Source organism: Talpa occidentalis, unplaced genomic scaffold, assembly GCF_014898055.3.
Source record: "Talpa occidentalis isolate TD23 unplaced genomic scaffold, MPIMG_talOcc4v2.1 talOcc4.14, whole genome shotgun sequence".
Classification (NCBI taxonomy): Eukaryota; Metazoa; Chordata; class Mammalia; order Eulipotyphla; family Talpidae; genus Talpa; species Talpa occidentalis.
Genome location: NW_023601433.1, coordinates 28,334,592 through 28,405,270, shown reverse-complemented (window position 1 = coordinate 28,405,270; position 70,679 = coordinate 28,334,592). Strand labels below are relative to the sequence as shown.

Below are 70,679 nucleotides of genomic sequence, written 5' to 3'. Positions count from 1 at the left end.
CAGAGTTACTACAAAATTTCAGTCAGAATAACTGGTCACTGGAGTGGGGACAGGGGGGAGCTTCTCTTTGCCCCATGACTCTGTGATCCTGGTGTCAGGCTCCCTGCAGGACTGAGCCCTGATGTCCAACTTGGGTCCTGCTCCTCTGCTCCCTGACCACACCTCCCCAGCACCCCTTCTTCTTCTGCCCACTTAGGAGTCACCCAGGCCCAGGCAGCTACCAGACACCCTCGTAGCTATAACCTTGTGAGATAGTCAACAGGGGTCTGGCCTGATGCCCTCTGACCAGCTAAGTTCAGTGCAGTGAACAGGGGCACTTAGTCACTATGTCTGCTGTGGACAATAGTGTGTCCAGTCACTGCTCTCCACCCATTCCAGAACATTTGAGATGGGTCCCCCACAAGATTGAGACATGGTGGGTCTACATTTCTACCGTGAGCATCTACTCTCCCCCATCCCTACTCCTGGGCTCCCTTGTTGTGTCCTGGTCAGTCCTATAAAGTCCTGTGGGTGGGTGTGGAGCCATTTTCAGCATCACAAGCTGATAATCTACCCCATTAGAAACCCCAATGTGCACGTATTTCCCTGCTGCACATCTTCTCACAAGCTCTTTGATGCCCAACTGTACCCTAGTCTGGATCCTCCATGGGGCTCAGAACTCTCTGTCCAGCCTCCCTCGGAGTCAGATGTTTTCTGCTGAACTTCAATCCTGACAGGAGTCTTGCTCCTGCCATGGGGAACAGGAGTCAGGACACTCCCTGCAGACAATTCACTGAAACTCTGAGACTCCACCCTCTTCTCTGAGCCGAGCCCATGCTGTGGGCAGAGGGCTAGAGCCCTGGGGTATGGTCATTGTCCCCACCCTCTCTCAGGGTCAGGATCCTTGTTGTCTCTCCCAGCATCACCCCACAGGCCTGAGGGAGGACACAGATGCTTGTTGGCCAAATGGTCTTAATGATGACTAGTGTCCCTCTGTGCCCTACTGTCTGGGAAGTGGTCAGAGCCACAGGGATGTAAGAAGAGTCAAGATCTCAGGATCCTGAAGAGGGACGGGGTGTAGCTCACCCTGAGCCCTGTGTGCAAGAGGGACAGGGGAGGAAAGTTTTGGCCTCACTTCCCCTTTGTCTTTGTCACTGTGGCTTAACCGTATTGCCCACCAGTAGTATAGCCTGCGCCACAGTAATACTCAGCCTCGTCCTCAGGCTGGATGTTGGAGATGGTCAAGTAGCGGTCAGCCCCTGAGCTGGAGCCTGAGAAGCGATTGGGGATTCCCTGCTCCTTGCCGTAGCTTCCATTACTATTAACATACATCACATACCGCGGGGCCCTCCCTGGCAGCTGTTGAAACCATTCGATTCCATAGCTGCTGTGCTCCCTGCTCAGGGTGCAGGTGAGCTTGCCTGAGGCTCCCAGGGAGGCAGATACAGAAGGGGTCTGGGTCAGCAGAGGCACAGCACAGAGACCTGGAACAGAAGATTCAAGAATGATGGTGAGTGACATTGGACAGATGCCTCTCGTGACTGTGTATTAGCAGGATATACTGGGGAGGGGACCCCTCAGTGTCTGGGCCGCTCTGACCTGAGGAGACCATGAGGGGCAAGAGGTAGAAGGACACCCAGGCCATGATGGAGGTTTCCAGGAGCTCTGGCCTGAGGCTGCGGGGTTGCACTGTCCTGTCCATGCTCCTGTCTTATCCTCCCTGCCTGCAGCTCCAGGAGGCGGGGCAGACAATGCAAATCTCTCTCCAGTCCCCAGGGTGTGTGTCTCAGTCTTGTCTGAGCCCTGAGCCTAAGGGCCTCAAGCTGGTGATTTCATGAGGGCAGAGGAAGGGTAGGTGTGGTTCATTGTGGCAGTTGATTTTACAACTGAGGTGTCTTCAAAGGGAGCATCAGTCATGCCCAATGCACTGGAGCACAGCCCAGTGTCTGGACTGGTTTGTGGCCCAAAATCAGGACCACAGTGTCCCCTGGTGCCCAGGATGAATGTCATCCTGCATGTGCTGACAGTCACCAGCATGACTGCTTCTGAGCCTGATGGAGACCAGGCCCCGGGTGAGTGTGACATGGGCTCCTCACCAGACACTCAGAATAACCCGCTGCAGCCTCTGCTCCTGTGTCTTAATGGGGAAAGAGGGAGACAGTAAGTGATTTTCTCAAAATAACCAGGACAATAGGAGTGGGTTAGAGGTTTGAATTCCTAACCTCGGAGCCCATTATTCACCCTCCTGCCCTGACCCTCACCTGGCCCCAGTTCATTCTCTTTTCCTCATCCCAGCACTACTGGCCCCTCCTGTCAGGACCCAGCTTCTGTATTCAGGAGTCTGTCCTCCCTGTGTCTATGCAGTGAACACTCAGATGCTCACAGGGCTGGAATCTGATTTCCTGTCAAATGTGAGTCTGTCTGTGCACAGAGGTGGGGACCGTCTTTCTGTTCCCTGTGCACAGACAGCACAGACCCTGTGTGGGAAGGACAGGGGCCTCAAGATGCCTGGTCAGTCTCCTCGTGTCAGGCTCTTTTCCTCTCAAAAGAGTGTGAGGATCTTCTTCCAAATGGGTCCAGGCCAGGGTGTTAGAACTGTCAGGAGGAATAGAAGTCATTTCTTTTTAATGTACAGTCTGAGAAGTGCACTTTCCCCTAATGTCCTGAACAGCTATATTTGCCCTCAGGCTCCTGCTGCTGAAAATGTATAATGTGACTCACTGACACAAGCTGAGACGCTGCACCTGGACCCCCTGAGAGGCCCCTGTGTCCCCTGGGCATAGACACCCCTGACACGCTGCCCCTCCCAGTTGTGTGTGAAGAGGTGAATGAGACTGGACAGGGCCACGGCCTCAGGCCCGTTCATCCTGCTCCCTGCCGAGCACCCCACACAGCCCCTCCCCTGATGCTTCCTCCCCTCCACGTGTCCCTCAGAGCTGCTGGCTTCTCAGGGCCAGTCCGCACACCTTCACTTCTGGGTCTCATTGCAGCGTGTGGCCATTTGTTAGCACCATCCTGGGAGAATGGACTTTCCTGAGTGACCTGAGCTTGGGAACGCGTCGATGATCTGTCTGTGGAGAGGACAAGTCATTAGACTTTGGAAACATTTCCTCATGATCAGCCACCACCTAGATCTATTCCAAAATATAACTTTATGATTTGTTTCGGGATTACTGAAATGACCTTCCCTCTGAAAGGGATTCTTCTTCCACAAGCCAAGTAATTTACAAGGACACAAAAGAGATTGTGAGGCTAGTACAAGTCCACATGCCTCATACAGGCCCAATTATGTTCCCTTATGGGAATTCTGGGACAGAGAATCACCTGTGGGCTCAGCCTGTCTTCCAGTTCTGACCTGAGTAAGTTGCACATCACTCCATGCCTCAGTTTGTCATGAGATACCTGGGAGTGACCTTCTCACTGAAAGGGATTATTATACCACAGTATATGTAGTTAACAGGACACTTGTCATTCCTTATGCTGACTCATAATACAAGTGTTTGATGCTGACACTCAGTGTTTACATTATTATTGTATTGACTGTCTTGTCTTTGAGAGCGGGATTCGTGTGGACACACGTTATAACAATTCCCTCATTGCTGGGTGGCCTCAGGATCGTGGTTTGTGTGGAGAGTGGAGCTGTCATTCTACCTACTGAGGCCTCTGCTTCAAGGGACCCTGTGTCTGCAGGGACAGTTGCCTCAAGAAAACGTACCCTCCCCCTGGCTTGGTTCTCCTGTGTTGACCTCAAGACACAGGAGCTGTGGAGCATAAAATGTGGGCAATCCTGGGAGAGATGTGCTGTGGTTCTGAAATACCCTCCACATTTAAGAGACTAAGTATAAAATAATGTAAATACAGTATATTAATACTGAATGCATATGAAACTAAAATGTTTTTTGAGTATTTTAGTTAAAATTAATATGAACTACTTCTACCTGGATCTCTATCTTTTATTTATTTATTTATTTATTTTTAAGATTTATTTATTTATTTATACAAGCACTGGGTACAGTCAGAAGCGCGGGAGGGTGAGAGGATTCACCAGAGCCACAGCGGGGAGCAGAGTAGGCAGAAGGACCGAAGTACACTGCTGAGGGGAGCAGCGGGCGGCAGGAGAGGTCTGCGCGCCATGCGGGAACCTCCTCCGGTGGCCGGGGGGCAGCCGGGGATTGAACCGGCGCTGCAAGAGGCTGCGGGCAGATTTGCAACCCAGCGCTCAACTGCTGCGCCACCGGGGAGGCCCTGGATCTCTATCTTTTAAATGCATAAACTGTAATATTTGGATTACATTTGTGGTTCACCTTTTATTTACATTAGACTGAAAGGCATGCCAAAGCCCCACTATCAGTCACTGAATTTGTTTTTTATTTATTTATTTATTTATTTATTTATTTTTTAAATAATAAATTTTATTTTTATATTCCCCATACAATTGCAACCCCCCCATTCTGACCCCAATCCCTCCCCTCCCGCCCCCCACTCCCACAAAAGTGTCTCTGTTTCATAGTTTTTTGTTGATTCTGATTTTCACTTTCTTATAGTTATTCATTTTCCTGGTCCCTTATTTAAGTTTTCTAGATTCCTGCTATGAGTGAGACCATCCGGTATTTTTCTTTTTCTTTTTGGCTTATTTCGCTGAGCATGATCCCTTCCAGTGCCATCCATGTTGCTGCAAATTGCATGTGTTTATCTTTTTTGAATGCTGAGTAATATTCCACGGTGTATATGTACCACATCTTCTTGATCCAGTCATCTATTTTTGGGCATTTGGGTTGTTTCCAAAGCTTAGCTATTGTAAACAGATCAGTCACTGAATTTGAAAGGCAGACACCCCAGCAGACATTAAGGAGAGACTGTGTCTCAGCTCTGAAAGCACATGTAGAGCAGCATGTAGGATAGTTTCTTTTTCACCACATCCTTGCCAACATTTGTTGTGCTGGTATTTTTGATATGTGCCATTCTTACTGGTATAAGGTGGTATCTCAGTGTGGTTTTGATCTGCATTCCCCTGATTATAGGGATGTTGAACATTTTTTCATATGCCTCTTGGCCATTTACATTTCCTCTTTGGAGAAATGTCTTTTAAGTTCCTCTGCCCATTTCTTGACTGGATTGTTTATTTTGTTTTCTTGAGTCCTGTGGGTTCTAGGTATATCTTTGCTATCAGTCCCTTATCAGCTGAATGGAGTGCAAAGATTTTTCCCAATCAGTGGGGTGTCCCTCTGTTTTGGTTAATGTCTCCTTTGCTGTACAGAAGCTTTTCAGTTTGATGTAATCCCAGGTGTTTATCTTTTCCTTGACTTTCGTTGTTGGGTGATGAGTCATTAAAGATGTTATTGAGATGTACGTCTTGTAGTGTTTTACTTATATCTTCTTCTATATACTTATGGATTCAGATCTTATGTCCTGTTCTTTTATCCATTTTGAGTTGATTTTTGTCACGCTGTGCGTATCAGGACCTAAGATATTTTAGGTTCATTCACCAGTGTCCACTACAATCGGATTTCAGGTGATCTTTCTGGAAGGAAGATGTACTACCCATGATGTGATGTAGGAAAATGGAGTTAAGCCAGACATTGTCCCGCCTCTCACAGCCAGCCTCTGTGGCTGTCACCTGTGTCCTTGCTTTCCTCCTGGGTCTCATTGCCCACATGTGATAACGTGTTGGTGGGAAAAGCACTTGGGTCATGGGCACGGGGCATGAAATGTCACCCAGACTGAGAGGCTTGAGCACAGGTCCCACATGCCTATAATTGTGGACACCCAGGCCAAGAAGCAAGAACATGGGCGTCCTACCTACAAGTGCTGATGCCCAGGGGAGATCATTATCACCAGACTGAGATGAGTTGAGATGAGACTGAGATAGAAACTGAGAGGAGAACCCAGAGAGTATGGAGATTTATGTGGTGTGGGGGACTCAGTGGCTGCCTGACTTCCAGCCCCACTGTCTTGATGCCTGCTGGTCTGCCAGTGCTCAGTTCCTTCCTTCCTATTTGAAGGCCTATCAAATCTATCCAGGGCTCCTCTATCTCTTCTGTCTGCCTGAATCCCAGTGAACCTGCCAGGCATGGGACACCCCCCCATACGTGGTTATAACTGAGACTCAGCTGGGAGATGATGCAGGGACCTCCTGACAGAGGCGGGGCCTGGGACCTGGCATCAGGGCGTCATTGGCCCCAAGTTTCTCAGAAAGGAGGCATCAGCTTGGGAAGGAGCTTCTCTCAGACCATGGACTCCCAAGAGGGCACATCTGTGAGCAGCCAGGGGTCCCCAGCAACAGTGGTGGGGTGTGCATGTGTATGTGCCTGTGTTTGTGTGTGTTCCTGTGTGTGTGTGTGTGTGTGTGTGTGTGTGTATCAGGACCTAGGAGAGTTCAGTCATTCTCCAGTGTCCACTGCAATTGTTCCTGTTTTCATAATGTCAGAGGAGACACGGGAACGAGGGACTTTAGCAAGTCAATTAAGCCGAGGTTCCTGGGGATTTACTCAGATTATTTAGCCAATAGCTCCCAGGTACCACTCTAAGAACCATGACAACTTGTTAAATTCACAGCACAAGGCGTCCATGAGGCTCCTATGGCCTTGAAGCCTGAGGAGCCAGTGTCAGCACCTGAGCCTGGTCCTGAGCCGCCTCAGGTTTCAGATCAAAACTTGAACAAACAATCACCTAGGGCCACAGGTCTCCCTTGTCAGGCACCGCTCGCATCTAGGCCATCCAGCACATCCTCGCTTTGCTTCTGCATCTTCCCCATAAAAGTATTTCCTCGTTTTGTTCTGGGGATTTCCTAACAGTTTAAATTTGGTGCTTATTGTTCAAATGAATTTTCTCAAAAATGCTCCTCTCTCTTTCTTTTTCTCATCCCTTTTTCTTCCATTCTAGACCTGCAAGGGCCAGCCTGGCCCTGAGCCTAAATCCACTCCTTGCACACAGGCTGCGCAATCGGCCTGGGGCCTTGTGGAGGCGAGCCAGGGGACCTCAGATCTGGGACTAGGGTCTGAACTGGCTGGAGGACAGTGTGACCCAGACAGTATGTGGGTCTCAGTTCCCCCACAAACTTGTGTCACTGTGAGTTAAAGTCACCAGGATCCCACACCTGATAGCACAGTCAGCCTCAACCTCGGACCAGGTCCCACTGATGGTCAGGGTAGCTGCATTGCCAGAGTTGGAGCCTGAGAACCAGTCAGAGATCACTGAGGGTTGGTTGTTATCCTCATAAATGACAGTCACAGGGGTCTGGCCTGATTCTGTTGGTACCAGTCAGCATATTTACTTCCAATGTTGTCTTCCTGACACGTCATCCTGGCCGTCTGTCCCAGAGACACCAACCCTGAGTGTGACTGAGTCAGCTCATAGGAGACCACAGAGCCTGTAAGGGAGAAAAGGAGAAGGGGCATAACAATGCTGCACCCACTCCTAGAGCACCTCCGCTTGCCTGGCCTGGACTCAGATCCAGGGGTTGTCTATGTCTGCAGGTTCCCCCTTCCTTCAGCCTCATCCTCAGTGCCAATTCTATAAGCCTCAGACCACAGGCCATGGAGTCTGAAATGAGGACATCACTGACAATTGTGATGACTGTCACTCAATTTTAGCTCAGGGTGACTGATGCTCCCCATGTTACATGAGGGCATCATTGCCCCTGAGTCTCTCAGAGAGGAGGCTTCATCTGGGAAACAGCTTCCCTTAGACCCTGGACTTCCATGAGCGATCTGGTGTGAGTGACCAGGGGCTCCCAGCAGTGCTGAAGGAGGTGCTGTGTGTGTGTGTGTGTGTGTGTGTGTGTGTGTGCATTTCAAGTCCTAAGGGGTCCTACATTCATTCTCCAGTGTCCACTACAATGGTTTTCTCTATTCTTTGTGTATTTTTTTTATTTTAACATTTGTCCTTTTTTTTACATTTTTTAAACAATATTTGCTTCCCCCACCCCTTAGTTTGAGTCCCCCTAGTATATCCTTCCCCAAGGCACCCGTGCACCATCACCACAGTCCCTTGTGCTCCTCCCTCCCTCCCTCTCACCCCTCTCCCTCCTCCTCCCCTGCAGGATGTCTCTGGTTTATTATTGTCTGTTTTCAGAGGAGCACTGGAGTTGGCACTTCAAGAGGCCAGGTCAGGTGTGAGGTTCTGGGGATTCATCAGGACATTTGGCCAATACTCCCAGTCACCACCAGAAGGAAAACAAAGGGCCGTGACAACGTGTTAAACGCACAACACAAGGCGTCCATGAGGCTGCCTCGGCGTGAACTGAGAGGCCAGTGTCAGCACCTGAGTCTCATCCTGTGTACCCTCAGGTTTCAGACCAAAACCCGAGGACACACAATCACAATTGCCACAGGTCTCCCTGTCACGGCACTACTCACATCTAGGCCAGCAAATCATAACTTTGCCTTTTTTCTGCCTCTTCCCTATAAAGCCTTTCCTCAGTTCCCTTGCGGGGAGTGTCCTGACTGTTTGAAGCTTTGTGTTGACCATTCAAATACAGTGTTTCTCAAAAGTTGTGACTATTTCTTGAATGACTCATTTTATGTTTTAACACAACAGGGGTCTGTTACAGGGTCACAAGCAGCACGAATTTTGAAAAGAAGCTGGCGATTACTCATTGGCTACTACAAAGGCATTTTGGCATGCACAGTTACAGTTTCAAACTGATTGGACGGTTAGTGATGCTGTCCCATTTATGGATAGGACTGCCCTCATTGGCGGCTGGGGTGGTCTGCTTTGTCATCACCAAGTGGAGTGAGGGTTGTGACTATTGAAACTATCTCCGGAATGCGGCTGGACAAGGACTGACATATCAAGGTGGAGGATATACAAAATGGTGAAACCTTGGCTAAGCTTGGTTCCACATTTTCCTGCCTTCTAGACCTCATTTATGGCAACTTTCTTCTTCGGGTAGTTTGCTGGAGTCACCCGTTTATCTTCCGTGTCCCAGTTCTCACTGGAACCTGCTGCTTTTCCTCCCCATTAACTTTTTTTGAATGGGAGATCTTACTCGCAGCGTTTCCTCTCTGCCATGTTGATCCTCCGTTTCCTTGTCCAGGAAATATTAGTGACCCCTGCTTCAATCTTGCACACATTCGTTTTGGGGTCTAAGGCATGAACATGGCACTGTCCCTGCTCTCGGACGTGCCCATATTGTGGATGGAGCAGAGCAACAACACAGCTGGTTTTCAGAACAGCAGACGGTTCTCACTGATCTCCTGTGTGTTGTCTCATCTATTTCAAACCTGGACACAGTTTACAGGTCCCTTCAGTCTGGATCAGCCATGTGGACCAGTTCTGGCTGAAGTGTTGTAAGTGTCATTTGAATGGGATTCTTTTCAATGAAGCTTTGCTGTGAATTAAAGATATCCTTGACTCATACAGCAGTTTTCTCTTGAATAAGGATGTATAGCTGGAGCTGCAGCAGCCACTCTGAAGTCTTATGTTAACAAAATAAGAAGGAAAGTCTCCACAGTGGGTTGGATGAACCAGAAAATAGAAGAATCTGGATCTCATTGAATTGGTGGTCATCTGTGGTCACCTGCCCCCCTCTTTGTACTGGCCACACCGACATGAACAATGATGCCCGGGGTGCAGTGTTACTCAGGGGCCAGTTAGATGTTTCACTGGAGACTGGATCAGGCACCCAGTGACCTTGGCATCATATGAGATCACACACCGGTGAGGAGACTCCATAACTTTATAGAACAGTATTTGAAGAAAGAAAAGGTGACTTTTGAAACAAAATGTCAGAAATGGGATTTATCTCACCTGTGGGAAAGTTTTTTAAATTTTTCACAGCTGTGAAATTTTGTTAGACTTGAATGAAATACATTCCACCTTTTCTATCTACACCACTTATTTTGATATAAAATTCAAATACATTGTTTTAACCATGAAAGTCAATGTAATGCAGTAGGTTTTTGTATATTTATCATAGTGCAATTATCACTACAATCAGTTTTCCATAATTTTAACACTAAATGAACCCCATTCTCCAGTTCCTACCTCCAAACAACCCAGTTCAAAGCAACTGCTGTAAGTTTCTCTGTCTTTCTTTATATTTCTCTATTCAGGGCTTTTATACAAGTAGAGCCGTGTGGTGTGTGGTCTTAATGCTGACTCCTGTCATTGCACAGCATCTCCCGGCTTCAGTCTCACTGGAACATGGAGTGGGATTTCACTCCACTTCATGGCTGAGGAATATTCTATGCTATGGACACAACCTGGTCAGTTGATTCATTCATTCATTGACAGATTTTGGGGTGTTTCCACCATTTGGCTATTTGGAATACTAATCCTGCAACAAACATTTTATATGCATATATATATATATATTTGACATCATTGTTTCTGTTTATGAAACGCATGCTTTCTCCTCTCAGGTGTAGTCCTCGTGTACAAAAAACATTTTTATACAATTTTTTCTGTAGGTATATGTTTTCACTTTTTTTGGGTCTATGCTGTGAACAGAGCTTTTGGACCATATGTTACCTTTAGAATTAGTCATTAGAGCAATTTCCAGACTGTTTACCGAAGTGGCTCTACCTTTTTCCATTCTGCTATGTGTGAGGGTTTCAATTCTTCCAAATTCGTGTCATCACTAGTTATTATCTGTTTTAATTGACCACACTTGATGTTAAAGTGGTACCTAAGTTTGGTCTGAATTGCATTTCCTTAATGACTGATGACAGAGAGCCCATCACGAGCTTATGGCTGCTTGCACATTTCCCCACAGAGAGATCTCCTTACTAAGATTAGCTCTGTCATACGGGTCATGTTCTTCTGTCCCCCATATTTTATTTTTATTTTTTATTTTTATATTCCCCATACAATTGCAACCCCCTTATTTTGACCCCAAGCCCTCCTTTCCCCATCCCCCGCCCTCAGAGTGTCTCTGGTTCATAGTTTGTTGATTTTGATTTTTTTCTTTCTCATAGTTATTCTTTTTCCTGGTCCTTTGTTTAGGTTTTCTAGATTCCTGCTATGAGTGAGACCATCCGGTATTTTTCTTTTTCTTTCTGGCTTATTTTGCTGAGCATGATCCCTTCCAGCTCCATCCATGTTGCTGCAAATTGTAAGTTTTTATCTTTTTTGAATGCTGAGTGCTATTCCATGGTATATATGTACCACATCTTCTTGATCCAGTCATCTATTTTTGGGCATTTGGGTTGTTTCCAAAGCTTAGCTATTGTAAATTGTGCTGCTATAAACATAGGGGTGCAGGTGCTCTTTGGAATTAATGTATCTGTGTCCTTTGGGTAAATACCTAGGAGTGGAATTGCTGCATCATATGGAAGCTCTGTCTTTAGTATTTGAGGAATCTCCACACAGCTCTCCTTAGTGGATGGACCAGTTTGCACTCCCACCAACAGTGCAGGAGAGTTCCTTTTTCTCCACATCCTTGCCAACATTTGTTGTTGCTAGTTTTTTTAATATGTGTCATTCTCACTGGTGTGAGATGGTATCCCATTGTAGTTCTGATTTGCATTTCCCTGATTACAAGTGATGTTGAACACTTTTTCATATGCCTGTTGGCCATTTGTATTTCCTCTTTGGAGAAGTTTCTTTTTAGCTCTTCTGCCCATTTTTTGACTGGATTATTTTCTTTGTTTTTTTTGAGTCTCATCAGCTCTTTGTAGATTTTTGTTATCAGCCCTTTACCATTAGTGTTGTGTGCAAAAATTTTCTCCCAGTTGGTGGGGTTTCTCTTTGTTTTTGTTATTGTCTCTTTTGCTGTGCAGAAGCTCTTTAATTTGATGTAGTCCCAGCTGTTTATCTTTGCCTTCACTATCACTGCTTTGGGTGATGTGTCTGTAAAGATGTCTTTGATGTGCATGTCATGTAGTTTTTCATCTATATTTCCTTCTATATATTTTATGGTTTCAGGTCTTATGTCTAGTTCTTTAATCCATTTAGAGTTGATTTTTGTGTATGGTGTGAGGTAGCAGTCAAGCTTCATTCTTTTGCATGTAGTGACCCAGTTTTCCCAGCACCATTTATTGAACAAACTTTCTTTGCTCCAGGGCATATTCTTTGCTCCTTTGTCAAAGATTAGTTGACCGTAAATCTGTGGGATTATTTTTGGATTTTCTATTTGATTCCATTGGTCTGTGTGTCTGTTCTTGTTCCAATACCATGCAGTTTTGATGATTATGGCTTTGTAGTATAGTTTGAAATCTGGAAGAGTGATACCTTCATTCCCTTCTTTTTTTTCAGGAGGGTTTTGGCTATTGGGGTTTTTGGTGGCTCCATATGAATTTCATCAATATTTTTTCTATTTCTTTGAAGAATGACTTGAAATTTTAATTGGAATAGCATTGAATCTGTAGATTGATTTTGGTAGGATGGGCATTTTGATAAAGTTAATTCTTCTCATCCGTGAGCTGGGGATTTCTTTCCATTTCTTTGTGTCTACTTCTACTCTTTTAACAGTGTTTTATAATTTTCTTTGTATAGGTCCTTTACTTCTTTTGTTACGTTTATTCCCAAGTATTTGATTTTGTTTTGTTTCAATAATAAAAGGAATGGTTTTCTTGATTTCTTCTTCTTCAGATTTATTGTTGTGTATAAGAAGGCTACTGATTTTTGTGCATTGATTTTGTATCCTGCCACTTTACTAAACTGATTGATTAGTTGAATTAGGGTTTCTGTTTAGTTTTGGGGGTTCTCTATGTATATTATCATATCGTCCACAAATAGTGATAATTTGACTTCTTCCTTGCCTATTTGGATTCCTTGTATGTCTTTCTCTTGATTTATTGCTCTGTCTAGTACTTCCAGTATTATGTTGAAAAGAAGTGGTGAGAGTGGACATCCTTGTCTTGTTCCAAATCTTAATGGGAATGCTTTCAGCTTTTCACCATTGAGAATGATGTTGGTTGTGGGCTTGTCATAGATGGCCTTTATGATATTGAGGTATGTTCCTTGTATCCTGAGAGTTTCAAGGGCCTTTATCATAAATGGATGTTGTACTTTGGTGAATGCTTTCTAAGCATCTATGGATATTATCATACAGATTTTATACATCTTTTTGTTGATGTGTTGGATTACATTGATTGATTTTCAGATGTTGAACCATCCTTGTGTCCCTGGAATAAATACTACTTGGTTGTGGTGAATTATTTTATGGCTACATTGTTGGATTCTGTTGGCAAGGATTTTGTTGAGGATTTTTGCATCAGTGTCCATTAGGGAGATTGGCCTGTAATTTTCTTTTTTTGTGCAGTCTTTGTTGGGTTTTGGTATTAGTGTAATATTGGCTTTGTAGAACGTATTTGGTAGTATTCCTTCTTTTTCAATTTTTTGAAAGAGTTTGTGTAGGATAGGCACTAATTCACTGCTGAACGTTTGGTAGTATTCATTTGTGAAGGCAACTGGGCTTTTGTTTTTGGGGAGTGCTTTTATTACTGCTTCAATTTCTCTGCTTGTAATTGGTACGTTTAGTTGTTTTATTTCTTCTTTGTCCAGCTTTGGATGATTATATTATTCTAGAATTTGTCCATCTCTTCTAGGTTGATGAATTTGTTTGCATATTAGTGTTCATAGTAGTCTCTTATTATTTTTTTGATTTCTACTGAGTCTGTTGTGATTGCTCCTCTTTTATTTATAATCCTGTTTATATGTGTTTTCTCCACTTTTTCTTTGTGAGCCTTATAAGTTATCTGTTTCTTCCCCCTTGCCAGTTTCATTATTTTTTCCTTGTCTTGGACGTTTACAAGCATTACTTTTAGGTGTCTTGCCGTAGTTTCCTTTTCATTATGGTAATTGGGAGTTCTCTTTTCTTGTATGTCTATATTCATCTCCATTATCATGCTTGGGAAGTTTTCTTCAATTATCTCCTTGAATAATTTCTCAATTCCTTTGTCTCTCTCCTCACCTTCTGGAATGCCTATAACTCTTACATTTTCCTCTCTTCATGGAGTCTGATAATTGTCTAAGAGTGCTCTCCTACTGCTTCATTTGCATTTCTCTCTCCCTTACTCTTTTGGCTCTTTTTATTTCTGTATCTCGATAGTACTGATCTGTTCTTCCATTTCATCGATTCTGTTTTCATTGCTTTTCCCAGAGTTCTTTATCTCCTCTAGTAATCTTTTTATCTCCTGTGTTTCTTTTCTTTTTTTTCTTAAGGTCTCAATTTCATTCTTTAGTTCATTGATTATTTGTCTCAAATCATTTTTTCCTTTTTATTTTCTTTCTGCTTTTTAATCAGGATGATTATTAATTCTCTATCTGATAGGCCGAGAAATTCTTGGATGTCATTGTTGAGCTCTGTTCTTCTTGTGGTGTCCTTCTCCTACTGGCTTGCTTGGTTATTTATAATTTTACTTCTCCCTGTTGTTTGCTTTCTAATTAGTTCTATTCATTGGGACGCTGTGCCACTGGTGTTGGCGGGCATCTTTAGGGGTGTTGGAAACTGTTTGCAAGACTGAGACCAGCACTGGTAGGCCAAAACTCTACCAGGGTGCTGATGTTGTGTTGCTGGGCACTGTCCCTTACAGTTCCCTCCCTCTGTATTTACTCAGTTCCAACAGGGAAACAGCTAGTTGGTGATATATTTCTGGTCATGAGGTGGCGATAGAGACCCTAACTTGCTGACCTGTGCTTTTTCCCAGGGTTCTCTGAGTAGCGAAGGGGTGTTGCCCATCTTCCTGGTGCTCTGTGATTACCTGGACCATCACTACTTGTTTGTCCTGAGGGTTAGTCATGTGGTGGTTCTGAGTGTCCTTCTGGAGCGCAGTTCCTGTTTCCCCAAGTGTGTGTTGAGCTGAACCCGTCATGGATGTAGCATCTGGTGCTGTATCTGGGTGAACTGTGGATAGAGCTATCATTCCTCCCAGACACTGGGACTTAGGATTTGACCCCAAGCCCCGACTCAGGTGTGTTCAGGGTTTGGTGCTGTGGGTGCACCTTGGCCCGTGGCTGCCCGGTATAGCTGCAGGATGTGCATTGTAGTCTATGTCGGCTGCTGCATGGTGCCCGCTAGGTGCAGCCATGTGCGGTGCCAGCTGCCAGCTGCATGGTCACGAGGGAGGCTTGATGTTTTGGCATGAGCCACTCGCTGGTAGGTTTGCTGCAAGTGCTTTGGGGCTGCTGGGCATGTGGAAGGGTGGCTGCAACACTGGCACTGCCTCCCTGTGGCTGTGGGCTGTGGGTGTGGCAAGGACCAAGAGGTAGGCCTTGTGGTGTGACTGGTGCCTCTCACCCTGGTGGTGTGTGGTGTGCGGGATGGGCACACTGGTCTGCAGGAGGCGTCTCTGAAGGCTGCTGTGGTGAAGGTGTGGGAGCAGGAGGCTGTGCCACCTGCTTTAGACTTGCTTGTTGGGACAGAAAACACACCCAGGCTGAAGGGGTGCAGTGCCTCAGTCTCTGGCATGTGGGGAAGCACAAGCTGTGGTGGGGTCCACTACTAGATGGCACATGAGAGATAGAGTGAAACTGTTAGCATACAGGAGGTTGTTATCAGGGCCAGATCTGCTTGTCTGCCAGGTGTGAACCCCGTGATGGTGGCTCCTTGGCTCCCAGTCAGCTAGGTCATTTCCACGGGTGGGCAGAGCCCTCATGAGGGACTTGCCTTCAGGGTCTGGTGTGTGAAGGGTGGGATCCAGGAAGGCACCAGCTACAATTATCAGCAGTGTTGCAGGAGGTTGCCACGACAGTACCAGTGGTGACCCTGGATTATATTATCAAATTCCTGGTCTCCCTGGCCCCGGCTGTAAGTTGGGATCAGGGTCAAATGTTATCACCAGCAGGTCCAATGGCATCCAGACTGGTATGATTACTTTTGTAGGGTAAATGAATTTCAGGCTTTTTAGACCACTAGCCTCTGTGGCTCTCATCTGTGGCCTTGATCCTGTTGGCGCAGAAGGCTCTTGGGCACATGAGGAGGGGCATAACTGCCTGATTGTGGGCACCTGGAGAAGGGGTGTGACACGCAGCCATCAGTGTGCATACCTGGCCTAGAGGTCAGGGCTATGATGGTGGCATCACTCAGAGAAGGACGGCACTACGGGGAGACCTGCAAGTCTACAGAGGGAGCAAGAGAGAACGCCAGTGGGGCCCAGAGAAAAGCAAGCTCAGAGATTCCTGGGGATTGGGGGGCTTGTAGCCTCCTGGCCCCACAGTCCTCCTGCCCGCCCTGGACATGGTTGGCCACTGCACTTTGAATCCCAGGCTCAAAGTCAGTCTGGTCACGGGTCTTTAGTGCTCAATCCTTGTCTCTGTTTTCTCCTTGGTTCCTGTGCTCACTGTGTGGCCTCAGTGCGGCAGCTTCAGGTGCTTGTCTTCATGTTTAATCCAGACTTGCAGAGCCGGAGCCAGGCGCACACACAAGCCTGCATGGAGCATCTTCAGTGTAAGTTTTGGGAAAAATCCTGCAAGGATCCCTGTGCTCCACACTGCTCAGCAGTCACCTTCCCAGGACAAGAGCTGCCTGTGGCCTCCTCCTGCCCCTGCCCCTGTCATCACCTTGACCATGAGAATCACATCTCATGGGCACGTGGTCCCCGTCTGACCTGGGGTTGGCAGTGGCATCTCCCTCCCTGGTTGGGCACCATTAAGAGGACAGAGAATGACCTTCATCTGCCTCCCATTTACATTCTCATCGTCATGTCTACATCTGCCCATTCGTCCATTGGAGGCTCCAGTGTCACATTATTCCAAATTATAACCCACAAGCCCCACGTGGGCCTGGATGTGTGAGACGTATGTAGAGTGTGACACGTGTCCCTGCAGTCCGCTGACTCCCTCTCCCACAGTGGAAGGACTGCAGGAAACCCCCACTGGAGGGGTGCCTGGACACCTTGTTTGGGACACAGTGACTATAAAATTTCGGTCAGAATAACTGGTCACTGGAGTGGGGAGAGGGGGGAGGGTTCCTTTGCCCCATGACTCTGCCGTCCTGGTGTCAGGGTTCCCTGCAGGACTGACCCCTGATGTCCATCTTGGGTCCTGCTCCCCTGCTCCCTGCCCACGCCTCTCCAGCCCCAGCACCCCCTCCTCTCCTGCCCACTTAGGAGTCATCCAGGCCCAGGCAGCCCCCAGACTCCCTCAGAGCTATAACCTTGTGAGACAGTCAACAGGGGTCTGGCCTGATGCCCTCTGACCCAGCTAAGGTCAGGGCTGGGACCAGGGACACGTAGTCACTATGTCTGCTGTGGAAAATAACGTGTGTCCAGTGACCTGCTCCCCACCGAACCAAGTACATTTGATGTGAGTCCCTCACAAGGTTGAGACATGGTGGGTCTACACTTCTACCGTGAGCATCCACTCTCCCCCATCCCTGCTGCTGGGCTCCCTTGATGTGTCCTGGTCAGTCCTACAAAGTCCTGTGGTCGGAGTGGAGTCATTTTCCGCATCACAAGCTGATAATCTACCCCATTAGAGATGCCAATGAGCCCCTATTCTCCTGCTGCAGACCTTCTCACAGGCTCTTTGATGCCCAACTAGTCCCCAGTCTGGACCCTCCATGGGGCTCAGAACTCTCTGTCCAGCCTCCCTCGGAGTCAGATGTTTTCTGGTGAACTCAGTCCTGACAGGAGTCCTGTTCCCTCCATGGGGACCAGGAGTCTGGACACTCCCTGCAGACAATTCGCTGAAACTCTGAGTCTCCACACTCTTCTCTGAGCAGAGCCCATTCTGGGGCACAGGGCTGTGCATCCTGGGGTATGGTCATTGTCCACACCCTCTCTCAGGGTCAGGATCCTTCTTGTCTCTCCAAGCATCACCCCTCAGGCCTGAGGGAGGACACAGATGCTGTGTTGTCCAAACAACCTCAGTGATGACCCGTGTCCCTCGCTGTCCTGCTGTCCGGGAGGAGGTCAGAACCACAGGGATGGAAGGAGAAGAGTTGAGATCTCAGGGTCCTGTGAGCGACAGGGAGTAGCTTACCCTGAGCCCTGTGGGGAAGAGGGGACTGGGGAGGGAGGTTTTGGCCTCACTTCCCCTTTGTCTGTGTCACTGTGGCTTAACCGTATTGCCCACCAAGATTATAGTCTGCGCCACAGTAATACACAGCCTCGTCCTCAGGCTGGATGTTGGAGATGGTCAAGTAGCGATCAGACCCTGAGCTGGAACCTGAGAAGCGATCGGGGATCCCCTGGCTCTTGCCGTGGCTTCCATCACTCCTCACATACATCACACGCCGCGGGGCCCTCCCTGGCAGCTGTTGAAGCCATTGAATGGTGTAGGAACTGTGCTCCCTGCTCAGGGTGCAGGTGAGCTTGGCCGAGTCTCCCAGGGAGGCAGATGCAGAAGGGGTTTGGGTCAGCACAGGCACAGCACAGAGACCTGGAACAGAAGATTCAAGAATCATGAGTGAGATTGGACAGATGCCCCTCGTGACTGTGTATTTGCAGGATATACCAGAGAGGGGGACCCCTGAGTGTCTGGGCTGCTCTGACCTGAGGAGACCATGAGGGGCAGCAGATAGAAGGACACCCAGTCCATGGTGGAGGCTTCCAGGAGCTCTGCCCTAAGGCTTCCCAGCTGCACTGGCCTCTCCATGCTCCTGTCTTATCCTCCCTGCCTGCAGCTCCAGGAGGCGGGGCAGCCAATGCAAATCTCTCTCCAGTCCCCAGGGTGTGTGTCTCAGTCTTGTCTGAGCCCTGAGCCTAAGGGCTTCATGCTGGTGATTTCCTGAATTTAGAAGAATGGCAGGTGTGGGTTTCGTTGTCAGAGCTGATTTTACAGCTGAAGTGTCTTCAAAGGGATTCTCAGTCATGCCCAGTGCACTTGAGCACAGCCCAGTGTCTGGACTAATTAGGGCTTCAAAAAAGGACCACAGCGCCCCCTGGTGCCCAGGATGAATGTCATCCTGCATGTGCTGACAGTCACCAGCATGACTGCTTCTGACCCTGATGGAGACCAGGCCCTGGGTGAGTGTGACATGGGCCCCCCACCAGACTCTCGGAATAACCAATGACAGCCTTTGCTCCTGTGATTTTCTCAAAATGCCCAAGAAGTAATGGGTGGTCAGAATTGCCACCTCAGAGCCCATTGTTCATTCTCCTGCCCTCCCCGCACTGGGCATGTAGTTTTCCTCCTTGCCTCATTCCAGGCCTTCTGGGCCCTCCTGTCAGGGACCCACTTCTGTATTCAGGTGTCTGACCTCCCTGCGTCTATGCAGTGAACACTCAGCTGCTCACGGGGCTGGAATCTGATTCTCAGTTAAGTCTGAGTCTGCCTGTGGCCAGAGGTGGGGACCCTCCTTCTGCTCCCTCCATGGTAGAAAACAGATTCTGTGTGGGTTGGACATGGGGACCTGAGACCTTGGTCAGGCTCCATGTTTCTGGTTCCTTTCCTGATATTTTAGGATGAGGATCCTTTTCCAACTAGGTCAAAGGCCTGGTTTTGGGAGAACTGTCAGGTAGGCACAGGAGCCGATTTTTTCTAAGGTATAGTGTTGACATGTGCACTTTCCCTAATATCCCCAACTAATGTATTTGACCTCAGGCTCCTGCTGCTGAAAATATACAATGTGACTCACTGACACATGCTGAGACGCTGCACCTGGGCCCCCTGAGAGGACCCTGTGGCCCTGGGCATAGACACCCCTGACACGCTGCCCCTCCCAGTTGTGTGTAAAGAGGTGACTGAGGCTGGACAGGGCCACAGGCCTCAGGCCCGTCCATCTTGCTCCCTGCGGAGCACCCCACACAGCCCCTCCCCTGACGCCTCCTCCCCTCCATGTGTCCCTCAGAGTCTCCAGGGCCTGCTGACTCCTCAGGGCCAGTCCTCACACCTTTGCTTATTTGTCTCAGTGCAGCGTGTGGCCAGTTGTTAGCACAGTCCTGGCGATTGGACTTTCCTAAAATCTTGGAAACTCTGTGGAGAACGACAAGTCATCGACTTCAGTAACATTTCCTGATGATCAGCCACCATCTAGATCGATTCCAAAATATCACTTTATGATTGTTCATGAGATTTATGAAAATGACTTTCTCTTGAAAGGGATCCTTATATTACATTATGAGTAATTTACAAGGACACCTAAGGGATTGTTTCCCTAATCCAAATCCACATGCCTCATACAGGCCAATTATGTTCCCACATGGGAATGCTGGGACAGAGAATCTGCTGTGGGCTCAGTCCCTTTTCTAGTTCTGACTTGAGTAATTTGCACGTTACTCCATGCCTCAGCTTCCCCATCTGTGAAATGGGTGAAATGAGAGCAATTATTTTTGGGATTGCTACTGAAGGATTTAATAAGCATGAATTGTTTTCAATGGTTAGACATGTGTTAAGAACATAAAAATTTTTTCTTCCTCCTCTATTAAAATTCTTATCCTCATATTGTTACAGGGCAGGGAGAGGGGCCGCCCAAACCCTGCAAATCTGCCTATTCTAAATGGGTTCTGCCATCCGCCACATTAACACAGAACATATGAGACTTTAATGGGAAGGAACTTTAATAAAACTAGGAAACAATACAGGAAAGGCAAAGAGTCTAGTTTCTAAATGAAGCACCCAAAGATACCGGTCCCCTCGTGGGTAAAAGTCCATCCAAATGGGATCGGCCCAGAGCAAGGCCCCAAAGCCTGCCACAAGTCTAAAGCATCTTCCTGTGGGGACCCACAGAAAAGGGTCAGAAACAACCAGACAAGCCCGGAAGGAAAAGAGCAAAATCAACATCAAGATAAAAGTTGCCATTGTCACCTCCCCACGGGTCTCACCCGCATCTGTGTCACCCAGTCCACGACCAAAAGACAAGCACAGTTTCTTCACATGTCTCTAGGCTCCATGCGCCTCCTCCAGGTCTCCTGGCTCCATCCTGCTTCCTTCCTCAGTCTCTTCTGCAGCTTCTCCTCTCCCTGCTCAGCTCCACCCTCCCTTGGGTGGGGCAGGGAACCTGGAACTTCCCCCTTTCCTGGGGACCACCCTGTTACAATATCTCCTAATATAAATATAGATACTGAGCATAGAGGAATAAGTAAAGTGAGGGAAATAAAATGTTTTGGATTTGACACATTGACTTTTTTTTTTTTTTAAGGGTAATATCAAACTGCACAGGCACAACACACACTCACATTCACACTCACACTCATTAACAGGCTAACCTATTTAATGCCCTTTGCATAGATAGCAGAAGTAATATCCTCTCAGATACCCTGTCCTACTTACTGGGCCTTTATGCCCATGAGCAGGATCATGGTTCCCTAAAACACATGTCATGGGGTGTCCTGGCAGAACTAGGGCACATCTGCCTCATGCTTGACCAGACTCTGTGCAGAGTATTATTTCATTACCATTGTGACCACCCCATTCTGAGACAGGGGCCCTCATCCCATAGATCTACAAACCTGTCCTGCATGAGGGCATCACACAGCCCGGTGAGCAATGAGGCCTGAGGAGGCTCAGGGTGAGCTGCTATCACTGAGGTGAGGCAAGCTGGGGCACAGGTAGCAGAGTCACCTGATTCTGATCCTTCCTAGTCGGTCCACAGAGGCGCATGGTGCTGCAGAGGCTCTGAGGGATCCATGAGCAGAGCAGTGCTAAGCTGGCTGGAGACCCAGGACCTGCAAATGGAAAAGAGAACAGCGGTGTCCTGGGGGCTCCTTATCCAGTTAGCAGCTGTACCAGACCCCTCCTCCACTGAGACAACAATGGGCTTGTCTCTTTGTCCTGATGGGAGGCCGAGGAGGACACCTCATCACCTGTCAGAGGTTTGTCACCATGTTAAGGTAAGAGAGCAGGATGGAACCATGGACAGTCATTTAGTGGAGGGTCAGGGTCCTTGTTGGCCTCCAGTCCTGCCCACCTGATTGATCGCAAGAGCTTGGTGGTGCAACCTCCACCTGCAGTGTCCTCAAGGAGGGGGAGGACTTGACCATGGAGGAATTGGGTTGTGGGTTGAATTGGGTCGACAAGCTAAACCTATTCGCCTGGTCCTTACAATATGGGTCATCTGGAGACAGACACTGCCAAGGGAGATCCCATGGAAGAAGGGGGCAGAATCTACAAGCTGAGGAAACACAGCAAAGTAGGCATTGCTGAAGAGAGGCACAAACCACATTCTCTTCAGAGTACACAAAAATCCAAACAAAGCAAACCAAAACCAACCTTGCCAATGCCTTCACCGATATTATCCTCAGAACTGAGTCAACACATCTTACTTGTCAGCCCCTAGTATGTGGGTCTCTGTCACTGCAGTCCTAGAACTGACCAGTCACCCCAAGAGCCTGCCCTGAAGGTGTCAGCTGTCTATCCTTCCAGAACCTTCTGTCTCTGGTATCACCAGCCCCAGGGTTGAACCTGCTGCCATGTGCTTCTCTTCCCTCAATGTCTGACCGTCCTCCCAGGAGCCTGTCTCCAGAGCCCAGGCAACACACCATCCTTTGTGGTTGGAGATCCTTTGAACCCCGGCGTGCTCTTTCTGGGGTCACAGTAGGGAGCGATGCCCATGGTCTCCAGGGTCCTGTCCAGTCCTACAGAACAGTCTTCTGTTTCCATGTGAGTTGTTAGCATGACTGTAGAATCAGGCACTAGTTTCCTGGGTCCTGCGCACAATCTGAAATTTCACAGTGTGTCTATGGGATGGAGTTGTGAGGAGGGGTGACCTGTGCTGAGGGATTGCCAGGGTGTAGTGTCCTACACCCTGAATATTCAGTCAAGTGTCTCACTGGGTCTTTATCTTGTGGATGGATACATGGAGATGGGACTTTGGAACAGAACAAAGAAGGATAATTTTCAGATTACGACGTCGGATCAGTTGCCCAGGGACAGGGGGTGTCATAATACAGGAGTTGGCAGGTAGGGAGCAATTTGACAGCAGAAGTGGCCTCTTTGATATAGAACCCAGGCCTGTTCAAGTTTCACTGAGCATTACTCCTCTCCCTCATAATTGGGTTGTTTTATCTCCTTGTTGCTGAAGGCGTCCTGATTTCTAGTTTGGTGCCTTTATTGTTGCCAACAAGGTCTGAATATTTTTAGGCATTATTTCTTCAAAGGCCTGTTCTACCTACACAACCCAAGCTTCTCTCACTATCCCCTCCCTTACCCACGCTCACTGAATTCGACCTCCAACTCTAAGATAATCTGGTCATTGATTGCATTTGCTGTCTTTATTTCTGCACCTAGCAGGTTCCCTCACCACCTGACCTCAGGAAGGTGGAATATCGCAAAGTAGTGACTTCTGATACACTCTCCAAATTATTCCTTCTGGGCACCTTCTGAGACAGTCTGAATAAATGACTGTAGCAATTATTACAGCTCATATGTCCTGTTCTGTGCAGGGCATTGTGATAGGGCACCAGGTGTGGTGAATTTCCTGTTGGGTCACGGGTGCTTTGCATTCCCTCTCCCTGTGCTTTTGAGAGACACCGGAAATTCTGTTTTCCTGGGCACAGGGATTTCTATTTTCCTTTACACTTTCCAGGTGGCACCTGAGCAGCCTTTGATTTGCGTGAATCCACTACATGTTAAGGCGAATTCTCATGATTTCTCAAACTGACTTTGGACCATTGTCCTCTGCCTGGGGAGCAGGCAGTAGTGATGGGGTGGGGGTGAAATCTGTGGGGGTCACGCTATTGTCCTTGGGTGGGTCTTCTGCCTTGTATTGCCAGCAAGGCACAGAGCAGGTTTTCTATGATCCAAGAAGATGGGTAAAGGAGAGTCCTGGAGCCCTCAGTGACTTTTTCATGCTTTGAGCTTTTCACATCATTTGTAGTGCAGCAACCAGGTACATGGCAGGTAGGAACCCCCCAACCCCCCCACCCCTCCACCGCATCGGTGAATGTTTACCCTTTCTGGACTCTTTGTGTTTGCTCATGGTCTCTGTTCCTCTGCTCCTGCTGCTGTTTATGTGTCTTCTACAACTGTCATCCCTGTGACGCCACCCTTCTATGCCCAACCTCTCAGCCCACGTGAGCCCACATATGCACACCCACACCCTACTCCAGGTGTCTGCCATCAGGCACATGTGCATGCTCACAGGTGAGGGTCTTAGAGGCCAATGGTGGGAGGGGGGAAAATCCTGACAATTTCCTCTTATCCTACAATTCTCTAGCAGTTTCCTCCCACACTATCTTATCAGGGCTCTTAGGAAATTTTCCAGACTCTGCAGTGGTGTCTGTGCTGTTCTTTGGCCTCTTAAGCTTATTTGACACGCAGGTCCATGCATCGGTTTTGGGTGATGGGCTGGAAGGATGGCGTCAGGTACTGCAGACACCGCCATATGTGCTTATAACTGAGACTCAGCTGGGAGATCCTGCAGGGTCCTTCTGATGGAAGCAGGGCCTGGGACCTGGCATCAGGGCATCATTGGCCCTGAGTCTCTCAGAGAGGAGGCATTAGCAGGGAAAAAGCTTCTCTCAGACCAAGGACTCCCAAGAGGGCACATTGGTGAGCAGCCAGGGACCCCCTGCGTGTTGGAGGAGGTATGTTGCATGTGTGCATGTGTGTGTGTGTGTGCATATCAAGACTTTAGAGGTCCTTCATTCATTCTCCAGTGTCCACTACAATGGTTTTCTCTATTCTAATTTCAGAGGCGCACTGGAGTGTGCTACTTCAAGAGGTCGGGGAAGGTGGGAGGTTCTGGGGATTCATCAGGACATTTGGCCAAAACTCCCAGTCACCACGCTAAGGACATCAAAAGGCTATGACAACTTGTTGAACACACAACACAAGGTGTCCATGAGGCTGCCTTGGCCGTGAAGCCTGAGGGGCCTGGGGACTCAGATCTGGGGCCAGGTCAGAGCTGCTCATGGCTGTGTCTCCATCCCCCTTGGGCTGCAGGAGAGTGTGACCCAACAGGGAAGGGGTTTGTGTCTCACTTCCCCATGACCCTGTGGCACTGTGGATGATCACTGCTGCTGTCCCACACCCCACAGTAATAGTGAGCTTCGTCCTCGGCCTGGGTTCTGCTGATGGTCACGGTGGCCGTGTTCCCTGAGTTGGAGCCTGAGAACTGGTCAGGGATCCCTGAGGGTCGGGTGCTATCATACATGACCAGCACAGGGGCCTGGCCTGGCTTCTGCTGGTACCAGTCAGCAACTTCCTCTTCAATGCTTTTTCCCTGACACGTCATCCTGGCCGTCTGTCCCAGAGACACCGACATTGAGGGTGGCTGAGTCAGCTCATAGGAGACCTCAGAGCCTGCAGGCAGAAAAGGAGAGGGGGGTTAATGTGCAGGACTCATTCCCAGAACATCTCCGCTTGCCTGGCCTGGACTCAGATCCAGTGATTTCTGGATCCCCTGGATACCCATCCCTAGTCTCATCCTTAGAGTCCCATGAGCCTGGATGTGTGTGACATTTATGACATATGATTAAATTCCCCACCACTTCTCTTAGCAGGCACAGGCCCTCAGGCTCACACCAAGCAGTGAGCACAGCAGAGTCTACCCATACCAGGCCCCTCCTAAGCTGAATCATGGGATTCTGGCCCCCACGGCAGCCCCACTAAGTAGAGTCAGTGCCAGGCTGGTCCCTCAGCCTAGGACAGGGGTGCAATGAGCTTGGGTAAGGTTCCTGTGAAATGAGACAGGAGGCCCAGGAGGAGAGGGGTCCAGCCATGTTGGGGTCCCTGATCCTGCTCCCTGAGGCTCAAGCTGGGCAGGTTCCCCCCAGGCCTGTCTTATCCCCTTGCTGGAGACAGCTGCTGGGTATGCAAATCAGCCAGGGTCAGGCTGCTGCTCGGGGAGTTCTGTGGTTTCAGAGAAGATATTATTATTAATATCTTTCCCAAGAAGTATAGTTAATTAGGGTGAACATTCAGTCAGCTGCTAATAGAGTTTGCAAGGGGTCACCAAGCATTTCCTGGAAGGACATGACATCTATCTGACCTGAGCAAACTCTGGAAATACTGGACAACAGTCCCTATCACCAGCCTCAGACAACAGGAGGAAAATTTAAAATCTCCATGGCACCACGTATGCTGTGCAAGGGAGGAGGTTTATTCTGTTCTGCTGCTCCAAAACAGCATCAGGGATATTATTCTTAGAGTCCCCACCCTCAGCTTAGGGATTCTCCTTCACTGCTGGTCTTATGGTCTGTTTGAATCTCCTCCCCAGACTCTGTCCTGGCCTCTGTGCTGGAAGGCCCTTCCCGGGCAGAGCTCAGGGTGTATCTGTCTGTGTTTTCTGGTTCTTGTCTGTAGGCGCCATGAGGAGGCTTAGTGGGGGAAGTTCCCACCCCAGGATGCTGTTTTGGAGCAGCAGAACAGAATAAACCTCCTCCCTTGCACAGCACACGTGGTGCCATGGAGATTTTAAATTTTCCTCCTGTTGTCTGAGGCTGGTGATAGGGACTGTTGTCCAGTATTTCCAGAGTTTGCTCAGGTCAGATAGATGTCATGTCCTTCCAGGAAATGCTTGGTGACCCCTTGCAAACTCTATTAGCAGCTGACTGAATGTTCACCCTAATTAACTATACTTCTTGGGAAAGATATTAATAATAAAAGTATTAATTTATAATCAAGGGAACAGAAGTTTTTGCAGCAATACTGGGTGCCAGGCTGCCATCTAGGATCTGGATGGTTTTTTCTGGCAGGTCAGGAGGGTCTCTGAGCAAAAGGTAGGAGGTGGAATGTGTGAGTACAGAGAAGTTGGGCGTGAAGAAGCAAAGTCATTTTAGCTTGTCCGGCTTGTGTGTGTTTGGGAGATGATTTGTGATGTGTCTGACCTTGTGCAAGTGAAATCGGTAATTCAACAAGTTCAGATCAGGACTTGGAGTCTGAAGATGGTGCATGATTGTCAAGGATGAGACTGTTGGAAAATGTTACTGAATAACTCTGGTGTTCCCTCATGGTGACTAACCCTCCTGTCACATCCTTCAGGGTTTTTGAAACACCCTGACACATGTGGCTCTTTCCTGACCCCTGGTGGGCACCCTGCATTGGCTGCAGGAGGCTCCAGGCATCAGCTGCTGGGGTGTGCATTCAGAGGCATCATCTCAGGTGGTGATTCCCTGTCCGTGGGCTGCACTTTCATATGTGGCCTCTGTTGACCTCAAGATCAGGGACAGAGGCCTCAGATCAACAAGGAAAATATGAGCACGTTTACTTAGAGGAGGGACGTGCACGACTCACCTGAGACACCTAGAAAAACTATCATGTCACAGGGTGGCACTGGGGAGAAGAGGATTCAGGGAATGACTCTTCATGGTGCCAGATGTGTGTGCAGTGCCATTATGGGGTCTTGGGGTGACTGTACCCAGGACAGACGGGAGAACACCTGTCCAGGAAATATCTGTGACCCTCACTCCAGTCTTGGACATACTCCTTCTGGTCTATGGCATGAACATGGCACTGTCCCTGCTTTTGGGCGTTTCCGTATTGTGGATGGAGCAGAGCAAGAGCATCGCTGGTTTTCAGACACAGCAGATGGTCCTCACGAGTCCCTTGTGTGTTGTCTCATCTATTTGAAAGTTGGACACCGTTCACAGGTTCCTTGTCTGGATTCACAACGTGGCCCAGTGATGGCTGAAGTGTGATAAGTGCCATTTGACTGTGATGCTTTTCAATGAAGATTTGATGTGAATGAAAGGGTCGTACTAGATTCATACAGCAGCTTTCCCCTTGAATGAGGATGTGATAGCTGCAGCTGCAGCAGCCTCTCCCAGGTCTTACATTAACAAAAGGAAAACAATGTCTCCATACGGTATGGATGAAGCAGAGAATAAGCCGGATCTGGGATCTCATGGGAATGGGTGGGTCTCTGTGGAAAAGCCATCTCCCTCCAGAGTTCTTGTAGGATAAAAAAATGCCTTTTGTATTTGCTGTGCATGTAAAAGACCTGTCATTTCCTGACCATTGGGAAAATGATTCATAGAAATCAATTCATTAATGAAAATGATGGTAAGGATGAGCAACCAGGTAATTAATATCAAATAGGTGTTGAGTGATGACAGGCTGGAGGGGCCCTTTGGAGCTGCTGTCAGGAGAAAAGATGGAACAAGTAGTAGGAAGTGTCTCCAAAGACCCTGGATTCAGTATCTGTGAGGTGACGTCAAGGCCAATTCACCCTCACAATCCTGGACCGTCAAAACTTATCTAACTCCATATATGTATATCTTTTTCTTTTCAAAAACAGAGATTCCTATTGGGATTCTTGGCCCCACCCTTGTGTCTGCACAGAGCCAGTCTGCAGGGGGACATGCTCCCCTTCAAGGCCGGTGGAGGACACTGGGCAGCATCTGAGAGTGGCGTGTAGAGGCCTGGAACCCTCTCCAGGCACATGGGTCTGAGGCAGCAGAGCCCAAATTCAACCACTGGGTGGGCGCAGGGACCTCTCTTGTGAATGCTTGTTGGGAGAGTCTTCTCGCGCTCCTGGAGTGGAGCATGAGGTCAGACAACCTGATCATGTGCTAAACATGACTGACCTTTTGCTAATTTCCAAGCCCATAGGAACCAAAGCACCGTGTGCAAAATGAAATTACTTGGGAAAAAACCTTTCCATGTCGGGGCTGATTTTGGTCTGACTAATGAAACCCTGCCAGGCTTTTCTTTGCTCCAGCCTAGCTTTCCTCCCTTTTCCTTTCACTGCCATAAGCCTGTCTTAGCTCCAAGATGGTGGAGACAGATTTGAGCCTTGAGTCACCTGTGTCCTTGTGGCCTCAGTTTCAGGTGCTTGTCTTCCTTGTTGTTAATCCAGAGTGTAGTGGAAAAGCTCCACACCTCAGCGATGTCTTTCCTATTCTCCCTATTGCCCCAACACTGGGGTGTCTTCCTTAGTGAGAACCATCGAGGGAGAAAAGGAGGTGGGGTTTAATGTGCAGGGCCTATTCCCAGAGCACCTGTACTTGCCTGGACTCACATCTAGTAGCTCCTGTCCTCTGGGTGTCCCCTTCCTTCAGCCTCATCCTCGGTGTCTCCTGAGTCTGGCTGAAATATGTATGGTGGTGATTTTTGAGAAATGAATGAACACCACTTCCCCTAATCTTGGGAGGCACAACCTCTCAGGATCACACAAAACAGTGAGCACAGTGGGGTCTACCCACAATACATTCCCCCCAGATCATGAGAATCCTGCCTCCACAGGCAGCCCTCACTGAGCTCAGAGTAACAACCAGGCTTGTTCCAGAGCCTGGAGGTGCATGAGGAGAGGGTTCCAGGCCATGGTGGGGTCCCTGATCCTCTTCCCTGAGGCCTGGCAGGTTTCCCCTTCTCCCCCAGGCCTGTCTCATCCCCTGTTTGAGAGAGCTGCTGGGTGTGCAAATCAGCCAGGCCTGGGCTGCTGCTTGGGGGGCTTTGTGGATTCAGAAAAGACTCAGACTCAGCCCCCAGAGACACAGAGTGGTGGGACACTTCTCTGGAGTCTCCACCCTCAACTCAGGGGTCCTCCTTCCCTGCTGGTCTCATGGTCTGGCTGAATCTCCTCCCTTAGACTCTGTCGTCTTCTTTCTCTGGGCGGGTCCAGCCACAGCAGAGCTCAGCTGACGTCCGTGTGTTCTGATCCTGTTCTGGAACTGACATTTCCAGGCTGAGATTGGCTCAGATCCTCCTCGCCCCACAGGCACTGAGCAGCAGATCCTGAATGAGGATCGTTCCTCACTCACACACACTCATGAGACACTGAGGTCCATCATTTCTCCTGCCTGGGCTACTGGGAAAGACACTGGGCTGTGCCTTAGTACCCTCGTGTGCACTCAGGTCACATGGAGATCACGGGGTCCAAAATACTGCGTGAGAGTGAGGCCTGGAAAGGAATCTAAAAGCTGTGCCCCTGTGAGATCACTATAATCCCGTGTGTTTTGCTGATGAGGTGAGGTATTAAGTGACAAGCTGTCTTCATTTGTAATCATTCAACATAAGTTTATCAAATACCTGCTGTGTCCAGCTCTCATCCGGGGCCTGGACAGTGAGGACATTTTAGCAGGACTGAGCTATGTGGAAGAACAGAAATGTCTGAATACGAGCCAGAGAAACAAGCCATTTCGATAAGCCCCAGACCGCAGCCATGGAGTCTGAAATGGGGACATCATTGACAAGGGTGATCCCTGTCACTTAGGTTTTAGCTCCTGGTGGCAGCTGCTCCCCCTGTCACAGCTGCCTGGAGGTTGGAACAAGCAGGATGCAGGTGGCTCTCTGCTGCCCCCTGGTGGCTCCCTGCACTGGGGGCAGCAGGCACAGAGGCTTCCAGTGTTCAGGTTTGGATTCAGAAGCTGCAGTTCAGGAGGGGATTCCCTGAGATATGAAATGCTAGTCCCGTGGGTGAATTACCCTCTCTGTGGCCCCGATTTTTCACAAGACTAGCCACAGGGTGTTCAGTTGATCACATGGAAAACAAACATGAACATGGCCCTGGGGGAAGAAAGGGCTGGGGCTAAATGAGATCCTGCATGTCACCGTCAGGTCGTGGACTTGGCACTGGGGACAACTTCTTGGGGCAGATGCCAGAACCTGAGAACGTAGGTGACAAATGGCTGGTGGACGCCACTTCAGTTGGTGCCCCAAGACCTGACTCAGGGGTGGGATCAGCTGGCAGGAGGTTTACAGGGAGAGTGCTTGGGCCACCCCTGTGCCAGAGATGGGTGAGGGCAGGATGCGCCGAGGGAGGGCTCAGCGGGACCGTCGTCCTCAGAGATCCCACAGGACTCTGCTGCTCGGATGCCCCTTCTGAGCCTTCCCAGGTGGCTGCATGTCTGGTCTTCAGACCCTTGCACTCATCAGGCTTGGAGGCCCGACTCTAGGGCAGGGACATGGCACAGGAGGATGTGGCTCCCTTCATGGGAGGGCTGGTGCACGATGCCAGGCTGTCTGCGGGCAGCTCCCCAGCAGGTGGAGCAATGACTCCTCCATTCCAGAAGGGATTTGCTGCTGCTACAGACTGTCCACCACACCAACCCTCTTGATATCTGGTGGTTTCCAATTCTTAGCGTTCAGCAAAAGTGGAAGAGCATGAAAACTGTCAGCTAATAGACTGTGGACAATAAAATGTGTCCATCGATGACCAAGGTTTTTGGCATGGAACATGGGAGGAGCTCAGGTCAGTGAGAGACACTGTATCACACAACTCCTGCTTACAAGACTGAACTTTCTCTGAGTCTCATATGAAAGTGAAGCAAGAACAGACTGAAGTCAGATCCTGCTGCATTCTACAGAAATTTTAGTGACAGCAGATCAATGAACCAACACTATCCTATAATTATTTATGATGCTCTTAATATTTTTGTTGCTTTGATTATATTTTGCTACTGAAAGTTATGCTGATATCACTAGGAGGAAGAGAATCAATGAACACTCAGAATCCCAGGAGAGAAAACACTTTTTTAATTGTCTATTTTGATGACAGATTTATAAGGGCATAATAAATGAGATTTCCAGTTATAAAAATATGCACAGATCAAGTGACCAAGAAGTGTATAATGGACATAGAGCTCAAAGAGGAAAGGAGAAACAGTTGTACATGATAGGCAAGAATTTTTGAAAAGGAAAGAGTGGCCCCCAAACCTGATGATATTTGCTTCCGTTCGCTGTGTGTCAAGAGAGTGATGTGAAAGTTTTCTATGAAAATGCTCAGATGTCAACCTACGAAGGAGCAGGGAGGCTGAGGACATGGCTGCTGCCCCTCCCCCTCTCCACCCAAGGAGGTCCTTCTCCATAAAGCAGGCCTTGGGCTCCAGTGCAGGGTGATCCTGAACTGATAACAAGAATGACCACGAGAGTCAGGGGCCACCCAGAGCCAGACACTGTCCTTCCTGAATCTTGACTCCTCTCAGCACTCCCAGGATAAGTGAAGACAGTGAGCCTGGAGAGGCCTTGGCTTTCCAGAAGGCCTTGGCTCGAGGGTCCTTGTATACCAGGATGCTGACAAGAGTTTCAGAGCTCAACAGACTCCCACCCTCTTTATTTCAGCAGGGGAACAGCAGCCCTGAGAATAAAAATCTGCTCAGAGTCTCCCAGCCCAAAGGGCCACCTTAGGAGGCCTCTGAGGTCTGTGGGAGTGAGCGCAGGCCTGGGAGGGAGGTTCTTGTCCCACTTCCCCATCTGTCTGTGTCACTGTGAGTAACGCCAGCTGCTCCCACTGCCATCATCTGCTGCACAGTAATAGTCAGCCTCGTCCTCGGCCCGGGTCCCGCTGATGGTCAGGGTGGCCGTGTTCCCCGACTTGGAGCCAGAGAACCGGTCAGGGATCCCAGAGGGCCTATTGTTATCCTTATAAATGACCATCACAGGGGCCCGGCCTGGATGCTGCTGGTACCAGTAAGCATTTTTTCTTCCAATGTTGTCTCCCTGACAAGTCATCCTGGCCGTCTCTCCCAGAGACACCGACACTGAGGGAGGCTGAGTCACCTCATAGGAGACCACAGAGCCTGCAGGGAGAAAAAGAGAGGTGAAGATGTAAGTCCTATTCGCAGGAGACCCCCACGCTCCTTAGACTAAGGACCCAGGATTCTCTGGTTCCTAGGTTGCGCCTTCCCTGATCCCAGTCCCAATGTCCCATGAGCCTGGTGGTGAATGGAGGCCTCAGCCAAAGAGAAAACACTCCCCTTCTCCTGGCAGCTAGAGCCCCTCAGACTCACACCAAACAGCCTTGGTGGCTCAGTCTCCCACCCTGCACAGGGTCATGAGCATCCTGGCTCTAAGGCAGCCCTTGCTGAGCTCAGAGTCAAGGCCAGGCTGGCCCCAGAGCCCTGGAACTGGGGTGCAGTGAGCCTGTTAAGATACCTGTGCAGTGAGCCAGGAGGCCCAGGAGGAGCGGGGTCCAGGCCATGGTGGGGTCCCTGATCCTACTCCCTGAGGTGAGCCTAGGCAGGTTCCAGCCAGGCCTGTCTTATCCCCTTGCTGGAGAGAGCTGCTGGGTATGCAAATCAGCCAGGCGCAAGGTTGCTGCTTGGGGAGTTTTGTGGTTTCAGAGAAGACTCAGCCTCCAGGGACTTGAGGAGGGAGGGGTGATTTCTAGAGTTCCCAACAGGGCTTAGGGATCCTCTTTCTCTGCTGCCTCATGGTCTGGATGAATCTCCTCCCCTAGTTCTGTCCTGGCCTCTCTGCTGCGCAGCTCCTTCCCAAGCAAAACTCAGTGTGGAGTCTAGTTTTCTGATTCTCATCTGTAGGTATGTTTATGAGGCTGAGTTGGGCCACCCCAGGTGCAATACCCGAATATAGTAATGGAATATACCTCGTCCCTTGAACAGCTCATTTGGAGTCATTGATGTTTTTAAATTTTCCTCCAGGTTCCTGAGGCCAGTGATAGGGGCAGAGCCTCAATATCCCCAGAGTGTGCTCAGGTCAGGTAGATGTCATGTGCTCCCAGCAAATGCTTGGAGCCTCTGTGCAAACTCTAAGAGCAGCTGAAATGAATGTTCACTCGAATTAAGTGTATTTAATTGCTTGGGAAAGGTATTTATTAATAAATATCTAAATTTATAAACAAGGGAAAAAGATTATGGGCAAGCATGGAATGCGGGCTCTTCTCCAGGAGATGGATGATTTTATCTGGTAGGATAGGAATGTCTGCGAGCAAAGGGAGGGTGGGCCTCTGTGACCACAGAGAAGGCAGGGGTGAGGACAGTGGCTTCATATTAGCTGGACTGGGCTTGTGTGTGTTTGGGGGGACAATTACTGTTGTGTCTGAACCTGTGCCAGTGAAATTGGCCATTCTACAAGTTCAGATCAGCTCATGGAATATGAAGAGGGCACATGATGGTCAAGGATGACACTGTAGGAAAATGTCACCCATTTACTCTGGTGTCCAACCCTCCTGTCACAACCTCTAAGGTGCTTGAAATACCCTGACAAATGTGACTCTTTCCTGCCCCCTGGTGGCCACTCTGCACTGGCTGCAGGAGGCTCAGGGGCATATCTGTTCAGGTGAAGATTCAGAAGCAGCTTCTCAGGTGGTGATTCCCTGATACGTGGGCTCTTGACCCAGGGGTGAATCCCTGTTCCATATGTGGCCTCTGTTTACCTCAAGATCAGGTACAGAGGCATCAAATCAATAAGGAAAATATGAGCATGTTTATTTAGAGGAAGAGATTCGGGACCACCTGAGACTGCACTGCAAGTCTGGACTGTCAGGTCATAGAGTGGCACTGGGGAGAATAGGAGTCAGGGAATGGCTCTTCATGGTGCCAGCTGTGTGTGCAGTGCCATCATGGGCCTCGGTGGTGACTGCACTCAAGGTAGACAGGAGAACATCTGTCCAGGAAATATTTGTGACCCCTCCCCACTTCAGTCTTGCACACATTCCTTCTGGGGTCTAAGGCATGAACATGACCCTGTCCCTGCTCTCAGGAGTTCCCATTCTCCATTGTGGATGGAGCAGAGTAACAACATAGCTGGTTTTCAGACACAGCAAAGAGTCCTCCCTAACTCCTGCGTGTTGTCTCATCTATTTCAGACCTGGACACTGTTTACAGGTTCCTTCAGTCTGGATCGAACATGTGGACCAGTTCTGGCAGAAGTTTTGTTAGTGTTCTTTGAATGGGATTCCTTTCAATGAAGCTTTGCTGTGAGTTAAAGAACGATACTAGACTTATACAGCAGCTTTCCTCATGAATGAGGATGTGATAGCTGGAGCTGCAGCAGCCACTCTGAGGTCTTATGTTAACAAAATGAAAAGCAATGTCTCCACAGTGGGTTGGATGAAGCAGAAAATAAGAAGGATCTGGGATCTCATGGAATGGGTGGGTATCTGTGGAACAGGCATCTCACACCAGAGTTATTGTAGGAGGAAAAAAAGCCTCTTGTCTGTTTATTCCTCAGGCTGTTTTGTAATTGCTTTCCATGTAAAAGACCTGTCCTTCCCTGACATTGGGAAAATGGTTCACAAAAATCAATCACTTATTTATTAAAAATATGTATTTACTTTTCTTTTTCTTACACACACATACACACACGCACACATCTTCTCTTTTTTTTTATAATAAATTTTATTTTTATATTCCCCCATACAATTGCAAACGCCCCATTCTGACCCCAATCCTTCCCCTCCCGCCCCCCACCCCCCAAAAAGTGTCTCTGGTTCATAGTTTTTTGTTGATTTTGATTTTCACTTTCTTATATTCATTTTCCTGGTCCCTTATTTAAGTTTTCTAGATTCCTGCTATGAGTGAGACCATCTGGTATTTTTCTTTTTCTTTTTGGCTTATTTCGCTGAGCATGATCCCTTCCAGCGCCATCCATGTTGCTGCAAATTGCATGTGTTTATCTTTTTTGAATGCTGAGTAATATTCCATGGTATATATGTACCACATCTTCTTGATCCAGTCATCTCTTTTTGGGCATTTGGGTTGTTTCCAAAGCTTAGCTATTGTAAACAGTGCTGCTATAAACATAGGGGTGCAGGTGCTCTTTGGAATGGATGTTTCTGTGTCCTTTGGGTAAATACCTAGGAGTGGAATTGCTGGATCAGATGGAAGCTCTATGTTTAGTAGGTCCAGAAATCTCCACACAGCTCTCCACAGTGGTTGGACCAGTTTGCACTCCCACCAAAAGTGCAGGAGAGTTCCTTTTTCTCCACACCCTCGCCAACATTTGTTGTTGCTAGTTTTTTTAATATGTGCCATTCTCACTGGTGTAAGATGGTATCTCATGGTAGTTTTGATTTGCATTTCCCTGATGACTAGTGATGTTGAACATTTTTTCATATGCCTGTTGGCCATTTGCATTTCCTCTTCAGAGAAGTTTCTTTTTAGCTCTTCTGCCCATTTTTTGACTGGATTATTTTCTTTGTTGTTGTTGAGTCTCATCAGCTCTTTGCAGATTTTTGTGATCAGTCCTTTATCATTAGTGTTGGGTGCAAAAATGTTCTCCCAGTTGGTGGGGTTTCTCTTTGTTTTTGTTATTGTCTCTTTTGCTGTGCAGAACTCTTTAATTTGATGTAGTCCCAGCTGTTTATCTTTGCCTTCACATTACTGCTTTGGGTGATGTGTCTGTAAAGATGTCTTTGATGTGCAAATCCCGTAGTGTTTCGCCTATATTTCCTTCTATGTATTTTATGGTTTCAGGTCTTATGTCTAGTTCTTTAATCCATTTTGAGTTGATTTTTGTGTGTGGTGTGAGGTAGTGGTCAAGCTTCATTCTTTTGCATGTAGCGACCCAGTTTTCCCAGCACCATTTATTGAACAAACTTTCTTTGCTCCAATGCATAGTCTTTGCTCCTTTGTCAAAGATTAGTTGACCATAAATCTGTGGGTTTATTTCTGGATTTTCTATTCGATTCCATTGTTCTTTGTGTCTGTTCTTGTTCCACTACCATGCAGTTTTGATGATTATGGCTTTGTAGTATAGTTTGAAGTCTGGGAGTGTGATGCCTCCATTCCCTTCTTTTTTCTTCAGGAGAGCTTTGGCTATTCGGGGTTTTTTGTGATTCCATATGAATTTCATCAATAATTGTTCTATTTCTTTGAAGAATGACATTGAAATTTTGATTGGAATAGCATTGAATCTGTATATTGCTTTTGGTAGGATGACAAGAGAAAGACATCCAAGGAATCCAAATAGGAAAAGAAGAAGTCAAATTATCACTATTTGCAGATGATATGATAATATACATAGAGAACCCCAAAATCTCCACAGAAAAACTAATTCAACTCATCAATCAATTCAGTAAAGTGGCAGGATACAAAATCAACATGCAAAAGTCAGTAGCCTTCCTATACACAAACAACAAATCTGAAGAAGAAGAAATCAAAAAAACCATCCCTTTTATTATTGAAACAAAAAAAATCAAATATTTGGGAATAAATCTAACAAAAGAGGTAAAGGACCTATACAAAGAAAACTATAAAACACTGTTAAAAGAAATAGAAGAAGACACAAAGAAATGGAAAGACATCCCCTGCTCATGGATTGGAAGAATAAACATTATTAAAATGGCCATCCTACCACATCTTCTCTTTTTCAAGAACAGTGCCCTGAGTGTGGCTCTTGGCCCCACGCCTGCATCTACACAGGCAGTCTGCGGGGGTGACATGCTTCCCATCAAGGACAGTTGAGAGAGACCGGGCAGCATCTGACTGGAGTGTTGGGACATGAATTCCTGTCCAGACCCGGGGATCTGAGGCAGCAGAGCCCAAATGCCACCCTGGGCGGGTGCAGGGGCCTCTCTTATGGACCCCAGGGTGGGAGAGTCTTCTCATGCTCCTGAGCAGAGATGGTGTCAGACAGCCTGAGCATGTACTACACATGACTGCCCTTCAGCTAATTTCTAAATCAGTTGATACCAAAACACCACTACTCAAAAGATAAATTATTTAGGGAAAAAAACCTCTCCATGTCTGGACTGATTTTTGACTGACTAATGAGATTGTGTTAGGCTCATATTTTATCAGCCCTGACTTTCTTCCTTTCTTCCATCACTGCCATAACCCTGTCTTAGCTCCCAGATGGGGGAGGCAGATGTGAGCCTTGAGTCCTCTGTGTCCTTGTCTGCCAGCTCAGAAACAACTCTTTCTATTGTCAGTAGTCAGAGTCAGAATATTGGCTTCCATGTGTGCTGGCAGTGAGACCATTGCTCTGCAACAGGGAACGTTCTGGGTTTTCTGAGGATGCATCCCGTGACACACTCAGATGTCTAAGCTCAAATCCAGTTCAGTCCCACTGTGACAGGTTTTCATGAGAGCTTTGGGGCGATGATCAGTGTGTCATCAGGGGGAATCTACAGGTGACACAGTTCTCACAACAGAGCAGCATAGAGGGGACCTCCAGGATGAGCCCTATTTTGACTCAGGTGGGTTGAGTCCAGCCCTTTAGCTGATCCTGTTGGGATCCTGAGGTGAAGACAGGGGAGTGGTCACCTACCCCCCTCTTTGTACTGGTACCCATAATGTGGCCTTGTGGGGATAAAGGTGCTGCCTGTGCGTCTTGTCCTGGGCATCTTTCAAAGGTCCAATAGTAACACCGGGGTGGTGTGTGTACTGGACAGCAGAGGACACACCAACATGAACACTGATGCCCGGGGTGCAGTGTTACTCAGGGGCCCAGAAGGCGTTTCCCTGGAGACTGGATCAGGTGCCCGCGGCCTTGGACATCATATGAGGTCGCACACTGGTGAAGAGCCTCCATAACTTTATAGACCAATATTTGAAGAAAGGAAAGGTGATTTTTGAAACAAAATGTCATAAATGGGATTTATCTATCTTGTGGGAAAGTTTTGTAAAATTTTTGCAAGTGTGAAATTTTGTCAGACTTGAATGAAATACATTCCACCTTTTGCATCTACATCACTTATTTTGAGATATAATTCAAATACATTGTTTTAACCATGAAAGTCAATATAATTCAGTAGGTTTTGGTATCTTTACCATAGTGCTATGATCACTACAATCAGTTTTCCATAATTTTAACACTAAATGAACCCCATCCTCCAGTTCCTGCCTCCAGACACCCCAGTTTAAAGCAACCGCGGTAAATTTCTCTGTCTTTCTTTATATTTCTCTGTTCAGGGCTTTTATACAAGTGGAGCCATGTGGTGTGTGGTCTTAATGCTGACTCCTGTCATTGTACAGCATCTCCCGGCTTCAGTCCCACTGGAGCATGGAGCAGGATTTCATTCCACTTCATGGCTGAGGAATATTCTATGCTATGGACACACCCTGGTCAGTTGATCCATTCATTCATGGACAGATTTTGGGGTGTTTCCACCATTTGGTTATTTGGAACACTAATCCTGCAACAAACATTTTATATGCATATATATATTTGACATCATTCTTTATGTTTGTGCAACGCATGCTTTCTCCTCTCAGGTGTAGTCCCCGTGTACAAGAAACATTTTTACACAAGTTTTCTGTGGGTATATGTGTTTTCATTTTTTGGGGGGTCTATGGTGTGAACAGTGTTTTTGGATCATATGTTACCTTTAGAATTAGTCACTGGGGCAATTTTCAGACTCTTTACCAAAGAGGCTGAATTCTTCCAAATTCATGTCATGAATTCTTCCAAATTCATGTCATCACTAGTTATTATCTGTTTTACCCACACCAGTTCGTGTTAAATTGGTTTTTAATTTTGGTTCTGAATTGCATTTCCTTAATGACTGACAACAGAGAGCACATCATGAGCTTATGGCTGTTTGCACATTCCCCCGCAGAAAGATCTCCTTACTATGATTAGCTCTCTCATATGGGTCATGTTCTTCTGTCCCCCATCTTCCTGGTGCTCTGTGATTACCTGGACCATCACTACCTTTTGGGTCTTGAGGGTTAGCCATGGGCTGGTGATGAGTGTCCTTCTGGACCACACTTCCTGTTTCCCCAAGTTGTGTGCTGAGTTGAGTCCCTTCATGGATTTGCCACCTTGTGCCGTATCAGCACACTGGCACTTAGGGTTTGACCCCAAGCCCCAACTCAGGTGTTATCAGGGGTTGGTGCTGCAGGTGTACATGTGGCCCATGGCTGCCTGGTGTAGCTATAGTATGTGCCTTGTGAGTCTAGGTCGCCTGCTGCATGGTGCCTGCTGGGTGCAGCCATGTGCGGTGCCAGCTGCCAGCTGCAGGGACACGAGGGAGTCTTGCTATTTTGGCGTGAGCCTGCTTGCTGGTAGGTTTGTTGCATGTGCTTTGGGGCTGCTGGGCTTCTGGCAGTGGTGGCTGCAGAAGTGGCACTGCCTCCCTCTGGCTGTCAGTTGTGGGTGTGGCATGGACCAAGAGGTGGGCCTTATAGTGTGACTGGAGCCTCTCACCCTGGTGGTGAGCAGGCTGTGCCCACTGGCCTGCAGGAGGTGGCTCTGGAGACTGGAGGCTGCTGTGGTGAAGGTGTGGGAGCTGGAGGCTGTGCCCCCCTATGAAGACTTGGTTGTTGGGGCAGAGCACACACACAGAGGCTGAAGGGGCTCACTGTCTCAGCCTCCAGGCTGTGGGGGAGCACAGGCTCTGGTGGGGTCCACTACTTGCTGGCACGTGGGAGATCGAGTGAATTTGCTAGCACACAGGAGGTTGTTGTCAGGGCCAGGCCTGCTTATCTGCCAGATGTGACTCCTGTGATGTTTGCTCCTTGGCTCCTGGTCAGCTTGGTCATTTCCATGGGTGGCGAGAGCCCTCAGGGGGGACAGGCCTTCAGGGTCTGCTGTGGGAAGGGTGGGATCCAGGAAGGCACCAGCTGCACTGTTATCAGCAATGTGGTAAGAGGCTGCCACGATGGTATCAGTGGTGACCCAGGATTATATTTTCAATTTTCTGGTGTCCCAGGCTGTAGTGGCAGGGAGGCCAGAGTAGGATCTCTATGATCCGAGCAGACTCATGGAGGAGTGAGTCCTGGAGCCCTCAGTTTGGCTTTTCAGGCTTTCATTAGGATTTACCATGTACACAACAAGTAGGGGTGCTGGGGGGCCGGGAGGCTGGCTGGCCTTCAGCCCCCAGCAAGTCTTCACTCCATCTGGGCTCCCTGGCATTCCCTTGTGGCCGTCTCTTCTCTGCTCCTTTCACTCTCATTCTCCATCCTTCTCTGCTCTACTGGCATCCCGGTGACGCAGCCCTTATAGGCCCAGTCTTAGCCCAAGTGTACCCACTTACGCATGCCCACACCCTACTCCAGGTGCCCGCCATCAGGCATGCATTCAGGACCACAATGATCCATCATCAATCCTAATGGTGGGAGGGCAGAAAAGCCTGATACTTTTTTATTTACCCTGCACAGATCCAGGCTACAAGGTGGGGATCAGGGTCAAATGGTAATCACCAGCAGGTCCAATGGCATCCAGATGGGTGGGATTACTTTGCAGGGTAAATCAATTTCAGGCTTTTAAGCCACTAGCCTCTGTAGCTCTCATCTGCAGCCTTGATCCTGTTGGTGCAGAAGGCGCTTGGGCGCGTGGGTGAGGGGCATGCCTGCCCGATTGTGGGCACCAAGAGTAGGGGTGTGACATGCCTCCATAAGTGTGCACACCTGGCCTAGAGGTCAGCGCTATGAGGGTGGCATCACTCAGAGAAGGACGACACTATGAGGGAGACCTGCGAGGCCACAGAGGGAACACGAGAGAACGCCAGCAAGGGCCCAGAGAAAAGCAAGCTCAGAGATTCCTGGGGATTGGGGGGCTTGTAGCCTCCTGGTCCGCAGTCCTCCTGCCCGCCCTGGTCAGTCTGGTCACAGGTCTCCAGGGCTCAATCCTTGTCTCTGTTTTCTCCTTGGTTCCTGTGCTCACTGTGTGGCCTCAGTGCGGCAGCTTCAGGTGCTTGTCTTCATGTTTTAATCCAGACTTTCAGAGCCGGAGCCAGGCGCACACACGCCTGCATGGAGCATCTTCAGTGTAAGTTTTGGGAAAAATCCTGCAAGGACCCCTGTGCTCCACACTGCTCAGCAGTCACCTTCCCAGGACAAGAGCTGCCTGTGGTCTCCTCCTGCCCCTGCCCCTGTCATCACCTTGACCATGAGAATCCTGTCTCAGGGCACTTGGTCCCCGTCTGACCTGGGTTTGGCAGTGGCAGCTCCCTCCCTGGTTGGGCACCATTAACAGGACAGAGAATGACCTTCATCTACCTCCCATTTACGTTTTCATCATCACGTCTACATCTGCCCGCTCATTCATAGGAGGCTCCTGTGTCACTTTATTCCAAATTATAACCCACAAACCCCAGGTGGCGTGGATGTGTGAGACGTCCGTGGAGTGTGACACATGTCCCTGCAGTCCCCAGATGCCCCCTCCTACAGTGGAAGGACTGCAGGAAACCCCCACTGAGGGGTGCATGGAGACCTTGGTGGGACACAGTGACTATAAAATTTCAGTCAGAATAACTGGTCATTAATGGGGAGATTTAGGAGGGTCTCTTTTCCCCATGCCTCTGTGGTCCTGGTGTCAGGATTCCCTGCAGGACTGAGCCCTGATGTCCATCTTGGGTCCTGCTCCCTGGTTCCCTGTCCATCCCTCCCCAGTCCCAGCACCCCTTCCTCTCCTGCCCACTTAGGAGTCATCCAGGCGCCCGGCAGCCCCCAGACTCCCTCAGAGCTATAACCTTGTGATACACTCAACAGGGTTCTGGCCTGATGCCCTCTGACCAAGCTAAGGTCAGGGCCTGGGACGAGGGACAGTGAGTCACTGTGTCTGCTGTGGAGAATCAGTGTGTCCAGTGACCTGCTCCCCACCCAACCACGGACATTTGAAGTGGGTCCCCGTAGACACGGTGGGTCTACATTTGAGGTGGGTCCCCGTAGACACGGTGGGTCTACATTTCTACCGTGAGCATCCACTCTCCCCCAACCCTGCTGCTGGGCTCCCTTGATGTGTCCTGGTCAGTTCTTAGACAGCCTGTGGGCAGATATGGAGCCATTTTGGCCACACATACTGATAATCTACCCCATTAGAGACCTCAATGAGCCCCTATTCTCCTGCTGCAGAAGTTCTCACAGTCTCTTTGACGACCAACTGGGCCCCCGTCTGGACCCTCCATGGGGCTCAGAACTCTCTGTCCAGCCTCCCTTGGAGTCAGATGTTTTTTGCTGAACCTCAATCCTGGCAGGAGTCCTGCTCCCTCCATGGGGACCAGGAGGCTGGGCACTCCCTGCAAAAAATTCACTGAAACTCTGAGACTCCACCCTCTTCTCTGAGCAGAGCCCATGCTGTGGGCACAGGGCTGTGCGCCCTGGGGTATGGTCATTGTGCCCACCCTCTCTCAGGTCAGGATCCTTCTTGTCTCTCCCAGCATCACCCCACAGGCCTGAGGGAGGACACAGATGCTGTGTTGTCCAAATGACCTCAGTGATGACCCATGTCCCTCGCTGTCCTGGTGTCTGGGAGGAGTTCAGAGCCACAGGGATGGAAGGAGAAGAGTCAAGATCTCAGGGTCCTGCAGAGGGATGAGGAGTAGCTCACCCTGAGCCCTGTGGGGAAGAGGGGGCAGGGATGGGAGGTTATAGCCTCACTTCCCCTTTGTCTGTGTCACTGTGGCTTATCTGTTTGCCCACCAAGATTATAGTCTGTGCCACAGTGATACTCAGCCTCGTCCTCAGGCTTGATGTTGGAGATGGTCAAGTAGTGGTCAGCCCCTGAGCTGGAGCCTGAGAAGTGATCGGGGATCCTCTGCCCCTTGCCATGGCTTCCATCACTCTTCACATACATCACATACTGCGGGGCCCTCCCTGGCAGCTGTTGATACCATATAATGTAGTAGTTGCTGTGCTCCCTGCTCAGGGTGCAGGTGAGCTTGGCTGAGGTTCCAGGGAAGCAGATGCAGGGGTCTGGGTCAGCACAGGCCCAGCACAGAGACCTGGAACAGAAGATTCAAGAATCATGCATAAGATTGGGCAGATGCCCCATGTGACTGTGTAATAGCAGGATATACCAGGGAAGGAGACCCCTGAGTGTCTGGGCTCCTCTGACCTGAGGAGACAATGAGAGGCAGGCTGTAGAAGGAAACCCAGGCCATGGTGTAGGCTTCCAGGAGCTCTGCCCTGAGGCTGCCCAGCTATACTGGCCTCTCCAGGCTCCTGTCTTATCTTCCCTGCCTGCAGCTCCATGAGGCAGGGCAGCCAATGCAAATCTCTCTCCAGTCCCCAAGGTGTGTGTCTCAGTCTTGTCTGAGCCCTGAGCCTAAAGGCTTCATGCTGGTGATTTCCTGAATTTAAAAAAATGGCAGGTGTGGGCTTCTTTGTTGTCGGAGCTGATTTTACAGCAGAAGTGTCTTCAAAGGGATCATCAGTCATGCCCAGTGACTTGAGCTCAGCCCATTGACTTGGTTTAATTAGGCCTTCAAACCAGGACCACAGCGCCCCCTGGTGCCCAGGATGAATGTCATCCTGCATGTGCTGACAGTCACCAGCATGACTGCTTCTGACCCTGATGGAGACCAGGCCCTGGGTGAGTGTGACATGGGCCCCGCATCAGACACTTGGAATAACCCACTGCAGCCTCCGCCCTCTTCTACTAAATGGGGAAACAGGGAGAGGCTAAGTGATTTTCTCAAAATAACCCAGGCAATAGGAGTGGGTTAGAATTCCCAGCGTCCTGAGCCCATTATTCACCCTCCTGTTCTGCCCTCACCTGGCCCCAGGTCTTCCCTCTTCCCTTGTCCCAGCATACTGGGCCCCTCCTGTCAGGACCCAGCTTCTGTATTCAGGAGTCTGTCCTCCCTGCATCTATGCAGTGAACACTCAGCTGCTCACGATGCTGGTATCTGATTGTCAATTGTGAGTGTCTCTGTGCACAGAGGTGGGGACAGTTTTTCTGTTCCCTGTGGGGCAGACAGCACAGTGTGGGAAGGACATGGGGACCCAAGATGCCTGCTCAGTCTCCTCTGTCAGGCTCCTTTCCACTCAAAATAGCGTGAGGATCCTTTTCGAAATGGGTCCAGGCAGGGGTGTTTGGGGAACTGTCAGGAGGAACAGAAGTGATTTTTTCTTCAATTTATTTATCTATCTATCTATCTATCTATCTATCTATCTATCTATCTATCTATTTATTTATTTATTTATACAAGAACCAGGGTTCAGGACATATTTGCGGGATGGTGAGAGAATTCACCAAAGATAGAGCGGGGAACAGAACAGGCAGACTGATAAAATACACTGCTGAGGGGAACAGCGGGCACGGCAGTAGAGAGGTCTGCTGCGCCATGTGGGACACTCACGGGATTGGTGGCGGGATTGAACCGGCACTGCAGAGGCTGCAGAAAGCTTCACAGCATGGCACTCAACCGCCTACGCCACCAGGGGAGGCCCAAAAGTCATTTCTTTTTAATAAACATTCTGAAATTTGCACTTTCCTGTAATGTCCTGAACAAATATATTTGACCTCAGGCTCCTGCTGCTGAAAATGTACAATGTGACTCACTAAAACATGCTGAGACGCTGCACCTGGACCTCCTGAGAGGCCCCTGTGCCTCCTGGGCATAGACACCCCTGACATGGTGCCCCTCCCAGTTATGTGTGAAGAGGTGACTGAGACTGGACAGGGCCATGGCCTCAGGCCAGTCCATCCTGCTCCCAGCTGAGCCTCTCCCCACACAGACCCTCCCCTGATGCCTCCTCCCCTCCACGTGCCCCTCAGAGTCTCCAGGGGCTGCTGGCTCATCAGGGCCAGTCTCACACCTTCACTCTGTGTCTCTGTGCAGCATGAGGCAAGTTGTTAGCACCATCCTGGGAGAACAGACTTTCCTAAAGTGACCTGAGCTTGGGAACTCCTATGGAGAGGACAAGTCATCTGACTTCAGTAACATTTCCTGATGATCAGCCTCCACCTAAATCTATTCTAAAATTAACTTTATAATTTGTCATGGGATTTATGGAAATGACCTTCCTTCTGAAGGGGATTCTTCTTCCACAAGATAAGTAATTGACAAGGACACTAAAAGGGATTGTGAGGCTAGAACAAGTCCACATGCCTCATACAGGCACAATTATGTTGCACTTGGGAATTCTGGGACAGAGAATGAGCTGTGGGCTCAGTCTGTCTTGCAGTTATGACTTGAGTAAGTTGCACTTCACTCCATGTCTCAGTTTGTCATGGGATATTTGGGAATTACCTCTCTGAAAAGGATTGCTATACCACAGTATATGTAATGAACAGGGACACTTGTCATTCCTTATGCTGACTCATAATACAAGTGTTTGATGCTGACACTCAGTGTTAACATTATCATTGTATTGACTGTCTTGTCTTTGAGAGTGGGATTAGTGTGGACACATGTTATAACAATTCCCTCATTGCGGGTGGCCCCGGGATCCTGGTTTGAGAGGAGAGTGGAGCTGTCATTGCCCCTACTGAGGCCTCTGCTTTGAGGAAAGCTCCATAGCCCCTGTGTCTGCAGGGACAGTTGCCTCAAGAAAACGCACCCTCCCCCCTGCTTGGACTCCTGTGGTGACCTCAAGACACTGGGGACTGTAACATCCTCTCAGGCCCCTGTCCCCCTCACTAGGATTTTATACCCAAGGTCAGGTCATGCTTCCCCAGTATAGACATTATGGGGTAACCCAACAGAACTAGCTGCTTCATGTTTGTCCACATACCATGAGGTATGTCATTGCCTCCCCATCGTGACCACCCAATCTGAGCAGGTGTCCCTCGTCCTGCAGAATCTGCAGCTCCATTCTGCATGAGGCTTATCTAGTGTGTGTCCTCTGTCCCTTGCACAGAGGGCATCAAGTGGCCTGCAAGGGCACGTGACGCCTGAGGAGGCTCAGAGTGGGCTGTGGCATGATGCGAGGGGAGCTGGGGAACAGGTAGCAGAATTAACCTGATTCTGTTCCTTCCCAGTCAGGCCACAGAGCCGCAGAGTGTGGCAGAGGCTCTGAGGGATCCATGAGCACAGCAGAGCTGAGCTGGCTGGAGACCTGGGACCTGCAGAGAGAGAAGTTACAGCAGGGGTCCTGGGGGCTCATCCAGGAAGTAGCTGAGGCATCTCCCCTCCCCCAGTGATACAGGAGACAGTGAGCTTGTCTCATTTATGTCCTGATGGGAGGTCACGGAGGCCACCTCGTCACCTATTAGAGATGTGTCACCATGTTAAGGTAAGAGGCAGGATGGAGCTGGGAACAGTCATTGAGGGGAGAGTCCCTGTGGGTCATCAGTCCTACCCACATGATTGATACCCCAGAGCTAGGTTGGTGTAACCTCTACCTGCAGTGTCCCCAGGAGAGGCTGAGCCCAACCATGGAGGAGACAGTATTGGGGGTTGAATTGGGTGGACAAGCTTATCCAGTTTTCCTGGTTCTTTATAAGATGGGTCAACTGGAGACAAACGCTCACAAGGCTGCCATGTGAGGAATGAGGTAGAATCCACAAGCTGAGGAGCCACAGCAAAGCAGCAGGAGCCGAAGAGAGGCATGGACCAGATTCTCCTCAGTGTCCTTAAAAATTTGAAACAAACAATATGAAAACCAACCCTGCCAAATCCTTGATCAGATATTCTCCTCAGAACTGAGTCAATGCATCTCTTTTGTCAGCCCCTAGTATGTGCCTCTGTCACCGCAGCCCTAGCAATGACCCTGTCACCCCAGGGTGTCAGGGTTGAATCTTCCAGGACCCTCTGTCTTGGCATCACCAGCCCCGGGACTGACCCTGCTACCATGTGCTTCCCTCCCCTCAGGGTCTGACCCTCCCCCAGGATCCTGTCTCAGAGCTCAGACAGCAACCTGTCCTCTGTGGCCGAGACCCTCTGTCCCCTGCCTGCTCCTTCTGGGGTCACAGTGGGGAGTGATGTCCATGGTCTCCGGAGTCCTGTCCTGTCCCACAGAACATTCTCCCATCTCCATGTGATTGTCAGCATGATTGTAAATATTCAGTCACTATTTTTCTAGTGCTAGCAGACACAGGGCAGCTTCACTATGGATTCAGGCTCCATCCTGGAGCCCTCAGTGGATTTTTCAGGCTTTAATACTCTCAGGAACCAGTGCACAGGCACGCCAGGTGGGGAGGCTGCATGCAAGGAGGCAGAGACGGGCTGGGCAGGGAGGTGCTGGGAGGCAGGCAGGCAGCCGAGCCTCCTTGTCCCCCGTGAATCTTTGTACTCTTTCTCTGGGCTTCTCCGGCGTTCTCTCTCTCTCTCTTTCTCTCATGTCACCTCGTGGTCACACCTCTTTGTCAGTCATGCTGCTTGTCCTGTCATGGCCGCTGCTACCACAGCTGCACGTTTATCCTCAGGTCTCATTTCAGGTGTGCACACTTACATATGCGTGTACACCAGTCCCCCAGGTGTGCACAACCATGCCCTTGTGTCCCATGCCCCTGGTCCAAGCGCCTTCTGCATCAACATGATCAGGCCCAGGTGATAGCCACAGAGTCCAGTGGCTTAAAAAGCCTGATAATTCATTTACCCTTCAAACTAGTTTCGTGGGGCCTGTGTACCTTCTACCCTCACAGAAGTGATCTCCAGGTGACAGAGGTGTCAGGAGAGGTGAGCTGGGGGAGGGATTGCCAAGAGGGACAGGGTCCTGGGAGAATATTCAGTAAAGCATCTCACCGGGTCGTTTGATGTGGATGGATCCATGGGGATGGAACTTTGAAACAGAAAACAGAAGGGTAATTTTGTGTGAACGAGGTCAGTCCGGTGCCCAGGGATGGTGGCGGTAGGGGTGAGATTGCCTGGGAGTGGGGGATAGGCAGGGATTTGCTGGCAGAGGAGGCCTCTTTGATGGTGGGACCCAGGCGTATTCTGGTTCTGGTTTCACCTGGCTTTACCTCCCACTCCCCATAAATTCATTATGGTAATTTCTTCTTTGTTTTCTTCATTTTCTGGTAATGAATGTTTTCTAAGTCTGGATTGACACATTTAATGTATCCATCAAATTCTGAATATTTTTACTCATTACTTCTTTAGGAGGAGGGCGGAGCAACATGGGGCGAGGAGACGCTGCGAGTAAGATCTCCCATTAAAAAAAGTTAATAGGGAGGAAAAGCGGCAGGTCCCAGTGAGAACTGGGCCACAGAAGATAAACGGGTGACTGCAGCAAACTACCTGAAGAAGAAAGTTGCCATAAAAGAGGACTAGAAGTGAGGAAAGCGCAGAACCCTGCTTCCCTCCCCCACCCACAGAGTCAGCACTCTCCGACCAGCAGAGAGGAGGAAAACAATAAACTAAAACGACCAACAAGAACAAACTACGCAGCAAGCGGGACTGTGAGTGGAAAGGAACTATTGTAGCCACCACACCCCATGTACGGGAGCTGTAGAGAACCCTGCAGGATTCGCCTCGGCGGTGAGCGAATGGCTCGGGGTGCCATTAGAGAATAACAAAGACTCTGGAGACCCGCACACAGCCCTGGGCCTGCCGGTAAGCTTGTGCGGAAAAGCTGCGCGCTTGGCGCGCTTGAAAAGCAAAAGCGGATCAGGATCGCGGCTGCCCAAGTCCCCGTGCCTGCGACCTAGGCTTGCGGGGAGACGCGTGGAGGCCCTCACTGGGGTGAAAGTCCCTCACTGAGTGAGCAGGAACCAGGCACCCAGGCAGGGGAGCGGGTGCAAAAGGCACCATTCCTGCGCCACTGACCTGGGCTACAGCCCAAGTCCTGGACCTGAGGGCTTTGGAACTGAGACCAGGGGCACGAAATTCGGGGCGTGGGTTCTCCACGACGGTGGGGCACAAGGCAGACACAGCACCCCAAAGCCGTTGAGGTTTACCCTACCATTCCCGCTCTGTTCCCTGTCCCACGGGGTGGGGGGGGGGCGAAAAACAGCGCCCCCAAGGACAATGGAAGAGATCTCTGGTGCCACCTAGCGACCAGAAAAAAAAGTCACTAACACCCCATAGAACAGGGAAATTTCTTAAGACTGCTTGAAAAGGGCAGAAGGCTCCCGGAGGAGACAGTGGCCAGCTTGGAAGTTTGCCCACACCAGGCACCTTCCGGCCAGCAGTCTGAGCCCACAGAGGGAACAGGCACCCACGGCTGGGGCAGACCGGGCGCGCAGAAGAGTGTGCCTGAGACTGGAAGCGCAGGGACTGAGTCCCGTGTCGCCATTTTAGAACAGGGACATTTCTTCAGTAAAGACTGCCTGAAACCAGCAGAAAGCTCCCTCAGAAGCCAGAGATGGCTCCTGGAGGAGCCAGAGGGGAGCGGAGAAGTTCACCCAAGATACTGGCCAGTCTGAGCAACACAGTGTCCCAATGCATACGACAAATTAGAAAACAGACAGTAGGGAGTAGAAGAACCACACGCAACCTAACAACTCCTCAGGAAAGAAGCACACCACAAAAAGAAAACCACCCTCCAGATTACAACGACAGCAACTTGGAAGAACTTCTGAGACTTCCAGAAAGAGAGTTTAAAATTGCTGTGATTAAAAAACTGACAGAAGTCATAAAGGAAAACAATGATATGAGAAAAATAATCAATGATCAAAAGAATGAAATTGAGTCCTTAAAGAGGGAAGCAAAAGAAACGCAGGAGATCAGAGAATTAATGGAGGCACTAAAGAACTCTGGGAAAAGCAATGAAAGCAGAATAGATGAAATGGAAGAATGAATAAGTACTCTTGAAGACACCGAAATAAAAAGAGACAGAAACAGAAAAGGAAAGAGAAGTACGAAGGAAAAAGAACGAAGAAAGACTTCGGGAACTATCTGACTCCATGAGGAAAGGAAATATAAGAGTTATAGGAATTCCAGAAGGAGAGGAGAGAGATGTAGGAACAGAGAAAATATTCCAGGAGATAATTGAAGAGAACTTCCCAAATGTAAAGAAGGAGCTGAAAATTGATATACTTCTTTAAAGAATAGTTTTAGCTACAACCCCAGTGTAAAGTCAGGACTGGGCACAGTGCAGGTTTTCTGATCCCATGCAGACTGGGTAAAGGAGGAGTCAGATCCTCAGTGGGTTTTTTGCAGGTCTTTTATTGGGGTTCACCAGGCATATGGCAGGCAGGGGTGCTGAGGGGCCGGGAGGCTGGCAGGCCTCCCAGCCCCCAGCAAATCTTCACTTTTTCTGGGCTCTCTGGTGATCTCGGCTTCTCTTCTGGCTTTGGCTTCGGCTTCTACTGCTGCTGCTGGCGTCCCTGTGACGCCACCCTTAAAAGCACAGTCTTAGCTCAATTGAATCCCATCTACCTATGCCCACACCAATTCCAGGTGCCCGCCATCAGGCATGCATTCAGGACAAGGATCCATCATCTATCCTGATGGTGGAAGGGCAGAAAAGCCTGATATTTTCTTTACCCTACACCCAGCCTTGCCTTCTGGTCACTTCCAGTTTCTCACACTCACCTGAATTTGACCTATAACTCAAAGAGAATCTGATCATTTATTGCATTTTCCTCTATTTCATTTTGAATATTTTCTACTGGCTGTGTTACCAATTTCACTCTTTTAATTCATAACATCTAATCTGTTACTCCAGCCACTGTTTATTTAATCTCAGACACTGTATTTTATTTCTAGGAGTTCAATGTGATACTTTAAAATGTAAAGTGTAGTACAATAATGACTTTCTATGCCTCTGTCAATATTCTATCATCCGGGCATCTTCAGCACCAGTCTGGGTTAAGACTGTTGCACTTAGTACAGCTAATATGTCCTGATTCTTTGCGGGACATGTTGATAGACGCCTGGTGTGGTGAATTTTCTTTTTTAAGTCCCGGGTGCTTTGCAATCCCTCTCCCTGTGCTTTTGCTTGAGATTTTTTCTTTTAATTCAGTGAACCTACTCGGACACAGGAAATTCTTTCTACTTGCCTTTACACTTTCAAGGTGGCACCTGAGCAGCCTTTGGTCTGTGTGAATCCTCCGTGTTAAGGCAAATTCTTCCGAGTCATCAAACTGACTTTGGAGTGTTGCCTCTGAAGGGAGCACACAGTGCTGGTGTGGGTGTGAGCTCTGCGGGGGTCACTCTGTTGTCTTTGAGTGGTTCCTCCTCCTCCTCAGGCAGTTTCCTGCCACACTGCTCTCACCAGTGCCCTGGGGTCTTTCCAGAACTTCAGAGGTGTCTCTGTGCTGCTCTCAGGCCTCCCAAGCTCATTTGACATGCAGAGTCCATGCTGTCGGGTTTTTTAAAATTTTTATTAATTATTTTTAAAAATTCTTACATCACTGTTCTTTTTTAAACATTATTTGCTTCCCCCCCTCCTCAGGTGTAGTCCCCATAGAGTTTCCTTCCCCAATGCACCCATGCACCATCACCTCATCCCCTGTGCTCCTCCCTCCCTCCCTCTCATCCCTCTCCCTCCTCCTCCCCTGCAGGATGTCTCTGGGTTATAATTATCTGTTTTTGCTCTGTGGTTTTGTACTGTTATTATTTTTTACACTGATGTCCTATTTGGTTCCCCTATATTCCTACTATAAGTGAAACCATCGATATTTTTCTTTTTCCTCCTGGCTTATTTCACTGAGCATTATTCCTTCTAGCTCCATCCACGTTGCACGAATGGCATGAGTAGTTCTTTTTTGATTGCTGAATAATATTCCATTGTGTATATACACCCCATCTTCTTGATCCAGTCATCTATTTTGGGGCATTTGGGTTGTTTCCAGGTTTTGCCTATAGTAAATAGTGCTGCAACAAACATAGGGGTGTAGGTGTTCTTTTGAAACAATGTTTTTGTGTCCTTTGGGTAGATTTCCTAGGAGTGGAATTGCTGGGTCATGGTAGCTCCATTTTTAGTAGACTGAGGAACCTCCAGACAGCTTTCTACCGTGGTTGGACCAGTTTGCACTCCCACCAGCAATGTAGGAGAGCTCCTTTTTCACCACATCCTCACCAACATTTTGTTGCTTGTTTTTTTTTTTTTTTTGATATGTGCCATTCTTACTGGTGTAAGGTGGTATCTCAATGTGGTTTTGATTTGCATTTCCCTGATTATAAGGGATGTTGAACATTTTTACATATACTTGTCCATTCGCATTTACTCTTTGGAGAAACGTTTTCTAAGTTCTTCTGCCCATTTCTTGACTGGATTGTTTATTTTGTTTTTGTTGAGTCATGTGAGTTCTTTTTATATCTTTGGGATCAGTTCCTTATCAGTTGAATGGAGTGCAAAGATTTTTTTCCCAATTAATGGGGTGTCTCTCTGTTTTGGTAATTGTCTCTTTTATTGTACAGAAGATTTTCAGTTTGATGTAATCCCAGGTGTTTATCTTTTCCTTGACTTTCTTTGCTTTGGGTGATGAGTCTTTAAAGAGTTTACTGAGATGTACGTCTTGTAGTGTTTTACCTATATTTTCTTCTATATATTTTATGGTTCCAGGTCTTATGTTCAGTTCTTTCATCCATTTTGAGTTGATTTTTGTCATGCTGTGTGTATCAGGACCTAAGAGAGTTTAGGTTCATTCGCCAGTGTCCACTGCAATTGGGTTTTAGGTGATCTTTCTGGAAGGAAGATGTACTACCCATGATGTACATGGGAAAATGGAGTTAAGCCAGACATTGTCCCGCCTCCCACAGCCAGCCTCTGTGGCTGTCACCTGTGGCCTTGCTTTCCTCCTAGGTCTCATCACCACATGTGATAACGTGTTTGTGCAAAAAGCACTTGGGTGCATGGGCACGGGGCACCAAATGTCACCAGACTGAGAGGCTTTAGCACGGGTCCCATATGCCTATAATTGTGGACACTCAGGCCAAGAAGCGAGAACATGGGGTGTCCTACCTACAAGTGCTGACGCTCCGGGGAGATCATTATCACCAGACTGAGAGGAAATGAGATGAGACTGAGAGAGAAACTGAGAGGAGAACCAAGGGAGTATGGAGATTTATGTGGTGCTGGGACTCAGTGGCTGCCTGACTCCCAGCCCCACTGTCATGCTGCCTGCTGGTCTGCCAGTGCTCAGTTCCTTCCTTCATATTTAAAGGCCTATCAAATCTATCAAAGGCTCTAAAACTATCTTTTCTGTCTTCCTGAATCCACAGAACTGCCCGTTGCTGTGTCTTCAACCTCCTGGTGCTGGAGGACAGTGTGACCCAGATGGGAAGGAGTGTGTGTCTCAGTTCCCCCATAAACCTGTGTCACTGTGAGTTCAGATCATCAGGATCCCACTCCTGACAGTAATAGTCAGCCTCATCCTTGGCCCGGGTCCCTCTGATGGTCACGGTGGCCATGTTCTGAGGCTGAGAACTGGTCAGAGATCCCTGAGGGCTGGTTGTTATCCTTATAAATGACAGTCACAGGGGCCGGTCCTGGCTTCTGTTGGTACCAGTTAGCATATTCACCTCAAACGTTGTCTCTTTGACACATCTTCCTATCTGTCCCAGAGACACTGACACTGAGGGTGGCTGAGTCAGCTCATAGGAGAACACAGAGCCTGCAAGAGAGAAAAGGAGAGGATTAAGGTGTTGGAACCATTCCCAGAGCATCTCCGCTTGCCTGGCCTGAACTTGGATCCAGTGGTTATCTGTGTCCGCAGGTTCCCCCTTCCTTCAGCTTCATCCTTAGTGCCAATTCTATAGGCCTCAGACCACAGGCCATGGTGTCTGAAATGAGGACATCATTGACAATTGTGATGACTGTCACTCAATTTTAGCTCATGGTGAGTGATGCTCCCCATGTTTCATTGCCCCTGAGTCTCTCAGAGAGGAGGCTTCATCTGGGTAAAAGCTTCCCTCAGACCCTGGACTTCCATGAACGCTCAGGTATGAGCGACCAGAGGCTCCATAGTGTCAGAGGAGGTGCTCTGTGGGAATGTGTGTGTGTGTGTGTGTGTGCATTTCAAGTCCTAAGAGGTGTTACATTCATTCTCCAGTGTCCACTGCAATGGTTTTCTCTATTCTCATATCAGAGGAGCACTGGAGTGTGGCACTTCAAGAGGCCAGGTCAGGTGTGAGGTTCTGGGGATTCATCAGGACATTTGGCCAATACTCCCAGTCACCACGCTAAGGACATCAGAGGGCCGTGACAACTATTAAACACACAACACAAGGCGTCCATGAGGCTGCCTCGGCGTGAAGCCTGAGGGGCAGTGTCAGCACCTGAGCCTCATCCTGTGTACCCTCAGGTTTCAGACCAAAACCTGAGGACACACAATCACAATTGCCACAGGTCTCCCTGTCACGGCACTGCTAAGATCTAGACCAGCAAATCATGACTTTGCACAGCTTCTGCCTCTTCCCTGAAAGACTTTCCTCAGTTCCCTTGCGGGGATGTCATGACTGTTTGAAGTTTTGTGTTAATCATTCAAATATAGTGTTTCTCAAAAGTTGTGACTATTTCTTGAATGACTCATTTTATGTTTTAACACCACAGAGAAATGTTCTTCTCTCTGTCCTTCATGTTATTGCTGTATCTTCAATTCAAGGCTTGCTCGGGACAGCCTGCCCTGAGCCCTCATCCACTCCTGACACACACACTGCAGATAGGTCCAGGGGCTGGCGGGGGCGGGGAGCCTGGGCATTCAAATCTGGGTCCCAATCAGAGCTGCTCATGGCTGTGTTTCCATCCCCCTGGGGCTGCAGGAGAGTGTGACCTAGATAGGAAAGGGGTTTGTGCCTCACTTCCCCATGGCCCCGTGTCACTGTGAATGTTCACTGCTTCTATCCCACACCTGACAGTAATAGTCAGCCTCGTCCTGGGCCTGGGCACCGCTGATGGTCAGGGTGGCCGTGTTTCCTGAGCTGGAGCCAGAGAACCGGTCGGGGATCCCTGAGGGCCGCTGGTTATCCTTATACATGACCAGCACAGGGGCCTGGCCTGGCTTCTGCTGGTACCAGTGAGCATATTTCTTATCCAGGTTGTCTCCCTGACACGTCATCCTGGCTGTCTCTCCTAGAGACACCGACACTGAGGAAGGCTGAGTCAGCTCGTAGGAGACCACAGAGCCTGCAAGGGAGAAAAGGAGAAGGGGGTTAATGTGCAGGACCCATTCCCAGAACATCTCCTCTTGCCTGGCCTGATTCAGACCCTGTGACTTCTGGATCCCCTTTCTTCAGTCTCATCCTCAGTGTCCTCTGAGCCTGGATGTGAATGACATCATGACAAATGATTAAATTCCCCACCACTTCTCCTAGCAGGCACAGGCCCTCAGGCTCACACCTGGCAGTGAGCACAGCAGGGGTCTACCCAACCAGGTCCCTCCTAAGCAGAATCATGGGATTCTGGGATCCCCAGGCAGCCCCACTGAGCGCAGAGTCAGTGCCAGGCTGGTCCCTCAGCCTGGACCTGGGTTGCAATGAGCCTGGATTAGGTACCTGTGCAATGAGCCAAGAGGACCATGAGGAGAGGGGTCCAGGCCATGGTGGGGTCCCTGATCCTGCTCCCTGTGCTGAGGCTGGGCAGCGTCCCCCAGGCCTGTTTATCCACTGCCAGGAGACAGCTGCTGGGTATGCAAATCAGCCAGGGTCAGGTTGCTGCTTGGGGAGTATTGTGGTTTCAGAGAAGACTCAGGGATATTATTTTTAGAGTCCCCACCCTCAGCTTAGGGATTCTATTCTCTGCTGGTCTTGTGGTCTGGTTGAATCTCCTCCCCAGACTCTGTCCTGGCCTCTGTGCTGGAAGCCCCTTCCTGGGCAGAGCTCAGGGTAGAGTGTCTCTGTGTTTTCTGGTTCTGGCCTGTAGGTGCCATTAGGAGGCTTAGTGGGGTGGGGGGGTTTCACCCCAGAGCGCAGTACTGATAGCAGACAGAATAATCCTCTTCCCTTGCACAGCACACGTAGCATCATGGAGGTTTTAAATTTTCTTCTAGGTTGCCTGAGGCTGGTGACGGGGTTGTGCCTCGGTATCCCCAAGTTTGCTTAGGTCAGATAGGTATCATGTCCTCCCAGGAAATGCTTGGTGACCCCTTTGCAAACTCTAATAGCAGCTGAGATGAATGTTCACCCTAACTAAGTGTATTCCATTAATGTATAATATATTACTAATAAAAGTTTCAATTTATAATATAGGCTACAAAAGTTTCTGCAGCAATCACTGGGTGCCAGGCTCTCCTCTAGGATGTGGATGGTTTTCTGTCAGGGCAGGAGGGTCTCTGAGCAAAAGGTAGGAGGCGGAATGTGTGAGTACAGAGAAGTTGGGTGTGAAGAAGCAAAGTCATTTTAGCTCGTCCGGCTTGTGTGTGTTTGGGAGATGATTCCTGATGTGTCTGACCTTGTGCCAGTGAAATTGGTAAATCAACACGTTCAGATCAGGTCTTGGCGTCTGAAGATATTGCATGATTGTTAAGGATGAGACTGCAGGAAAATGTTACTGAATTACTCTGGTGTTTCCTCATAGTGACTAAACCTACTATCACATCCTCCAGGGTGTTTGACAATGTGGCTTTTTCCTGCCCCCTACTGGCCACTCTTCACTGGCTGCAGGATGCTCAGGGGCATCAGCTGCTCAGGCGTGCATTCAGAGGCAACATCTCAGGTGGTGATTCCCTGGTCCGTGGGCTGCCCTTTCATATGTGGCCTCTGTTGACCTCAAGGTCAGGGACAGAGGCCTCAGATCAACAAGGAAAATATGAGCATGTGTACTTAGAGGAGGGAGGTTCAGGACTCACCTGAGACACACCTGAAAGAACTATCAGGTCACAGGTTGGCACTGGGGAGAAGAGGATTCAGAGAATGGCTCTTCATGGTGCCAGCTGTGTGTGCAGTGCCATCATAGGGCCTTGGGGTGACTGCACCCAAGACAGACAGGAGAACATTGCCCAGGAAATATTTGTGATCCTCACTTCAGTCTTGGACACACTCCTTCTGGTCTATGGCATGAACATGGCACTGTCCCTGCTCTTGGGACTTTCCATATTGTGGATGGAGCAGAGCAAGAGCATCGCTGGTTTTCAGACACAGCAGATGGTCCTCACGAGTCCCCTGTGTGTTGTCTCATCCATTTGGAAGTTGGACACCATTCACAGTTTCCTTGACTGGATTGGCAAAGTAGCCCAGTTTTAGCTGAAGAGTGATAAGTGCCAATTGACCGTGATTCTTTTCCATGAAGATTGGTGTGAATTTAGGGTCATACTGGATTCATACAGCAGCTTTCCCCTTGAATGAGGATGTGATAGCTGCAGCTGCAGCAGCCACTCCCAGCTCTTATGTTTTTTTTTTTTTTTTTTTAAATTTTCTAGAGGCATGTCTTATTTATTTATTTATTGTTTGTTTGTTTGTTTGATACATGCACTGGGTACAGTCAGAAGCGTGGGAGGGTGAGAGAATTCACCAGAGCCAGAGCGGGGAGCAGAGCAGGCAGAAGGACCGAAGTACACTGCTGAGGGGAGCAGCGGGCGGCAGGAGAGGTCTGCGCGCCATGTGGGACCCTCCTCTGGTGGCCGGGGAGCAGCCGGGGATCGAACCGGCTGCAGAGGCTGCAGGCAGCTTCGCAACCCAGCGCTCAACCGCTGCGCCACCGGGGAGGCCCTCCCAGCTCTTATGTTAACAAAGGGAAACAATGTCTCCATAAGGCGTGGTTGAACCAGAGAATAAGCAGGGTCTGGGATCTCATGGAATGGGTGGTTCTCTGTGGAAAAGCCATCTCCCATCAGAGTTAATGTAGGATAAAAAATGCTTTTTGTATTTGCTGTTCATGTAAAAGACCTGTCATTTCCTGACCATTGGGAAAATGATTCATAGAAATCAATCCATTAATAAAAGTTAAGGTAAGGATGAGGAACCAGGTAATTAATATCAGATAAAAAATGACCAGTAGGTGTTGATGATGACAGGCTGCAGAGGGGCCTTTGGAGCTGCTGTCAGGAGAAAAGATGGAACAAGTAGTAGGAAGTGTCTCCAAAGACACATGATTCAGTTTCTGTCAGGATGAAGCCAAGGCCAATGCACCCTCACAATCCTGGACCTTCATTCTTATCTAACTCCATATATGTGTATCTTTTTCTTTTCAAAAACAGGGATTCCAATCAAGGTGCTTGGCCCCACCCCAGGAACTGCCCAGAGCCAGTCTGCAAGGAGACGTGCTCCCCTTCCAGGCCGATGGAGAGACACTGGGCAGCATCTGAGAGTGGAGTGTTGGGGTCTGGAGCCCTGTCCAGGAACAGAAGCCTGAGGCAGCAGAGCCCAAATGCCACCACTGGGCGGGCGCAGAGGCCTCTCTTGTGAACACTGCTTCGGAGAGTCTTCTTATGCCCCTGGAGCAGAGATGAGGTCAGACAACCTGAGCATGTGCTAAACATGGATGACCTTCTGCTAATTTCTAAACCAGTTGATACCAAAACACCCCTACTCAAAAGATAAATTATTTGGGGGAAAAAAACCTCTGCATGTCTGGACTGATTTTTGTCTGACTAGTGAAACTGTGTTAGGCTCATACTTTGTCAGCCCTGACTTTCCTCCTTTCTTCAGTCACTGCCATAATCCTATCTTAGCTCCCCTATCCCAGATGGGGGAGACATATTTGAGCCTTGAGTCCCCTGTGTCCTTGTCTGCCAGCTCAGAAACATCTCTTTCTATTGTCAGTAGTCAGAGTCAGAATATTGGCTTCCATGTGTGCTGGCAGTGAGACCATTGCTCTGCAACAGGGAACGTTCTGGGTTTTCTGAGGATGCAAGCCCATGACACACTCAGATGTCTATGATCAAAGCCAGTTCAGTCCCACTGTGACAGGTTTTTGTGAGAACTTTGGGGCGATGATCAGTGTGTCATCAGGGGGAATCTGCAGGTGACACATCCGGGTCTCTGGCAGGTGAACAGCGTAGAGGGGACCTCCAGGACCAACGCTGTTTTACCTCAGGTGGGTTGAGTCCAGCCCTTTAGCTAATCCTGTTGGGATCCTGGGCTGAAGACAGGGGAGAGGTCACCTACCCCCCTCTTTGTACTGATGCCCATAATGTGGCCAGGTGAGGATAAAGGTGCTACCTGTGCATCCTTTCCTGGGCTCTCTTGTAGGTCCACTAGTAACACCGTGGGTGGCGTGTGTACTAGACAGCAGAGGCCACACCGATATGAACAATGATGCCCGGGGTGCAGTGTTACTCAGAGGCCAGGAAGGTGTTTTGCCGGAGACTGGATCAGGCGACCAATGGACATGGTATCACATGAGATCACACAACGCTGAGGAGAGTCCATAACTTTATAGACCAATATTTGAGACAGAAAAAGTGATTTTTGAAATAAAATAAAGAAATGGGATTTATCTCTCTTGTGGGAAATTTTTAAAAATTTTTCACAAGTATGAAATTCAGTCAGACTTGAATGAAAAACAGTCACCTTTCGTTTCTACATCACTTATTTCGAGATATAATTCAAATACATTGTTTTAACCATGAAGGTCAATATAATGCAGTAGGTTTTGGTATCTTTACCATAGTGCTATAATCACTACAATCAGCTTTACATAATTTTAGCACTAAATGAGCACCATCTTCCAGTTCCTGCCTCCAAACACCCCAATTCAAAGCAACTGTCTTTCTTTATATTCTATTCTGGGCTTTTATACAAGTAGAGCCATGTGGTGTGTGGTCTTAATGTTGACTCCTGTCATTGCACAGCATCTCCTGGCTTCAATCCCACTGGTGCATGGAGCAGGATTTCATTCCACTTCATGGGTGAGGAATATTCTATGCTATGGACACACCCTGGTCAGTTGATCCATTCATTCATGGACAGATTTTGGGGTGTTTCCACCATTTGACTATTTGGAACACTAATCCTGCAACAAACATTTTATATGCATATATATATTTAACATCATTCTTTCTGTTTGTGCAACGCATGCTTTCTCCTCTCAGGTGTAGTCCTTGTGTACAACAAATATTTTTATACAAGTTTTTTTATGGGTATATGATTTCACTTTTTTGGGGGGTTTATGCTGTTTTTGGATATATGTTTGTCCGAGCCCGCGGACTGGTCAACGAGGTTCTCGGGGGGAGAGCAGCGACCTGAAAGAACAGGGGTCACCACGGAGGGAGACACGTACACTCGGTTCAGCTAAAGCATGTCTCATTTATTTTTGGTTTCAGCGGGGCTTTATAGCTGGGGACCGGAAGCGGAAGAAGCAGGCCAACAGTGCCTAGCCAATGATTAAACACATAACCTTATTTGGTGCGCCGGAGGTCGTCATGCGCACTGGGCCGAAAGGAGCACAGCCAATCACAGAAAGGGGGAGTATCCTGATGCCACGAGGTAAGGCGCCAACATATGTTACCTTTAGAATTAGTCATTAGAGCAATTTCCAGACTTTTTACCAAAGTGACTCTACCTTTTTCCATTCTGCTATGTATGAGGGTTTCAATTCTTCCAAATTCATGTCATCACTAGTTATTATCTGTTTTACCTGCACTTGTTGGTGTTTAAGTGGTGCCTAAGTTTGGTCTGAATTGCATTTCCTGAATGACTGGCAATAGTGAGCCCATCATGAGCTTATGACTGTTTGCACATTTCCCCACAGAAAGATCTCCTTACTATGATTAACTCTCTCATAAGAGTCATGTTCTTCTGTCCCCCATCTTCCTGGTGCTCTGTGTTACCTGGACCATCACTATCTTTTTGGATCTTGAGGGTTAGTCATGTGCTGGCGATGAGTGTCCTTCTGGAGCGCAGTTCCTGTTTCCCCAAGTTGTGTGCTGAGCTGAGCCCCTTCATGGATGTGCCCCCTTGTGCCGTATCGGCACACTGGCACTTAGGATTTGACCCCAAGTCTGCACTCAGGTGTGTTCAGGGGTTTGTGCTGCGGGTGCAAACGTGGCCCATGGCTGCCTGGTGTAGCTGCAGGATGTGCCTTGTGAGTCTAGGTCGCCTGCTGTGTGTTGCCCACTGGGTGCAGCCATGGGCAGAGCCAGCTGCCAGCTGCAGTGTCACCAGCGAGGCTCGCTGTTTTGGAGAGAGCCTGCTTGCTAATAGGTTTGCTGCATGTGCTTTGGGGCCGCTGGGCTTCTGGCAGGGATGGCTGCAGAAATGGCACTACCTCCTCATGGCTGTGGGTTGTGGGTGTGGCATGGACCAAGAGGTGGGCCTTGTAGTATCAGTGGAGCCTCTCACCTGATGGTGTGTGGTGCAAAGTCTGGGCCCACTGGATTGCAGGAGGCGCCTCTGGAGGCTGGAGGCTGCTGTGATGAAGGTTTGGGAGGCAGGCTGTGCCCCCCTGCTGAAGACTTAGTTGTGGCGCAGAGTGCACACACACGCTGAACAGGTTCATTGTCTCAGCCTCCAGGCTGTGGGAGAGCACAGGCTCTGGTGGTGTCCACTAGTAGCCAGCACGTGGGAGATTGAGTGAATTTGCAAGCACACAGGAGGTTGTTAACAGGGCCAGACCTGCTTATCTGCCATGTGTGACCCCCGTGATGGTTGCTCCTTAGCTCCCAGTGAGCTTGGTCATTTCTATGGGAGGGCAGAGCCCTCAGGAGGGACTTGACTTCAGGGTCTGGTGTGTGAAGGGTGGGATCCAGGAGGGCCCCAGCTACAGTGTTATCAGCAATGCTGTAAGAGGCTGCCAACAAGGTACCAGTGGTGAGCCTGGATTATATTTTCAAATTCCTGGACTCCCAGGCCCATGCTGTCAGGTGGATGTCAGAGTCAAATTCATTCACCAGTAGGTCAAATGGCATCCAGATGAGTGTGATTACTTTTGTAGGGTAAATGAATTTCAGGCTTTTTAGGTCACTAGCCTCTGTGGCTCTCACCTGCGGCCTTGGTCCTGTTGGCACAGAAGGCGCTTGGACGCATGGACAAGGGGAATGTCTGCCTGATTGTGGGCACCTGGAGTAGGGGTGCGACACGCCTCCATAGGTGTGCAACCTGGCCTAGAGGTCAGGGCTATGAGGGTGGTTTCATTCAGAGAAGGACGAAATATGAGGTAGACCTGTGAGGCCACAGAGGGGACACAAGAGAATGCCAGCGAGGGCCCAGAGAAAAGCAAGCTCAAAGATTCCTGGGGATTGGGGGCTTGTAGCCTCCTGGCCCCGCAGTCCTCCTGCCTGCCCTGGACATGGTTGGCCATTGCACTTTGAATCCCAGGCTCAAAGTCGCTCTGGTCACAGGTCTCCAGGGCTCAATCCTTGTCTCTGTTTTCTCCTTGGTTCCTGTGCTCACTGTGTGGCCTCAGTGCGGCAGCTTCAGGTGCTTGTCTTCATGTTTTAATCCAGACTTGCAGAGCCGGAGCCAGGCGCACACACAAGCCTGCATGGAGCATCTTCAGTGTAAGTTTTGGGAAAAATCCTGCAAGGACCCCTGTGCTCCACACTGCTCAGCAGTCACCTTCCCAGGACAAGAGCTGCCTGTGGTCTTCTCCTGCCCCTGCCCCTGTCATCACCTTGACCATGAAAATTGTGTCTCATGGGCACGTGGTCCCCGTCTGACCTGGGGTTGGCAGTGGCATCTCCCTCCCTGGTTGGGCACCATTAAGAGGACAGAGAATGACCTTCACCTGCCTCCGATTTACAATCTCATAATCATGTCTACATCTGCCTGTTGGTCCAGAGGAGGCTCCTGTGACACTTTATTCCAAATCATAACCCACAAACCCCACGTGGGGGTGGATTTGTGTGACGTACGTGGAGTGTGACACATGTCCCTACAATCCCCTGAGGTCCTCTCCCACAGTGGAATGACTGCAGGAAACCCCCACTGGAGGGGTGCATGGACACCTTGTTTGGGACACAGTGACTATAAAATTTCGGTCAGAATAACTGGTCACTGGAGTGGGGAGAGGGGTGAGAGTCACTTTGCCCCATGACTCTGCCGTCCTGGTTTCAGAGGTCCCCGCAGGACTGAGCCCTGATGTCCATCTTGGGTTCTGCTCCCCTGATCCCTGACCACCCCTCCCCAGCCTCAGCACCCCTTCTTCTCCTGCCCCTTAGGAGTCACCCAGGCCACAGGCAGATACCAGACTCCCTCGGAGCTATAACCTTGTGAGTTAGTCAACAGGGGTCTGGCCTGATGCCCCTGACCCAGCTAAGTTCAGGGCCTGGGACCAGGGACCCTTAGTCACTATGTCTGCTGTGGAGAATCAGCACGTCCAGTAGCTAGCTCCCCACCCATTCCAGAACATTTGAGATGGGTTCCCCACAAGGTTGAGAGATGGTGGGTCTACATTTCTACCATGAGCATCCACTCTCCCTCATCCCTAATGCCGGCTCCCTTGATGTGTCCTGGTCAGTCCTATAAAGTCCTGTGGGTGGGTGTGGAGCCATTTTCAGCATCACAAGCTGATAATCTAGCCCATTAGAAACCCCAATGTGCCCCTATTTTCCTGCTGCACACCTTCTCACAGGCTATTTGACGCCCAACTAGACCCTAGTCTGGACCCTCCATGGAGCTCAGAACTCTCTGTCCAGCCTCCCTCGGAGTCAGATGTTTTCTGCAAAACCTCAGTCCTGACAGGAGTCCTGCTCCCTCCATGGGGACCAGGAGTCAGGACACTCCCTGCAGACAATTCACTGAAACTCTGAGTCTCCACACTCTTCTCTGAGCAGAGCCCATGCTGTGGGCACAGGGCTTTGCATCCTGGGGTATGGTGTTTGTCCATACCCTCTCTCAGGGTCAGGATCCTTCTTGTCTCTCCCAGCATCACCCCACAGGCCTGAGGGAGGACACAGATGCTGTGTTGTCCAATGACCTCAGTGATGACCCATGTCCCTCGGTGCCCTGCTGTCTGGGAGGAGGTCAGAGCCACAGGGATGGAAGGAGAAGAGTGAGGATTTCTGGATCCTGTAGAGGGATGGGGAGTAGCTCACCCTGAGTCCTGTGGGGAAGAGGGGAAGGGGAGTGAGGTTTTATCCTCACTTCCCCTTTGTCTGTGTCACTGTGGCTTAACCGTATTGCCCACCAGTAGTATAGCCTGCGCCACAGTAATGCGCAGCCTCGTCCTCAGGCTGGATGTTGGAGATGGTCAAGTAGCGGTCAGCCCCTGAGCTGGAGACCGGGAAGCGATCAGGGATCCCCTGCCCATTGCTGTGGCTTCCATCACTCTTCACATACATCACATACCACGGGGCCCTCCCTGGCAGCTGTTGAAGCCATTGAATGATGTAGGAACTGTGCTCCCTGCTCAGGGTGCAGGTGAGCTTGGCCGAGGCTCCCAGGGAGGCAGATGCAGAAGGGGTTTGGGTCAGCACAGGCCCAGCACAGAGACCTGGAACAGAAGATTCCAGAATCATGGTGAGTGAGATTGGCAGGAGTTATGGGAGAGCAGAATCCCTGAGGGTCTGGGCTGCTCTGACCTGAGTATACCACGAGGGTTACGCGGTAGGACACCCAGGCCATGGTGGAGGCTTCCAGGAGCTCTGCCCTGAGGCTGCCCAGCTGCACTGGCCTGTCCATGCTCCTGTCTTATCCTCCCTGCCTGCAGCTCCAGGAGGTAGGGCAGCCAATGTAAGTCACTTCTCCAGTCCCCAGGGTGTGTGTCTCAGTCTTGTCTTAGCCCTGAGTCTAAGGGCCTCAGCTGATCCCGACCAAGGTCTCAGGTCCCCATGTCCAACCCACACAGAATCTGTGTATTCTGCCATGGAGGGAGCAGGAGGAGGGTCCCCAGCTCTGGTTACAGACCAACTCAGACTTAACTGGGAATCAGATTCCAGCACTGTTATCAGCTGAGTGTTCACTGCATAGACTCAGGGAGGACAGATGCCTGAATACAGAAGCTGGGGCCTTGACAGGAGGGCTCAGGAGGCCTGTGATGAGGGAAGGAGGTAAACATGATGCCTTTCATGTTTCCGCATGGGAATTCTGGGACAGAGAATTGGCTGTGGGCTCAGTCACTCTTCTAGTTCTGACTTGAGTAAGTTGCACGTCACTCCATGCCTCTGTTTCCCCATCTGAAAAATGTATGAAATGAGAGCAATTATTCTCGGTATTGAAGGATTTAATAAGTATGAATTGTTTTCAATGGTTAAACATGTGTTAACAACATAGAAATTTTTTCTTCCTCCTCTATTAAAATTCATATCCACATATCTCTTAATATAAACATGGATACTGAGCACACAGGAATAAGAAAAGTGAAGGAATAAAATGTTTTGGATTTGACACATTGACATGGTTTTATTTAACTGTAATGCCAAATTGCACAGGCCCCACACACACTCACACTCATAAACAGGCTAACCTATTTAATGCCCTTTGCATAGATAGCAGAAGTAATATCCTCTCAGATCCCTGTCCTATTTACTGGGCCTTTATGCCCATGGGCAGGATCATGGTTCCCTAATACACATGTTACGGAGTGTCCTGGCGGAACGAGGGCACATCTGCCTCATGCTTGACCAGACTCTGTGCAGACTGTTCTTTCATTACCATGGTGATACCCCATTCTGAGAGAGGGGCCCTCATCCCATAGATCTGCAAACCTGTCCTGATGAGGGTATCACACAGCCTGGTTGGCAGATGAGGCCTGAGGAGGCTCAGGGTGAGCTGCTGTCACTGAGGTGAGGCAAGCTGGGGCACAGGTAGCAGAATCACCTGATTCTGATCCTTCCCAGTCAGTCCACAGAGGTGCCTGGTCTTTGCAAGATGGGTTATCTGGAGACAGACACTGCCAAAGGAGATCCCATGGAAGAAGGGGGCGGAATCTACAAGCTGAGGAAGCACAGCAAAGTAGCCATTGCTGAAGAGAGACACAGACCACATTCTCTTCACAGTACACAAAAAATTCAAACAAAGCAAACCAAAACCAAACTTGCCAATGCTTTCATCGATATTATCCTCAGACCTGAGTCAACACATCTCACTTGTCAACCCCTAGTATGTGGGTCTCTGTCACTGCAGTCCTAGAATTGACCAGTCACCCCAAGAGCCTGCCCTGTAGGTGTCAGCTGTCTATTCTTCCAGAACCTTCTGTCTTTGGCATCACCAGTCCCAGGGTTGAACCTGCTCCCTGTGCTTCCCTCCCTCAATGTCTGACCAACCTCCCAGGAGCCTGTCTCCAGCACCCAGTCAGCAAACCATCCTCTGTGGTCGGACATCCTTTGTCCCCCTGCCTGTACCTTATGGGGTCATAGTGCGGAGCGATTCCCATGGACACCAGGGTCCTGTCCTGTCCCACAGAACAGTCTGCTGTTTCCATATGAGTTGTCAGCACGACTGTATAGAATCAGGCTCTCGTTTCCTGGGTCCTGCGCACTATCTGAAATTTCGCAGTGTGTGATGGAGTTGTGAGGAGGGGTGACCTTTGCTGAGGAATTTCCAGGGTGTAGTGTCCTGAGAGAATGTTCAGTAAAGTGTCTCACTGGGTCTTTATCTTGTGGATGGATCCATGGAGATGGGACTTTGGAACATCACACAGAAGGATCATTTTCTGTTTAAGATGTCGGATCAGTTGCCCAGGGACTTGAGGACAGGGGTTGTCATAATACAGGAGTTGCGGGTAGGGAGCGGTTTGACAGCAGAAGTGGCCACTTTGATATAGGACTCAGGCCTATTCAGGATTCACTGAGGATTACCCCTCTCCCTCATAATTGGGTTGTTTATTTCCTTGTTGCTGAAGGTGTCCTAATTTCCTTTTTTGTGCTTTTATTGTTGCCAACAAGGTCTGAATATTTTTAGGCATTATTTCTTCAAAGACCTGTTCCTCCTACACAACCCAAGCTTCTCTCACTATCCCCTCAATTACACATGCTCGCTGAGTTCGACCTCCAACTCTAAGATAATCTGGTTATTGATAGTATTTATTGCCTTTGTTTCTTTGGATGACTGTTGTGCCATCAATTTCAGTAGGTTTTCACTTGTAGCATCTCCTATGCTGTTACTCCAGACACTGCATTGTTTACTCTCAGATACTTAGTTTCAGTTCTAGAAGTTCAGTTGCCATCTCTTACATGGATCTTCTTGTCTTCACCTAGCAGGCTCCCTCACTCCCTGGCCTCAGGAACGTGGACTAACGCAAAATTATGATCTGGTACACTCTCCAAATTGTGCATTCTAAGCATCTTCAGAGAGTAAATGACCATAGCGCTTCTTACAGCTCATATGTCCTGTTCTGTGCAGGGCGTTGTGATAGGGCACCAGGTGTGGTGAATTTCCTGTTGGGTCACGGGTGCTTTGCATTCCCTCTCCCTGTGCTTTCGAGAGACACCGGAAATTCTGTTTTCCTGGGCACAGGGATTTCTATTTTCCTTTACACTGTCTAGGTGGCACCTGAGCAGCCTTTGATTTGCGTGAATCCACTACATGTTAAGACGAATTCTCATGATTTCTCAAACTGACTTTGGACTATTGTCCTCTGCCTGGGGAGCAGGCAGTAGTGATGGGGTGGGGTTGAAATCTGTGGGGGTTACGCTATTGTCCTTGGGTGGGTCTTCTGCCTTGTATTGCCAGCAAGGCACAGAGCAGGTTTTCTATGATCCAAGAAGATGGGTAAAGGAGAGTCCTGGAGCCCTCGGTGGCTTTTTCAGGCTTTGAGCTTTTCACATCATTTGTAGTGCAGCAACCAGGTACATGGCAGGTAGGAACCCACAAACACCCCTCCCACCGGTGTATGTTTACCCTTTCTGTGTTCTCTGCATTCTCTCATGGTCTCTGTTCCTCTGCTCCTGCTGCTGTTTCTCTGTCTCCTACCACTGTCATCCCTGTGACGCCGCCCTTCTATGCCCAACCTCTCAGCCCACGTGCGCGCACGTATGCACAGCCACACCCTACTCCAGGTGTCTGCCATCAGGCACATGTGCTTGCCCACAACTGTGGGTCTTAGATGCCAACGGTGGGAGGGGGGAAAATCCTGACAATTTCCTCTCACCCTACAATCCTCTAGCAGTTTCCTCCCACACTATCTTATCAGGGCTCTTTGGAAACTTTCCAGACTCTGCAGTGGTCTCTGTGCTGTTCTTTGGCCTCCTAAGGTCATTTGACACGCAGGTCCATGCATCGGTTTTGGGTGATGGGCTGGAGAGATACGGCAGCTACTGCAGACACCGCCATATGTGCTTATAACTGAGACTCAGCTGGGAGACCCTGCAGGGTCCTCCTGACGGAGGCAGGGCCTGGGACCTGGCATCAGGGCATCATTGGCCCTGAGTCTCTCAGAGAGGAGGCATTAGCAGGGAAAAAGCTCCTCTCAAACCAAGGACTCCCAAGAGGGCACATTGGTGAGCAGCCAGGGGCCCCCACCAGTGTTGGGGAGGTGCTGTGTGTGTCTCTCTCTGTGTGTGTGTGTGTGTGCATATCAAGACTTAAGAGGTTCTACATTCATTCTCCATTGTCCACAACAATGGTTTTCTCTATTCTATTTTCAGAGGTGCACTGGAGTGTGCTACTTCAAGAGGTCGGGGAAGGTGGGAGGTTCTGGGGATTCATCAGGACATTTGGCCAATACTCCCAGTCACCACGCTAAGGACATCAGAGGGCCGTGACAATTTGTTAAACACACAACACAAGGCATCCATGAGGCTGCCTTGGCCGTGAAGCCTGAGGGGCCAGTGTCAAAACCTGAGCCTTGTCCTGTTTACCCTCAGGTTTCAGACCAACATCTGAGGCCCAGGAGCCACAAGACTCCCATATCAAGGCACTGCTCACATCTAGGCCAGCAAGTCATATGTTTGCTTTGCTTCTGCCTCTTCCCTATAAAAGCCTTTCCTCAGTTCCCTTGCAGGAGTGTCCTGACTGTGAAGTTTTGTGTTACTCACTCAAATATAGTGACTATTTCTTGAGTGACTCATTTTATGTTTTAACACAACAGAGAAATGTTCCTCTTTCTGTCCTTCATGTCATCGCTGTATCTTCAATTCAAAGACTTGCTCGGGACAGCCTGCCCTGAGCCCTAATCCACTCCTGACACACACACTGCAGATCGGCCCAGGGTCGGCGGGGTGTGGGGGGGAGCTTGGGGGCTCAAATCTGGTCCCCGGGTCAGAGCTGCTCATGGCTGTGTCTCCATCCCCCTGGGGCTGCAGGAGAGTGTGACCAGATGGGGAAGGGGTTTGTGTCTCACTTCCCCCTGGCCCCGTGTCACTGTGGATGATCACTGCTGCTGTGCCACACATGACAGTAATAGTCAGCCTCGTCCTCAGCCTGTGCCCCGCTGATTGTCAGGGTGGCCGTGTTCCCCGATTTGGAGCCAGAGAACCGGTCAGGGATCCCTGAGAGCCGCTCGTTATCATAAAAAATGACCAGCACAGGGGCCTGGCCTGGCTTATGCTGGTACCAGTGAGCACTTTTACTTCCAATGTTGTCTCCCTGACACGTCAACCTGACCGTCTCTCCCAGAGACACCGACACTGAGGAAGGCTGAGTCAGTTCATAGGAGACCACAGAGCCTGCAAGAGAGAATTGAGAGGGGTGTGAAATGTAGATCCTATTCTCAAGAGTCCCCCACCCTCCTTAGACTGAGGACCCAGGATTCTCTGGTTTCTAGGGTGCGCCTTTCCTTGGCACAGTCCCGATGTCCCATGAACCTGCTGGTGAATGGAGGCCTCAGCCAAAGAGAAAACACTCCCCTTCTCCTGGTAGCAGGGGCCCCTCAGGCTCCCACCAAACAGCCTTGGTGGCTCAGGACCCAGGTTCCCAACCTGCACAGGGTCATGAGCATTCTGGCCCTAAGGCAGCCCTTGCTGAGCTCAGAGTCAAGGCCAGGCTGGCCCCAGAGCCCTGGGATGGGGTGCAGTGAGCTTGGTAAGGTACCTGTGCAGTGAGCCAGGAGGGCCAGGAGGAGCGGGATCCAGGCCATGGTGGGGTCCCTGATCCTGCTCCCTGAAGGTGGAGCTGGGCAGGTTCCCCCCAAGCCTGTCTTATCCCCTTGCTGGAGAGAGCTGCTGGCTATGCAAATCAGCCAGGGACAGGCTGCTACTTGGGCAACTTTGTGGTTTCAGAGAAGACTCAGTCCCCAGAGACTTGGGGAGGGAGGGGTGATTACTAGAGTCCCCACCTCAGCTTGGGGATCCTCTTTCTCTGCTGTCTCATGATCTGGTTGAATCTCCTCCCCTTGTTCTGTCCTGGCCTCGCTGCTGGGGTGCTCCTTCCCAAGCAAAGCTCAGTGTGGAGTCTGTGTTTTCTGATCCTCATCTGTAGGTGTGTTTATGAGGCTTGGTTGGGCCACCCCAGGTGCAATACCTGAATGTAGAAATGGAATGTGTATCCTCCCTGGAACAGCTCATCTGGAGTCATTGATGATTTTAAATTTTCCTCCAGGTTGCCTGAGGCCGGTGATAGGGGCTGTGCCTCAATATCCCCAGAGTGTGCTCAGGTCAGATAGATGACATGTGCTCCCAGCAAATGCTTGCAGCCTCTGTGCAAACTCTAAGAACAACTGAAATGAATGTTCACTCGATTTAAGTATATTTAATTGCTTGGGAAAGGTATTAAGTAATAAATGCCTCAATTTATAAAAAAGGGAAAAAGAATATGGGCAACCGTGGGTGCCAGGCTCTCCTCCAGGAGATGGATGATTTTGTCTGGCAGGACAGGAGAGTTTGGGAGCAAATGAGTGTGGGGCCTCTGTGACCACAGAGAAGGCAGGGGTGAGGACAGTGGCTTCATATTAGCTGGCCTGGGCTTGTGTGTGTTTGTGGGGGGGAAATTACTGTTGTGTCTGAACCTGTGCCAGTGAAATTGGAAATTCTAAAGTTCAGATCAGGTCATGGAATCTGAAGAGGACACATGATTGTCAAGGATGACACTGCAGGAAAATGTCACCCATTACTCTGGT

The 70,679-nt window shown here is 49.2% G+C and overlaps 1 pseudogene and 7 gene segments (V, D, J or C); all 8 read right to left on the bottom strand.

The window, feature by feature from the left end:
• Positions 1-1,140: 1,140 nt before the first annotated feature.
• On the bottom strand, positions 1,141-1,624 carry LOC119244485 (immunoglobulin lambda variable 4-3-like). The segment is given in 2 exon segments: positions 1,141-1,463; positions 1,579-1,624. Coding segments are annotated over 2 exon segments (369 nt in total).
• Positions 1,625-17,923: 16,299 nt separating this feature from the next.
• Positions 17,924-18,405, bottom strand: LOC119244480 (immunoglobulin lambda variable 4-3-like). The segment is given in 2 exon segments: positions 17,924-18,246; positions 18,360-18,405. Coding segments are annotated over 2 exon segments (369 nt in total).
• A 6,319-nt stretch (positions 18,406-24,724) lies between these two features.
• Positions 24,725-25,162, bottom strand: LOC119244100 (immunoglobulin lambda variable 3-21-like). The segment is given in 2 exon segments: positions 24,725-25,050; positions 25,159-25,162. Coding segments are annotated over 2 exon segments (330 nt in total).
• Positions 25,163-31,817: 6,655 nt separating this feature from the next.
• Positions 31,818-32,642, bottom strand: LOC119244481 (immunoglobulin lambda variable 3-25-like). The segment is given in 2 exon segments: positions 31,818-32,207; positions 32,563-32,642. Coding segments are annotated over 2 exon segments (363 nt in total).
• Positions 32,643-42,708: 10,066 nt separating this feature from the next.
• On the bottom strand, positions 42,709-43,195 carry LOC119244099 (immunoglobulin lambda variable 4-3-like; annotated as a pseudogene).
• An 11,492-nt stretch (positions 43,196-54,687) lies between these two features.
• On the bottom strand, positions 54,688-55,409 carry LOC119244479 (immunoglobulin lambda variable 3-9-like). The segment is given in 2 exon segments: positions 54,688-54,995; positions 55,364-55,409. Coding segments are annotated over 2 exon segments (354 nt in total).
• Positions 55,410-63,855: 8,446 nt separating this feature from the next.
• Positions 63,856-64,309, bottom strand: LOC119244098 (immunoglobulin lambda variable 4-3-like). The segment is given in 2 exon segments: positions 63,856-64,178; positions 64,267-64,309. Coding segments are annotated over 2 exon segments (366 nt in total).
• A 3,240-nt stretch (positions 64,310-67,549) lies between these two features.
• Positions 67,550-69,701, bottom strand: LOC119244097 (immunoglobulin lambda variable 3-9-like). The segment is given in 3 exon segments: positions 67,550-67,626; positions 68,995-69,291; positions 69,656-69,701. Coding segments are annotated over 3 exon segments (420 nt in total).
• Between the last annotated feature and the right edge of the window lie 978 nt (positions 69,702-70,679).